Source organism: Erigeron canadensis, chromosome 9, assembly GCF_010389155.1.
Source record: "Erigeron canadensis isolate Cc75 chromosome 9, C_canadensis_v1, whole genome shotgun sequence".
NCBI classification, from domain to species: domain Eukaryota; kingdom Viridiplantae; phylum Streptophyta; class Magnoliopsida; order Asterales; family Asteraceae; genus Erigeron; species Erigeron canadensis.
The window spans coordinates 27,348,944-27,420,558 of record NC_057769.1 but is presented as its reverse complement, the minus strand read 5'-3'; the positions used below and the strand labels follow the sequence as shown (position 1 = coordinate 27,420,558).

The 71,615-nt window shown below is 33.3% G+C and overlaps 7 protein-coding genes across 14 annotated transcripts; 2 read left to right on the top strand and 5 right to left on the bottom strand.

Annotated features, from left to right (window-relative positions):
* Positions 1-1,607: 1,607 nt before the first annotated feature.
* LOC122583462 (polygalacturonase-like) lies at positions 1,608-3,107 on the top strand. The gene is made up of 3 exons (XM_043755863.1): positions 1,608-2,039; positions 2,265-2,582; positions 2,646-3,107. The coding sequence occupies exons 1-3, from the start codon at positions 1,608-1,610 to the stop codon at positions 3,105-3,107; spliced, it is 1,212 nt and encodes a 403-aa protein (XP_043611798.1).
* Positions 3,108-16,249: 13,142 nt separating this feature from the next.
* On the top strand, positions 16,250-20,133 carry LOC122581688 (ankyrin repeat-containing protein At5g02620-like). Of its 3 annotated transcripts, none has more exons than XM_043753940.1 (4): positions 16,250-17,201; positions 17,785-18,194; positions 18,719-19,299; positions 19,450-19,802. In XM_043753940.1, the coding sequence occupies exons 1-4, from the start codon at positions 16,802-16,804 to the stop codon at positions 19,577-19,579; spliced, it is 1,521 nt and encodes a 506-aa protein (XP_043609875.1). In that variant the 5' UTR covers positions 16,250-16,801; the 3' UTR covers positions 19,580-19,802. The 3 variants fall into 3 exon arrangements, 2 of the variants coding, with proteins under 2 accessions (XP_043609875.1, XP_043609874.1); XR_006321029.1 differs by adding an exon at positions 19,859-20,133 and having other exon boundaries at positions 16,282-17,201; positions 18,719-19,709; XM_043753939.1 differs by having other exon boundaries at positions 16,282-17,201; positions 18,719-19,802.
* A 216-nt stretch (positions 20,134-20,349) lies between these two features.
* Positions 20,350-26,590, bottom strand: LOC122582460 (type I inositol polyphosphate 5-phosphatase 13-like). Its single transcript, XM_043754851.1, has 10 exons — positions 25,640-26,590; positions 25,057-25,309; positions 24,142-24,958; positions 23,916-24,040; positions 23,639-23,723; positions 22,856-23,161; positions 22,237-22,504; positions 21,846-21,969; positions 21,410-21,767; positions 20,350-20,815 (listed from the first exon to the last, which is right to left on the bottom strand). The coding sequence occupies exons 1-10, from the start codon at positions 26,460-26,462 to the stop codon at positions 20,471-20,473; spliced, it is 3,504 nt and encodes a 1,167-aa protein (XP_043610786.1). The 5' UTR covers positions 26,463-26,590; the 3' UTR covers positions 20,350-20,470.
* A 308-nt stretch (positions 26,591-26,898) lies between these two features.
* LOC122581693 lies at positions 26,899-31,824 on the bottom strand. Of its 2 annotated transcripts, none has more exons than XM_043753945.1 (6): positions 31,491-31,824; positions 29,575-29,763; positions 28,361-28,477; positions 28,118-28,267; positions 27,761-27,819; positions 26,899-27,263 (listed from the first exon to the last, which is right to left on the bottom strand). In XM_043753945.1, the coding sequence occupies exons 1-6, from the start codon at positions 31,635-31,637 to the stop codon at positions 27,128-27,130; spliced, it is 798 nt and encodes a 265-aa protein (XP_043609880.1). In that variant the 5' UTR covers positions 31,638-31,824; the 3' UTR covers positions 26,899-27,127. The 2 variants fall into 2 exon arrangements, with proteins under 2 accessions (XP_043609880.1, XP_043609881.1); XM_043753946.1 differs by having other exon boundaries at positions 29,575-29,781; positions 31,491-31,565.
* Positions 31,825-35,346: 3,522 nt separating this feature from the next.
* Positions 35,347-42,246, bottom strand: LOC122581662 (la-related protein 6B). The gene is made up of 10 exons (XM_043753908.1): positions 41,417-42,246; positions 39,262-39,343; positions 38,947-39,041; positions 38,794-38,865; positions 38,617-38,696; positions 38,401-38,500; positions 37,793-37,840; positions 37,646-37,711; positions 36,931-37,086; positions 35,347-35,977 (listed from the first exon to the last, which is right to left on the bottom strand). Exons 1-10 carry the CDS (start codon positions 41,957-41,959, stop codon positions 35,711-35,713), a joined length of 1,509 nt encoding a protein of 502 aa, XP_043609843.1. The 5' UTR covers positions 41,960-42,246; the 3' UTR covers positions 35,347-35,710.
* Positions 42,247-44,214: 1,968 nt separating this feature from the next.
* Positions 44,215-49,986, bottom strand: LOC122581673 (poly(ADP-ribose) glycohydrolase 1-like). 5 transcript variants are annotated; one of them, XM_043753921.1, is made up of 11 exons: positions 49,678-49,979; positions 49,123-49,323; positions 48,919-49,022; positions 48,517-48,721; positions 47,832-47,936; positions 47,313-47,431; positions 47,039-47,182; positions 46,754-46,857; positions 45,958-46,061; positions 45,046-45,108; positions 44,215-44,720 (listed from the first exon to the last, which is right to left on the bottom strand). In XM_043753921.1, the coding sequence occupies exons 1-11, from the start codon at positions 49,921-49,923 to the stop codon at positions 44,559-44,561; spliced, it is 1,557 nt and encodes a 518-aa protein (XP_043609856.1). In that variant the 5' UTR covers positions 49,924-49,979; the 3' UTR covers positions 44,215-44,558. The 5 variants fall into 5 exon arrangements, with proteins under 5 accessions (XP_043609856.1, XP_043609855.1, XP_043609857.1 ...); XM_043753920.1 differs by having other exon boundaries at positions 45,958-46,068; positions 46,716-46,857; positions 49,678-49,978; XM_043753922.1 differs by lacking the exons at positions 44,215-44,720; positions 45,046-45,108 and having other exon boundaries at positions 46,716-46,857; positions 49,678-49,986.
* Positions 49,987-51,230: 1,244 nt separating this feature from the next.
* Positions 51,231-59,552, bottom strand: LOC122581963. Its single transcript, XM_043754295.1, has 4 exons — positions 59,401-59,552; positions 57,688-58,728; positions 55,697-56,541; positions 51,231-51,563 (listed from the first exon to the last, which is right to left on the bottom strand). The coding sequence occupies exons 2-3, from the start codon at positions 58,654-58,656 to the stop codon at positions 55,714-55,716; spliced, it is 1,797 nt and encodes a 598-aa protein (XP_043610230.1). The 5' UTR covers positions 58,657-58,728; positions 59,401-59,552; the 3' UTR covers positions 51,231-51,563; positions 55,697-55,713.
* Between the last annotated feature and the right edge of the window lie 12,063 nt (positions 59,553-71,615).

Here is a 71,615-nt window from a genome sequence, read left to right as displayed (position 1 = left end):
CTTTTTTTCTAACATTTATTTAACCCAACTAAACTTAACTTTTATACTCCCATTAGCACCTAACGAAACTATCTTTTAACAAGTAATAAATATTACAATTAGTATTTCCATTAAGTAAATTTTAGTAAAAAACTAAAAATGCTATTTTATATTGTATATAAATTTAATAATAAATTATATATATTACATTTAACTTAGATTATAAATTTAAAGTATAAAAATTAAAGAAAATGCATATACAAAATGTGAGTGGAACATGGAACCCCTGAATTTGATGTACAGTAGTTTTAAAACAAGTTTTGAGTAACTTTCATGTTTTATGAGATATATATATATATATGTAAATAACTCAATTTTTTAGATATGAGAGTTTACTTTTAGGCAAAACTTCTAATTAGTTAATTAAGTTTTAGAATAATTATTAAATTAATCTATTAATATATTATTTTTACGATATGTATAAAGAAAAAGCTTGTTATCTTTTTTTCCTTCGTTCTTTATTTCTTCCATGACCATAATGCATGATAAATTGTAAAAGTAAACGCATTTTACGTGTTCAAAAACGTATGAAATCTTTGATATTTGACTTTTTTTTAAAAATAATTTGAAGTTTAATATTATTCACATTATATATGTTACAACTTACAACAAAACCAATCGTTCCAATTGATCAAACTACCCTTCCTTCTATTCTTATACCGTAAAAAACTCAATATTTTAATGTCATGAACGATCTTCTCAATGTTGAATATTAAGTCCTTCCATTGTTGAACGCTTTCTCATTACGGGGTTTCCAAATACACCAACAAACAACTAACACTACATGTATCTTTGGAAACCTTTCTACTTCTCTTGCATAAAAGATGTTCGAATTCACATGACATAGTATTAATTTAGTGTAGTATGTACGTATGCAAATTAACACATACAAAATGTATCTTTGTTTTACACCGCGTGTTCAAGCTAGCAACGATGTTGACTTGCATTAATAACTAATTAAAAAGGTCAATGATCTACAAATTAAGGCGCAAAACTTATAAATTGAACAATATGTCGATCTTCAATTAAAAATTGGAAAAAAGAAAAGAAAAAAAGAAGCATGATTAATCATGCATTTTATGTTAAACATGTATCTGTTTTGAAGTTTAATTAATAGGTACAAAACAAATTAGCACATTCTTCACTACAAGTCTACAAGTATATATACGGTACGTACATTGCAAAAGATTAATTTGGTTTCAATTAGATGGAAGAAAAGGGAATATGGATGAAACCAGCTGAAAGCGCGCTTGTATATATACTACGGAGTACTTTCTTTTTATTTAAAAAGTGTATAGAGATATATATAAAGTTGTATAGAGATATATATACGTATAGTATGATATATAGGATGATGGCAAATAATATGGATAAACTCCAAATTTAAAGAATGATGCCCACTTACGTTTTCTAGTATCTCTATATATATCACAATTACGAATTCTGTTGCATGTTTTCATTTTTTTAATCCCAAATATTGTTATTCATAAATTAATTTATTCAAACAAGTAGACCACAAAATCATATATATACTTGTTTTCTAGATGGAAATTAGGGTTTTTTATAGCATGATAATCACTTGCATGATCATAACATCTGCTCTTGTTTTAGCAGCAACAGCAGCCGTTCCGAGAGTCATTAACGTCGTGAAGTTAGGAGCCATAGCCGACGGTGAAACAGACGCAACGTTGCCGTTTCATTCTGCATGGGCTTCTGCATGCTCTTCTACTAAACCGGCCACTATTTATGTCCCCGTTGGGAGGTATTTTCTTCGGTCCGGTTACTTCCATGGTGAAAAATGCAAAAACAAGGGTGTACACTTTGTTATTGATGGCACCCTTGTTGCTCCTGACTACCGAAATACGAGTACTAATAATAGCTGGATTCGGTTTGATAAGGTTATTGGTGTATCTATCTCTGGTGGAAATTTAGATGGTCGCGGTGATTCCCTTTGGGCTTGCAAACGTTCTTCGGGTCATGATTGTCCCCCTGGTGCACCTGTAAGTTACGATTTTTTATTGATAAATTTACCACAACTGTGCATTACATGTATTTATAAAAGTTTAATTGAACCGATAAACTTAGTAACTTATGTGATACCAATATCACTTTACATAACAAAAATACCGTGAATATATATTGTTAAAGAAATACTCGGTACTATTTGTTGACAAAAATTGTTGTGGTAAATATATGATCGAGACTTGAACTCACAACCTGTGCAGAATTTAGAGTTTACCAATTCAAGAAACATTGTGATCACGAAAGTCACCTCAATAAACAGCCAAAAGTTTCACATGATTATCAAAGATTGCCAATATGTTGAGCTCCAAGGGATAACCATATCTGCCCCTGGAAACAGCCCCAACACGGACGGCATCCACATTGAATTCTCTACCGGTATCACCGTTATCAACTCTCGAATTTCTACTGGGGACGATTGTGTATCCATAGGACCGGGTTCATCTAACTTATGGATTGAAAGTATTTCGTGTGGCCCTGGACATGGTGTCAGCATCGGCAGTTTAGGGTGGACCGTACAGGTGAATTAATTAACTTAAAATCTTATAATCAACTTTGTTTAAATTAATTAATTAATGTAACAGGAGGCTGGAGTGAAGAACGTGACAGTGAAGACGGCGACATTTACCTCAACCGAAAATGGAGTCAGGATCAAGACATGGGCTAGGGAAAGCAACGGGTTCGTAAAAGGAGTTGTGTTCGAAGATTTGACAATGGTAAACGTTGATCATCCAGTGATCATTGACCAGAATTACTGTCCTCACGAGGAGCGAAATTGCCCTAAACAAGTAGCTGGAGTAACGATCTCAGATGTTCGTTATGAAGACATCCGTGGAACGTCCGCGAACCATATAGGGGTGAAACTTGATTGCAGCAAGGAGCATCCATGCATTGGGATTAAAATGGATGATGTCAAATTAAGTTATAAGAATGGACCTGCTCAAATATATTGCGTCAATGCTCACGGAAACGCTAGTGATAGTGGTTCCGCCGTTGTCCATCACATCATGGCTTCACCTTCACCGTCTTGTTTCTTAGAAGATTGATAACCCAAATGTGTTGAATCAATTCAACTTTCAATTGACATGCATTAGTTAGTACGTACGTACTAGTTTATTCTCATAGATAATTTTTCACTAGCTTACATGTAGATATAGTTTTTCAAAGTTATGTTTAATTTACATTAAATTGATTAATTTGCATACTTCATTAAAAAAAAATTCCCTACCATATGTTAGGTACCTTTCTAATGAATTTATTTGACATTAAAGGACATTTTACCGTATAATGATGTAATTATACACATACTTTAGATTGTTGGGTGTTTACCATGAGCTGTCACATATGATTCAAAAGAAACACCCAAGACGCATTACTCTAGAAAATCGATACATGACTTGCAGAGCCAGATTAACCTTTTTGGTGGCTCTATAGGGCACCAATTTTGGAGGTCTTTTTTAAAGTCTCTAATAAAAATTAAGCCTCCACGCTTGGAACCGACAAAAATAAATTAAAAAACATGTAAATAGAGTTAGAATTCATAGTTAAAACCATTGTTAATATCCAAATCAGTAATTCAACTAATTTAGTGGTTCTGAATCAGACGTTCCATCTTAATTTCTTGCTTGATAAAGTTTTTATTGGTGTGATTTTATTTTATTTTTTGAGTGATCATGATCATTTAAACATAGGAGTATAGGACTGACTTAATCAATAAGCCAAGCCTTTTTTATTTAAGCCCAGCTCGTTTTATTAATTTATCTTTTAAGCCCAACCATTAATAGAAATGAAAAAAGTAATTAAGCCCAAAGTTTGAGGCCTTTTGGTTTCGGAGTCTTAAGTTGTTGCCTAACCTAACAAGCTTATTGGGCTCTGACCTATGATAAAACGCAAAATAACGTCTCTAACCAGTTGACGTAGCTTTGATTTTTCACACACACACACACACATATATATATACACACACTAGGTTTTTTACCCGCACGATATGCGGATGTTTAATTGATTTTTCAAAATTTTTAATACTGACAAAAGATTATATACTCAACTGAACATATTCATCAGAGACCTAATAGTGTTGCTTTCCTACCTGGATCATGAGGATTAGTTTGAGCAAGGTTGACAGTATCTTGTGTCTGCGTATTTGCTCCTAGCATCGTATTGGATAAGAAATAAGTGTTAAATCATGTCTTTTTTAAAACAAATCACTACCCATAAAAGAAACGAATTAACCTACATATTGCGCATCAACAAACCAAACATCCATTAAAAGCTCAAAGTCGATCATGATTAAAGATATATCCGAAAGAGTTAAAAACCAATTCATATGAAGATAGTAACTTAGTTTTCATAATAAAGAGGCATTATACTTATTAAAAGTTTAAATAAAATTTAGACAGCAATCAAAATATTACATTAAATTATCATCATGGAAAGAACTCACATTGTTGTGGACCGATTAGAAATCATTGTGTTGGACGGATTTCTCAAAAAGAACGAAAAGAAATCAAATGAAATCGCTAAACTTGAGATATTTGATATATATTTTATGTTTAGATTTATTCAGATCAGAATAATATATATACCAGTCAAGATTTATAATATTTGTTACTATCCTTAGCATTTTGCCTACAAATTTTGAATCTGATCATCTAAATGTATTATTATTTCTATACGGAATATGAAGTATAATAATAAACAATTGGATGCAATGTTTTCATTTCTAGTATACGGGTTTTTTCTTAATATACGGGATTTGGTTTTTTAATTTTGTATATATAGAGTTTTGTAATGAGAGATGAGACGTGATATCAAAATAATTATTTACTTGTCATTGGGTGTTGTACGTAGCAGTTTTACAGTAATTCAAAATTGTCATGACAAACATAATATGTAATAATCACGAATAAATGGAGCGAAAAATAAATCACGTATAACATACAATTAATTAACATAAATAATAAAGAGATAAGCTTGATTACCTTTAACCGTTGTGGATTGAATTGCGTTAAATCTATATTATATTTCAACCAACGTCATTCGGATACTTGTCTTTTAATTTATCAAGAGCTAAGAAAAACAAAATAAGCCTTTGAATTTTTTTTCTTCTTGTTCGACAACTTTGAACAAAGAAAAGTTGTTTTCTTTATTTTTTTGACTTCCATGATATACAAAAGAAAAGAATGGTTTTGGTGGAGTTCGACAACCTCTTCACAATGGAGACATAAAAATAATTAATAATTTATTAGTTAAGAAAAAGATATTACCTATTTAGTTAAATGATTTGAATGTAATTATTATAAATAAGTTTTTTGTATTTTTTATACCTTTGTTTCTAAAATTTGGCATATAATAAAATAAATATTGTAAAAAAATATATGGAGATGTCATGTAAAGTAAAATCTTATGTGACAACTTTTTAGTATAGGTTTGATTTTGAAGATGTATTTAAAAAGCTTGGATTACTACTCTTTTAATAATTATATAGATATATATATATATACTAGCTTATAAACCCATGTGATACCCGGGTATATTAAAGATATAAAGGTTATGACATACAAAAAGATAAACATAAAAAACAACACTACTTACATATTTAAAAAAAAGTAACAATAAAAATTAAGAACCATACGACTGTAAACACGCTATAATTGGATTTTATTTTTTTTTCTAAAAGTGACCAACGGTCGGACGAAAATGTATTTATGTAAAACAAAAATGTAAAAGTGTTGACCAGATTGATGGTAATTCTACATATTATTTCGTTTATTATATATGTCTAACGTTTTCAATGAACTTATACAAATAAATAATAATAGCGAAACATAGTTATGATTACAAAAATAAATTGGATATAATTTATACCATATGTTTTTTGAGATCATACCTAAATTGTAAGAAATGGTAATGATCATTACCATTTAAGTGTGTAAAAATTACCCACGAAAAAAATGATTTATACATTTATAAGCGTGTACAAATCTAATATTGTACACACTTATTAGTGTGTAAACATTTTTCTTCACACTTTTAATTATGAAACTTGTAACTTTTTTCGCACTTTTTAATGTAAACTATTTGTACACATTTCTAAGTGCGAAAAACTTAACAAAACTTTACACATTTTTAGTGAGTGCGTAGAAACAGTGCTTAAAAACGACAAATTTGTTGTAGTGTGAGTAAGTTAAAAAGAAATTGATAATAGAATTAGTGAGACGCATTTGATAAGACATGACATATGGTTGGATAAAAAAATTGTTATTTTATATTACACTTGGTTAGGATTTAGAAAACTTCATAGTAAAAGGATTAAAAATAAAAAGTTAGAAGATGATGTCATAAAACAAATAAATTAAAAGAAATAACTATTTAAAAAAATTCTAAAGATGCCATGTAAGATTTTTTTTGAAAATAATTATGTCGATCAAAATTTTGTTTTATTTATATAATATATATATAAAAAAGTGAGGATATCCAACTTGGGTGAAAAACCCTAACATACTAATTTTTTAATATTTTGAATGAATATTTGGGCCCCCATGTTTTTTACTTTTTTAAAAAAGGTATGTGAGAGGTTTTTCACCCAACTTAGGGGCCTAACAGCCTCATATTATATATATATATATAACCCTTATTTTGAGAACCTATTTTTTTATAAGAACCGTAAGAGCTCCTAAATTTTATATTGGATCACATGTTTTTTTGTTCATTCACATGTGAAACGTTATAAAAATATATGTTGCAGAAGAAAATTTTTTTCAAAACCTTATATATAGTCATTTGTCACATGTGAACAGAAAATGTGAACAAATTCATTCACAAGTTCATAAAAGGCTACTTTGAAGGTTTCTTCAATAACATACATTTTTATATCATTTCACATGTGAATGAACAACAAAAACATGTGAACATATATATAATTTAATAGTTCTTATGGTTCTTAAAAAAAATGATTCTCAAAATAAGGAAACTATATATATATATAAAAGAAAATGATTAATCCTCCTAAAAATTCTCTTAAAACTTTCAAATCATGACATATATATTCTACTAACTCTCTTTACTAATTCAATTCTTGATTTTGTCACATGTCATGATCTTATAATTAAAATAATTTTTAAGAGATTTAGTTAGAAACGTTAATCAATTCCATGCATTAATATACAACATATGCATGGAATATTATCACAATATATAAATAGAGATTTTCTATATTGTGCCCACTAGGCACACGAGATACACAATTAATACTCTCGGTGTTTTATTAATCATCAAAATTAACTATCATTGTATCCGCACGATGCGACGACAGTCGTGGTGGTGACGAACTGTTGGTGGTGGTGGGTGTAAGTGATTGATTTAATGTAATTGATGTAATGAGATATTTTAGAAAATAAACGATTGATGATGTAAATTAATTTATCAATGAAAAAATGGTAATTTTGCATCTAACACTTTTATAAAATAGAAAGTAATTATTATAAGATAGTGTAGATAATATAATTATATTATTTAATCCCAATCATACCCTTTATATATGTGATGTGAATTTTTACTCAATTCTTACATACAATATAAAATAATATTATGATTCTAAAGATTACAACTAAAATAAAATTTATCTTAAACAATCGAATATGATATTAATCTTAACGAGCAAATATATATTTGCAAGTCAAGTAATTCAATGTTACAGTACGCATGAATTTTTTAAAAGAATTTCTTACAATTTTCCCTCTAAAATTTCCACTTATTTTCTCATTTACCAACATGCTTATTTACAGTGTCGTCTTTAAAAATGTAAAATAATTTTGAGACCCCACTCGCGTATACGAAAATAGGCTCATAAAATAAGCTTAAGCGTTTTAACAAAATTTTACAAAATTTACTCGATTTTCAATACGAAAAGGAATGATTGTCAACAAAAATGGAGAAAAAAAAACGAGGATAAGGGTATGGGTTGGTATTAATGCAAGACTTTTATTAGCATAAAGTTGAGACAAACAAATGAAATAGTGATATAACATCTATATGTGATATATTATTCAAGTAAATCTATAAAATGATTATGTTGTTGTATGTTGTATGTAAAAATTGAGTTATTACTTCACCTGGGTTGGTATTAATATTATCTCATTAATAGTATGATATTTGTAAGTAGAAAACGGAAGGTATTTTTTTTTTAAAAACATTCGGTCGGTATGCGACATCAGAGAAACTTCACCGTATAATAGTGAAGCATTGCACGTATCCTAGACAACGAGATGTTAACAATAGGTGGTTACAAGTATTCAGAAGAAAAATCTCATAGATTTGTTATCCCTAACGATCGAACTCAAGATCTTGAGTAAAACCTGATATACCTCTAACCAGTTGGACTAGTCATCATTGGCAAAAACAGAAGGTATTAAATGCGTATAATCTGTGCCTAGTGGGCACAATATAGAAAATCCCAAATAAATATTACTTGGAAAATGATAAATCTTACTAACCAAATAGCCTAATAATCCTCTTAAAACATTAAGAAGGTAACATGTGGTATCCACTAATTCTCTTTCCCAATCTTGCCCCCTGATTTTTTCACATATCATCATCTTATAATTAGAAGGATTATTGGGCTATTTGATTAAGAAGATTAATCATTTTCTATATTACTTTATTCATCATTTTTTTCGATAGTTAGTGCTTTACTGACATACCATTGAAAGTTTGAAACATCTTTGTTGATGGAATCTCATCACTTATTATACTCCGTATCACTGTAGTTTTTATAGAATAATTGTCGACACGCAGCCCAGTAGATAGACATTGTAAAATGAAAATAAATCCATCAAAGCAGACCTATTTGGAAGGGGATTCCTTAAGTTCCTCCAACTTGACTAGTCAAATTGAGAGGATCTTGGCCCTTGAATTTTTTTGATTGAAAATCAAGGGCTAAGATTCAATGATAATAAATGAATCTTGACCCTTAGATTCAATGATAATAAATGAATTCAATCAAGGGTCAAGATCCTCCTAACTTGACTAGTCAAGTTGGGGGAACTTGAGAAAATCCCCTTCCGACCTATTTTCTCATCACAAGCTAATCACTTAACCAAAAAGCTCAAACTCATTAAGACGGTATGTATATTTTACAAAGAACTCGATTCTCTAATTAGTTAACATGGTGTGTAAACATAATAAAGAAAACTGTTTAGTTAATTCAAGACATGTGTTAACTATATACTAGCACCGTACACCCACAATGCGGCGGTGGTCGTAGTAGCGACAATGTGGCGGTGGAAGCGACTGTTGGTGGTGGAGTCAACGTCGAGTGCTGTAAATAATTGATATAAAAGTAATTAATTTAAAGGGTTAATGGTGATATTTTAACAGATAAATGATTGATAGTGTTATATAATCTTTAATGTTAAAGGAAAAGTGTATGTAAAAATATTTTAACGGGTGCTAGGAGAAAATATTACATTGTATAGATAGGGGGGGGGGAGGTATTTCAAACATATCTCATCATGTAATTTTCAACAAGAAGGTCTTTATTTTATTTTAATAAGTAATATAGATATAAAGAGATCCGTTTCTTGTGGGGAAAAAAACAAGTTTCCTTATATATAAATCGTCTGATTAACAGTCTACTTTACATTCAAATATAAACCTTTTTTTTTAATTGTAGCACCATTTTTAAAACCATTTTTATTGTAAAACCATTAAAAAGTCACTGCTGAGTCCATTCCGTTGCTGATCAGTCCACCTGGTCGTTGAGATGAACCATCGGCTCACATTCATTAGCGACTCTTTTGATCAGTAACTGAACTAGTCACTATGTTGATCGCTTGATTGTTTGTCTAACATAAGCTTGTACATTTTATTCATAAGCCGTGGGAACATCTAGCAAGCTTTATTATCATTGTTTGTATGTTCTTAAGCTGCTTTCGAGGTAAGATATCGGATTTCCCCTGTGAGACATAATCAAAATGTGTTTTCCTATTAAATGTGAATCGGATAATTAAAACCTTGTGTCCTTATATTTATGAGCTATGTTGGAAGGGTTCAGGTGGGTTTATTTGAAAAGGAAACTTATGATGTAAAGACTAAATGGGAGGTATTTGGGTAGTTGTTTCTTACCATATATCATCATGTTTGTAGTTGATAGTGATTGCATGTATATAGCTACCCTTATGTCCAATTGATGCTTGGCTAATGTGGGAGGGGTACTAAAGAGAATTAAATTATGAAAGTATACGGGATTGTGTTTGATATGAATGTGTCGTGTGGGTTTGATAGTTGACCATCTTATTGCTTTGACTCACCTTATGTTCAATCGTGGGTATTGAACCATGACGGGAGGGTGATTGTATTTGCTTGATATGCATTGTGTACTTGGGATTTGTTATGTGCTTACCATAAATTGTATTATTATGCTATATATACATTGACATTGATCATGTAATTCCATGTCATTGAGCTTTTGTGATTGATTTGGTTGCTTGTAGTATCACTAGTAACCATAGGATCTCCACGATCACTTGTGTAAGTGATAAGAGCCCTAGAATGTGTATAGGTATCTTGTATTGTCGCTAATCTAAAGAAATAGTGATTACTTGGGAATAAATAATGTATCGTGTAATTGGCACTACCTTATCCCATAGTGTATCGTGTAATTGAAAATATGTCATTCTATAGTGTATCGTCTAAGTGACACTTTGCTATCTCATAGTGTATCGTGTAATTGACACTATGCTATTTTCCAGTGCAATGGAGATAAGATTCCATGAGGGTAGGAATCCATATGAGTTGAAATGCTAGGCACATTGATAAGATTTATGGGCTAATCCTATATGTTGTATATATGTTAATAATTTGTTGCAGGTTATATTTGTTGGAGTAACCTAATATGATAGACACATTCATCAGATTTGGGGGTTATCCTATATGTGATATATTTGTTGTGTACGTGCTAATGATTGGTTGTAGGTTATAACTATTGAGATAACCAGAGGTAAGGTGCATGTGATAAACATATATAAAATTTGTGGATTGATTCACTGCGGGGTTTGTGTACAGTTAATTTGGACGGGTTGCTTGAGTTGGGGTAACCCATGGTGAAATATATAATTGTAACCGTTTTCAATAAATGCTTTTGGGAATATATTTATATAATGTCTTTATCTTACTCAGCTTTATAAGTTGACACTTGTTTCTACTTTGTCGATTGTGTCTCGCAGAGTAGCATGGATAAAGGATCATCTGAGGAGTAGCGGGTAGACTAGAGTGCATAGTCTTGAGGAGGCCTTAGCTGCTAGATACATTTAGATATTTGATATTACCTTTCATTTCGGGTTTCATGAATTGATGTTGTGGGATTGACTAGTAACTCCATTTAAAACATTTGTCGTCAACTTGACTTGTCTGTTGGCAATGTTTACATTCATTAAGACATTTTCCGCCTTGTGTGGTCTTTAATATGAAAAACATTTGAAATCCGGAATTTTTAAAGTTTGGGTTTTACATTTACCATTAATTCAATTTTACATGTTAACATGATTTACCCACACACACAAAAAAAAAAAAAGATATAAGGTGATTAAAAATAAACTTATTTGTGTCGTGGGCAAAAAAAAGATTTAAGGCATATACTTGAGTGTTAACTACGTGATGACAAGTAATTCGTTGACTATATAATTATAATATTCACAATCAAGCACAACTAATTCGATAAAAACATGTAACAGATGAATTGTTATATCATGTGCCTTGTGAGATGATTATGATAAACAACTACATAAGTATGTGTCAGCTAATAAATACAGCGACAAACCTGCAATTATTCTGCAACAACTCGCAAAGTTCTAACACCTGAAATAGTAATTATTTATACCTATACTTAATTTTATTAGAATTCCATTTAATAATTATTTATATTATATTCATATTTTATATGTATTCTAGTTATGTAGATGAGCAACACTTACTTTATTCATTGGCAAGCCTTAAGTGTCTAACTGCATGTACGGTGGAAAGCTATACATCAATGAAAACATTTAATTGGTCCTATTATTGAGTTCAAGGAAAGGTATACCTTATATAAGGGTGAGTAAAAACCGAACCGAAAATCCAAAAATCGAAAACCGAACCAAACCGATGGTTTGGTTTTAGTTTTCTAAAAGTCGAACGGATTGGTTCGGGTTTCTGTTTCATATCCAAAAACCGACTGTCTAAACCGAACCAAACCGAAAGTTATATATACTTTAATTTCTTTTATATTAAAGAAAATATAATATAAAGCATGTGGAGCTATCTATTATAGTGCTGTAAAAACATACTACAACATACTAAGAGTATTAAAATTTTACTCGTGGTTGTATCTATATATTTTTTGACCATACTAAAGCATTTGGAAATGTCTATACGTATCAACTTGTTATGTTACTTCGATTTGTAACATCATTGTTGTACCCCAATTTTTTCAATTATGTTAAGCAGTTTTATACTCGTAATAATACCAACGTACCTTGGGGTGGGATCTTAAATAACAATCACTGCCGTTTTAAGAGTATTATATCTTTATAAGGGTTGGGTATTGTAAAATAAGTATCAAAATAAAACAAATAGGACAAGATTTTGACCCTTAGATAATAATTAAATTGATGCACGAAGATTCACAAAGCAATTGATGCACGCTGATTTTCACGATTCATGGTGATTCACAATATTTACTTATATATAATAGTAATAATACTTTATCTTTTATTCTTAATACTTAAGTATATTTATGTTTCAAAATTTTAGCTTAAAACAGAACTCTTCTCAAATGGAAACCTCTGAACAATATCCAAAGGTTTCAAGCAAGATGAATAGATGATACACATCAAACCTCAAGATACTTATTTCTTATGGTTTTGCTTTTTCATCATGATTTTGTTTGTTAGTTTTGAAAATCTGAAAAATGTTAGTTAAAAATGGATATTTTTTAGATGTTGTGGCTTTAGCAAAATAATGTATCTAGAACAATGTCCATGAGTAACCATTGTTGACTACGTTGGTCTAATTTTCCAAAAGATGGGTTGCCTTCTTATTTCAAGCCGTCATATATAGCATGTTGACCCATAACTAGTCTAGTAGGAGTAGTAGTGTAAAATCCTACTACCACCACCACCTACATACATTGACTCCTGTTTTGGTTTTTCTTTTTTGTTAATTATCATTCCAAGTTTCCACCATCCAAATAGAATATGGGATTAGTTGAGATTCTGTCACTTTCTTAACAATATTAATAATAAATAATACGAGTAATAATTAATAAAAAGGATTTGTTTTTTTATCCGTAGTTTATTGATGACTATGAATGAATGAATTTAATAACCAGCATGGTTTTGGTTGGATAAAAGTTAAGAGAGAGATTAGTAAAACGTATATGATTTCTACTATTCAAGAAAATTAAAAAAAGTATATGACTTCTAGAATATTTTGATACGGTAATAATTATTCCTCTAAATTAATCATGCATTGCATAAAAGCATTATATAAAAATTATTGGACTTTATTTTACTTTTTGGTTCAGGCATTTGCTCGTATAATCTCACCAAGGAGGGGGCCATTTTCATTGTTACTGTTCCAGCTGTTAAAATAAGGTCCGCTTGTCTAGGACTCGATCGTGGTACTAGTCCATAACGATCAAATTCGAATCGTGAACCTATTAGTGAAGCAAATTCAATGAAGCAACAACTGGTACCATAAAGAAGTGGCCATAAACTAGAGAGTCTTGACCAATTTGAAAGATCATTTAGTGTCGTTGAAATTACTGAATTTTGGGTTGTTCGATGAAACAAGGGAAACTCAATGGAATTCATAACTATCTCAATTTTTTCCTTTTTTCTTTTTATTGTCATTAGATTAGATAAGAATTTTACTATCTACTATTTCTATTTACTTTGTGATTAAGAAGAGTGGCCATTATAACAATTTATTTGTTTTCTTTTTTTTCATCTCATTCTTGAACTTTCAGTTTGTATAATTGTATCAACACTTCTGGGGCTGATATATTTTATTTTTTTATTTTAATTTTCTTATTATAGATTTATAGTCATTTTCATGAGTGTGTATTATAATCTTTTCGGTCAATCAAATGTTGAACATAATCTACAAAATCATGTTTTTTTTTCATAAAACCATATCATGCTTTTTGAAAAGCACGACTAGTTTTCTAATATCCAAAATTTTTAAATCAAAATCTTAATAGTAATTTATTATTCATCTCTATCTATATATATATATATATATATATATATATAGGGGCATGTTATTTAGAATACAACTTATTTTGAGTCCAAAAGGGTCCATATAACTTACACATGTGTAATTTAACTTACACATGTATAAGTCGAGGTGGCGGTGGTCGCCGTAGCCGGAAAATCATGGTGGTGATCGGAGATGATGGTGGTGGTGCTTACACATGTGTAAGTTGTAAAAAACTTACACATGTGTAAGTTAATTTGTGTACGTCGTGATGGCGGTGGTCGCCGTCGTCGAAAAATCATGGTGGTGGTCGGAGATGATGGTGGTGGTGGTAGGAAGTGGTTGGGATTTGAGGAGATGAAAGAAAATCAATGAATCTTTTTTAGACTCAAAATAAGGTGGACTCAAAATAACTTTTTCTTATATTATATGTGTGTGTGTGTGTAAACATATACACTCGTATTTGATTATTATAGTGAGACGGCTCTCCGGAAAAGAATACCCGATATGTATTCTACTTCCTAAGCCAAACAACACTAGTTACCACTCTTAGCTTGTGCATTCTCTCTCTTAACACGCACACACTCTTTTTATAGAGTTGGGCTGGGAACACGCAAAACCCATGTCTTTGCGTGTTTTACTTAGGCCTAGTATTTAGGTTTGAGTGATCTTCTTAACACGCAATACATGTGTGTTCCCAAGAACCCTCAAACCATTTGAGTGTTCCCACAACATGCACACATGCTTGTTTCCAAAAACACTCAAATAACACTTAGGAATATAAGTTAATATTTATCTATGAAACATAGATCTAATATTAACTTAATTACCCTTTATATGTGATGTTTACATTAATGTTAAGTATCTGCAAAATAATATTAATAAATCAATATATGTTCCCAATATGATCACACCATAATTTTAATTTCCGATATAAGTTACAAGACTTGATAACAAAATAAATATGACATCTAGGATGATTTTGTCATAGAAAGACATGCACCAACAATTATGGGTAAGATTATGAAATTCGCCTTTTCTTAAAAAAAAATAATTTATGGCTAAGATAAAAAAACGAATAAAGTAAGACTTAATGTCGTTTTTCACAAATATTGATTTTGACGGTGTATAAGAGAAGTGAACATATAGACAAATAAGTCTACATGAGATATAGATTATGCTTTCAGTATCTCAAAGAAAAAAGAATAACCTCTAGTTTAATTAGAACCTTTTCAGAAATAACCAATTAATCTAATCTAAATACTTTGGTTTAGTCAATCATTTCTTGATGTATTCGTTGTCCTAGTTGTAAATTTGTAACCTCTGTGCTAATGGTGTTTGGTGGTTGATGTCAATGGTCCCATAGCTTGTTTAAAATATCACAAAGTAAAAATTGGTAGCTCCGATTTTTGTCAGCGGATAATTTTATGCCTTGGTGTAACTTATCAACATGAGTTACGATTTTAATCTCAGATTGTATCTAGATTATTATGTAAATCACTAATAAGTTTATGTCTATAAATATTGCTAGTTATACACCGATTTCTCTAGCGCCTTTGCTTGCTCGCCGTTATCGTAGCCCAAGCTCACCCATTTAATGATTTTTGAGACAACTTTATCACAAAGTATATAATGGGTTCTGTTTGTTTTTTGGGATGATGTTTGTTGTGTGGGTCCCAAAGACAAATTAATCATATACCATTGTGGGTCCCACAGTCACATTAATGGGTGGATTATAGTATACATCTCAACCTCATGGCAGCCATCTATCCTTTGTTATTCTTTGCCAAACTCATAAAGCATAATCTTCTGGATTATGTACTAAATCCTCATAATCTTTAAACTCATTATAAAGTCTTCCACTTTTCTATTTACAAGTCTTCTTGACCTCTTTTCACTGTCCATCAAAAATCTATATGCCTTTTTGCACGTACTAATATATATCTATATATATATATATAGTGATATTTTGATGTGTTGATGTTTTTCAAGTGTCTTTTTCACTAGTTCATCAACAAGATTCAAAGTTTGATCAAGACTGTATGGATTTTGAACATTAAAACAACAAAAGAATCAATCTTTGTTTCTGGGTAACAACCAAGTTTCAGTCTTTTTCATTTATAATCAAGAATATTGGGCTTTTGCGTATAGGAACATGAAAAATCTGATGCTATTCAAGTGTTTGGTCACTAATTTATCAAAAAGGTTGAATCTTTGATTCTGGGTGATAATCAAGTTGCAATTTTTTTTACTTTTCATCAAGGATCAAGGGCTTTTTGGTCATTTGAACTTGAATTTTTATGATTTTCAAGTGTTTTCTCTAGTTTTCATTAGAAAGATTGAATCTTTGATTCTGGGTGTTAATCAAGTTGCAGTCTTTTTGTATTACCATTAAGGTTTTTAGAGCTTTTTATCCATTGGAATATGGAGATTTGATGTTTTTCAAGGTTGTTGCTCATTAGTACATCAAAAAAACTGATATATTTGATTCTGGGTATTGACCATTATGGAAAAACAGATTAGTTTTAGGTTAGGAAAGATGGAAAAACAGCAGAGTTTTCGGGCTTCTGCGATGGAAAAACAAAAGAGTTTTAGGATAGCAATGGGAAGACAGATGAGTTTTAAGAAACCAAAAGAATCACCTGGAAAAAGAGGGGATTCTATGCTTCATTTGGCTTGTAGGGGTGGGAATTTAGGAAAAGTCATTGAAATCTTGCAAAATCTTGGTCTCGATGCACTATCAAAACAAAATCAAGAAGGGGAGACACCTCTTTATGTTGCTGCTGAGTGTGGACATTCTAATATTGTAGCTCAGTTTTTAAAACATCTTGATCTGCAAACTGCTTCAATTGCTGCAAATAATGGCTATGATCCCTTTCATATTGCTGCAAAACAGGGTCATTTTGGTATGGTTTATAGCCCTTATTTCTGTTTGAAATTCACTTGTTAGTTCAAATTTGACTCTTGTATGAAATCCTAAATGTTTGTCTGCAATCGAGAATTTATCCTATTACTTCCAACTTTAAAGACATCGAACTATTCATTGTTGTTATGCATGCATATAGATTTTGGACAGCAAACTAGGGGGAACTGAAGGATTTTGTTTATAGCATACTCGCGTCCTATGTTGTTTGAAGCTGTAGTGATCAAGACAATCAATTGTTCAAGTGTTTGCCAATTCTGATTGTTTAAAAAAATTGACAGATATAAGGACTTAAACATCTTGTATATAATTAGTTAAAAGTGACCTTTTTCTATTGAAATGTGACTATAACTCTATTAAATGACCAAATAGATGATTACTTGGTATGAGTATCCTACTCCTAGATAATCAGAAGCAGAATTTAATTGCTTAGACTTCACAACACCATAACTAGATGATGAGTTCCAAAATGCAAATCCAAACACACCCTAAGATGTTTGAAGTTCATTGGCATCATGCATAGCTGCCCATCTTTCATTAACTATTCTTTATATCCAATCTTGCAGAGGTTTTAAAGGAACTATTGAGCTCTTTCCCGAATCTGGTAATGACTACAGATTCAGCCAATTCAACTGCTTTACATACAGCAGCTTCTCAAGGACATTTTGATGTGGTTAACCTGCTTCTTGATGCTGACTCAAATCTTGCCAAGATAGCTAGAAACAACGGTAAAACCGTGCTTCATACTGCAGCGAGAATGGGTCATTTGGAAGTGGCAAAAGCTGTGTTAAACAGGGATCCGAGTATCAGTTTCAGGATTGATAAGAAAGGCCAAACTGCTTTGCACATGGCAGTTAAGGGTCAAAATATGGACATGGTGATTGAGTTAATCAAACCTGATCCAACTGTTTTGAGTTTGGAAGATAACAAGGGGAATACAGCTCTTCATATTGCAACGAAGAAGAGCCGTACTAAGGTTTTTTCTTCACCCTTTTAGCTTTTTAATGTTTCATCATGTAGATTTAGGTAAAGTATACATAAAGTTGTATGTTATAATGTTTGATATTGAAGTAATTTGGATTTGCCTGCTAATCAGTATTGCAACTTGTAGAAATAATCCCGTTTCAACTGTGCGAGTAAACAGCTTCTGCTTCTGATTATCTTATTATTTACCTTAGTTAACCCTCGTTTGATGTAGTTCGAGAGACTTTTCCTCCATCTCACATGGCCTGTTCTCTTTCTCATAACCTTTCAGTCATTTCATGTACCGTTAATTTCATGTACCGTTAATTTCTCATAACCTCGTTTGATGTAGTTTCTAAAATCATAATTCAAACACTTTGATTATGTCATTTTACAACTTAAAATAGCAAAAGCAGACCCAAACACAATCCGTTTTTTGAAGGTGCTTATATAAATGTAGATCAAAATCTCAGACAATCAATATTAAAATGCACATCAAAACAGCGTTTCTGATATTGTTTTATGGGTAACTGACAGATTGTGAAATGCCTGCTGTCATTTGAGAACATCAACGTCAATGCAGTTAACAAAGCGGGGGAGACGCCTCTTGACATTGCAGAAAACTTGAAAATTACGGAAATGGTCAATATTCTAAGGGAGGCAGGAGCTAGCCACTCTAACGACTTTGGAAAACCACCAAGTGCCGCCAAACAGCTCAAGCAAACAGTGAGTGACATAAAACATGATGTTCACTCCCAAATTAGACAAACTCGTCAAACTGGATTTAGGGTTCGCAAGATTGCAAAGAAGGTGAAAAAGCTCCACATAAACGGGCTTAATAATGCCATCAATTCAGCCACTGTAGTAGCTGTGCTTATAGCCACAGTTGCTTTTGCAGCCATTTTTACTGTACCAGGCCAATATGTTGAGGTGGAAAAAGATGGGTTTTCTCTCGGCCAGGCAAATATAGCAAAGAACGCTGCATTTATTATGTTCTTTCTGTTTGACAGCTTAGCCCTGTTCATTTCCTTGGCGGTTGTGGTGGTTCAGACATCTATTGTGGTGATTGAAGAGAAGGCTAAGAGGAAACTAATGTTTGTGATTAACAAGCTCATGTGGTTGGCATGCCTATTTATATCTATTTCATTTATTTCACTTACTTATGTGGTTGTGGGGGCCCACGAGAGGTGGCTTGCCATTTATGCCTCTGTGGTTGGTGCCACAATTATGCTTACTACAATTGGGTCGATGTGTTATTGTGTTGTAAGGCATAGGATGGAGGAGACTAAGATGAGGAGTATAAGACGGGCCGAGACTAATTCACATTCTTTTTCAATGTCTGTGGCATCAGATCCTGAGATTTATAATGAGAAATACAAGAGAATGTATGCTGTTTAGAATTCTGTGAGGGAAATTTTGGAATTTGGGTAGTAGTCAAGATGTCCATATCTGGACTGAGACCGTCTCAACTGACTCACCTGGGACAAGAAGGTCACGAGGCTAGTTAACAACTATCGTTGTCCTTCCTGTGAGTCTATCGTCTTTTTGAAATAAGTTCTAATCATAGGACAAACGTCTATGTTTTGTATATAATTAATAGTACCATTTCATTGCACTAAAACTTGTGTCCTTGCTATTACTAAGTATCTTCTTATATCATGATTATGTACATTACAGATGCAATGATGAAATTATAGGTGTCAGAATGGCCGGGATGTGTGATGGGTCAAAACAGGTTCGTGTCACAGTGTGCCATTTATTCTATGATCTAAAATGGTTCAGGTGTTGTTTGAGCCCCAAACATTTTCTCTAGACAATTTTCTTGTAACTAATTAGTCTGTAAAATATTGCCACAACTTTCTGTTATTTTCATTCTAATGTAGTTTTTCAAAGATGATTTTGGAGGTTTTATGCACTAAATACACTGGTTGAATTTTGACCCGTTTGTATTATATTTTGCCTGTTTGACCTATTAGAAATAAAGGTGAATGGGTCGAAATGTTATCACTTATCACATCTAGATGAAACTATCAAATCCAGTGCAAGCTGGAATTTTTTTGTTGCGTGATTACACTAAATAAGAGTAATAATCCAGCATAAAGATTACAATTTAAGCTTTCTATTGCACAAAAATTTAACATAATACAAATTAACCTGTTTTTATACTCAAGGATCTTATAATCTGGCACTGCATCAGCATTGTAGTATTTACTATATACATCAATAGAAGCAAAGTAGCAGAGCAGATTCTTGTCTATATTTCATTCTGTACTAGCTAGCTAGCTTAATTCAATGTTCGTGTCTACTTCGATGATGATCATCACCCTTATCAAAGTGCTTAGCGGAAGATCGGTGATGAGAACCTAGATGTTTTTTGGAACCGTGACCTTTTGTTGATGGTTCATGGTGCACTGTGCTCTTCGGAGAGTAACAGTTGCGTACATGACATTGGTGACTTTTTGTTTCAGTTGATCGGCTGCCTCTAATTACTACCGATAAGATAACTACTTTGTCACGAGTGTCTTCTGAATGCCAATATTGTGAGGCTGGGTCATCTTCAGAATATGTGTCATCATGGTGTATTGAGATTTCTGTCGAGTTCCCGGGTTTTATTATGCCCACAGCCGGGGTTACCTATATTACAGTAGCAAGTATGTCACTCTAAACCCCAAGTGATAAGCTAACAGAATAACCCCTATATCAACGTCAACCGTGGTGGAAGTTTATTAGAATCCTACAACTTATGAACTAATAAGGTGCTTAACTTCTCTTGCTTTATCAAATGTGAGATAAGCTGTATGTGGTCTAACTTAAAGCAAGTGCTTATATATGTAGCATGTAACTAGAGATGCATAACGGGCCGGGGCCAAAACCCGTTGTAAGTACCGGTTGGCCTGAACTATGAAAAGCCTGATCTCTCTAGCTGTTAAAGTTGCAATCATCTTAATGTTGTATTAAAAAGCTTAGTTAGGCCAACTCCAAAGCCTTGTCCTGTGAAAAGGGTGGTTGCGGTCCTAGGACCAATTAGGCCGACATGGGCATTCTGCATCTCTAGTTCTAACATTCCAAGTATAAACTGATAGGGGCTCGGTCATCTATAATTTAAAACATGTCAGAAGTTATTGTTAGTAAATTATAAGTTCTATTGATGTGGAATAAGTAGTTTTGGACTCCATCACTTCAAACATTTCTCTGTCGACGTGGGTCAAGTTATATAAAAATCATTACCTCAAGCCACCGAGGAAAGCCAAATGAAGCTTTGTGCCTATACTCTGGTTCTTCACCGTCTTTAATGGCAGACTGACCATCACATAAAATTTGAAAAATCGCATCTTCTTTGTTGCTTCTGTTGGTGATTGTTAAAGACTGTGTATCTTGATTTTGAAGGACTATCTTGTTTGTACTGAGTGAAGTTTCAGGAACACACCGTAGTTCTTCACGTATGGCTCTTATTTTCTCATTGGACATGAATATTTTCCCAAATTCTTGTCTTCTAACTGATCTATCAACATGAGCAATCTGGACTTTAAATTTGCAGCGAACTGGTTTGTGATCACTTTCTATTACATCCATGCAAGCTTCGTACCTGTTAATATCAAAGGAAATCGATTTTAAATGATTAAACAAGAGGTAAATTAAGAGAAGAATCCCCAAAGAGACCTACTGCCAGATCGAAGCAACAACAGGGCATGCCAAACTGCATTCTGATGTTGGTGAAGAACGGTTGTCTCTATATAATATCCTATCACACCATGCTGGAATACGCTTTTTCTCCCCAGAATCGTATCCTGGAAAAGAAAGATCAGTCAGGAAACTTCACAGTCGATTGGGTTGTGTTTTATCTCAAGTGGGTCAAATGGGTCATGGCAAGAAAGTAAGCGAATGTCTGCTTTTCACTTCAGACAACCTCCAAAATCATTATATTTGAAGATATATTATATTATTGTAATAATATCACCCGGCCCATACATAAACTGATCCATTTTAACCAAACCTGTTTAGACCCGCCCATATCGTCACTTCTCACATTTCTTGTTGGTTTATATTAATCTTACCTCCTAAACCTGGTTTCCCTCTCTCAAACTTATAAGTTGGAGGAAATCTGATGAGGCCCTCCCTCATTCCCTGAAAGACTTTCCCGGCTTTCATTTCTGCTCTCAACTGGTCCTTTTCTCTTAGCCAATCAAAACTCCTTTGAGAAACAAAATCCCGTGCTTCATCATAAGTTATTCCAAAAAGTCGGTAATTGAAGTCGCCACAAAAGATAACCATATCCGCTTCTGCCAGATCTGGCTTCCCCTCGTCAGGATTGATAGCCACAGACTGTTCATATGGAAAATAATTTCACAACTCAAACTATCATGATAAAAATTTGATTTATTATAGCTATGTCTTTATGGACTAATTTCATAAAAAGGTAACAAACATAGATTTAGTAACTGTTTCAGTTAGCCATGTCTTTGTTTGACAGAAGAAAAAAAAAAAACTTTCAAATCATTTGTTATAGAGAGACTCATACAGGCTGTCAGATAAAAAATATAACATGGCATGGTAGATGATGTGGTGGTAACCTTGACCGTGCTGATTTTTTTGACGTGCCAGTAACTTCAATGTTCATTCACTCATACATACTCATAGAAAGATACAGTTATGTTGATATGAGTAAATACTTACGGTAGCAGGACGAAGCATTTGGGCGGTAGAAGACACACCAGCTGTAAGAATGAGCACCAACCATGGCAAGGCAAAGGAAGAATAAAGCACCCAAAATAAATATGTGGAGAAGGCAAGAGAGCAACACAAAAACAGGTATCGCAGCATACCAGAAGCGTTATTGATTGATCGCCCAAATGCTATATTTCGGTAAATGTGATCGAAGTCAGCATTCCGACGGTTGACTGCTTCCAAGTGCGCAGCCAGGTGGCAGTTTACAAAGCACATTATTCTGTCATAAACTCTTAATCTCAACCCTACGCCCCCCTGATGAAAATCAAAATGGAACCTGATCACTAGTTGTATCAAGATGAAACATCATTGTGACAACGATGATTACTTCAAGAAAAAGGTATGGATATTGAGGAACCCTTTTAAATCAAGATTTTTACATGGAAAGTAGAGGTGGCAAGATGGATGGGTTGGATTTAAATGGGTCAAAAATTTACATTCCGATATAAGAGTAACCAACATGAGTTGGGTTGATCTCCAAACACTTTCTTGCCCTTTTTTTTTTACTGTAATTAATCCGTTATGATTCCAAAAACAACAATATACATTAATGGTTTAAATAGTGTGGTATGTTGGTTTACGAAAATAGTCTTTTACTGACTTTAAATATTTAAATTCAAGCCATTTGTGTTCAACTACATGTATTGATTTGGCCCATTATAATAAGTAACTTGGTGGAAATTGACCCCTTATAGTGAAAACTAAGCCATTAAAATGAGGGAACATGTGTACCTTATTGCCAAACGTGCGACCCAGGCCACAAGCAACTGCTGCAACATCAAGATCCCCTACGTGTGTTCTAAGACTCTTCCTTACCCTAAAAAACACATTACAATAATATAACATACACAAGAATCGAAAAAGGTGTAAACTTTAGGAAACCCTTTTAAGAAAAATTACAAAATAAAAAGTTAGTCCCAGAGAAATGAAAGCTTGTGAATACAATAAGTTTAAGTTTTACATAAAGCTGAAATCATTATGTATGAATCTGTGTTTGTGGAAGTTATACCAAATGGCTATGAGCAGGCCCGCAAGCTGCCTAGATCCTACACGTTCAAAAGTAGATCCTTCACCCATAGCTTTCCCTATGGCATCTTGCCACCACTGTCCATTAGAACTCCCTTCAACACCTATCTGCACTCGACATAAAACCAATAAGTGAAAACAAATAATATTTGCCCAAAAACAAAATGAGACCATAATGGGTTACCATGAGAAAACTGTAAAAGTCTTACGGTTTCTTTTGCAGCAGACATTGCAAGAAATCCAGCCCCCATTTCCACCTCTTGCAAGCCAACAACTATAATATCGACATCAGAAGCCTGAGATCCAATCCACGAGATTAGTGCTTCTTGGCAGGGCTTTCCTTGTCCAACATTCCATGTCCCAACCATAAGCTTAACTGTTTCGAGTGTGTTATACATGTGTTCCATTTTAGCTAACTCTGGTCTTAAAATGTTATCAAGAGGCCCAGGAGATGAAATGTACCACCCTCGTATACCACCATGGGTAGCTAAACTAAAAACCGCCCCATTCCCAACTACCAGTTTTATAACAGGACCATTATGAGCAATCCAACCCGCAATCAAATTACCCTCAAGATCTATCACCTGGACCATACCACTCACATACCCAATCCATATCCGTGGCCCATAAGTGCAAAAACAAAGAACCGCGCAATGATGGTGATGAAAATCATGCAAACGAGTTCCATTAGCATCCCATTGCACAAGTAAACCATTTGAACATCCGGTCCAAATTGTTCCATCATGAGCAAGCAAAAGTGCTTCGGTTTTTTTAGCATCTTCAGCTGCAAATGCCCCAGTTCCCTTTGTTGCCACTCGGCGAACTGCATCTGCTGCTCCTATTAGAGCGTTGCGTGACCTTTGTAAAAAACTACCTCCTTGTTGTTTTTCTTTCTTGGATTTGGATCCAACTTTTACACTAGATTCTTCTTCTAGTGGTTGATCTCTCTCCGTAGATGCATCAACTCTATTATCAATTTGCCCATCTACATTGTAAACCTTCAAAAGTTCCCTCGTACGAGCATCCCTGCAGTTCCCTAATGATTAGACTAAGTAGGAGTAACTTAGGGTTGCATTTAGACAAGTAGATATATACTAGACAGATAATCCAAGGGAAAATCATACCATAATGAGAAAGAGAGAGACCCAGCTGCCCATATTTTAGATTTCACATTATCCGACAACAGATACTTGACATCTGAAGAAGATATGTGACAGACCCCATTAACAGTTGCTTGGCTTTTAAGGTCAATACACGACCGTTCCACTAGCAAGGCAGCCATGTGACGCTCTTCAGGTGATAACGATAGTGACTTTTCAACTGCTTCCCATGGCCAAATCTTTATCACTCCGTTCTCAGAACCCGTCCATATATCACCTGAAAAAAAACAAGTGGTTTGGAAACTTCAAATAACTAGATTATAGACTTGGAAGGTAAATAAACTGAAATCCATAACTTATAATTAAACCCCTTAAATATTCAAATAACCAGAGTCTGTTACACTATACCAACTAATTACAGTATTTCTGACTTGAAAAACGCAATAATTAGATAATCACTTTCAAAACGCAATCTTAAAACAGCCCTAATTGAACCCCTAAGCAATCAGAATCAATTTTAATCTACCCAAACACTAAAATCTAGTCTTCTGCAACTTTCAGATGCTTTAAAACACAAAAAATGAAGGTGGTCGAAAGGCTGAGTTACCATAAGAAGAAGTCACCATGGAAAGAACTGGGCCACGGAGGTGAGCCTGCCATGAAAGACCTTCTTTAAAAGGAGCATCATCAATGGGCTTCTGATCCATTTTCCATGATCTAACTTTCCCATCTTTATGACCACTCCAAACCAATTTATTCGCGCAATCGATCGTCAAACAAGTGGTTGGTGATGTGTTTGCAGACTCATAGAATGGAGCTGCATCTTCATCACCACGTCGAGCCCGTCCACCAATCCCCAATCCCGGTTCAAACGAATCACAAAAATTCCAAAACCTAACCCCAGATTCCTGACCAGCCCATAATTGGGTCTCTGTACAAGCAATGGTCCGAATGAACCTTCCAACTTGAGTTTCTCTTAACGGGTGGGGTCTCAGCTCAAGGGCAGTAGGACGGCCAGGATGGACGGCTGATCTTGAAGGTGCTTTAAAAAAGCCTGACCCACCCCCGGTTGCTGAAAACTCTGACAAGGGGTGTTCATCTGAAGATGATGAACTATTAATGTTATTGTTGCTATTGATACTATTACTTCCTTGTAAAAAGTAATTTTGGTTGTGATCTGAGGTGGCATAAGGGTAAAAATCATGATCATCTTCGTCGTCTGAAGGATTATGAAAACCATCTACAGCCGCGCTTATACGGGCCTCATCAAGACTATGTTTCCGGTGTTTTGGATGACGTTTGAAGTTTGTACCCGTGTTGGTACGGAGCTGTTGGGAATGTGCTTTCCTGTTACCGGCAGTGGACGGAGGAGGAGCGTTGGCCAGAGCAGACAAGGCATCAGCGTCGACATCATCTAGCCCGTGGCTCATTTTCCAGGTTATGGAAATGAATCAAATCAAAAGAACATTACCTCATCAATAGAACAGCAATCAAAATCTAGGAATTGAAACAGAAAACTAACAGAGGAAATGAGAATGAAAAGGTCAGAGGATAGAAACCAAAGAATGTGGCTACACGTACGGACCAATGTCTCTCAATACCATGCAAAATAGTTAACTTAAATTGATGGTCCTTAACATTCGGTAATACAGAAAAAATAAAATCGTAATTAATTTATCATCAATATGCCAACATGGCATTTATTCAGATATATAGCACGTATTGTTCTTTCCTTATTTTTCTGAATATATCGGTATTTTCAATTTATTCGCCTTAAAAGTACAAGTAATCCATAAATACAAATCAATATTATGTTTCTTTTTTTAGATCTATTGAAGTAGATACTAATGAAATTACACGAGTATGTTTATGGACAAGAATATATATTGTACATAAACTGTATCCCGTACACCTTTCAAGCTGTTCAGTTTGTCTAAAAACAATAACAAATAAATAATAATGACAGTAAAAATAAACAACATTTGCTTTTAGCGATCAACTTGCAAGGGACTGACTTCTCTATATCGATTGCAAAGAAAAATCAGCAAAAATAAGTTGTGCTGCTTTTGATGTGTACACAAAAACGACCAGTGAATCAATCTAGGTAAAATAGGGTTACAATCTTCCTGAGATTCTTTGCTTCTTGGCACGTTTCCATAAGTAATCGACTATCATGAAACGCAAAGCAGATGACTTGCTGCACTTGAGATATGATATCCATATTACAGAGCCTGCAACAAGTAAACAGCCGGAAATATACTATTATCATTTGAAGATATTTAGAGGTGTACAGATGCGCGGGTGAAGTGATTATATGATTTATATCCATTTATTTTGACTTGCAAAATAGCAACAAACAGGTTTTAGTGTTCCGATAGGATAAATCTGGTTCTCGTAACTAGATTTTACTTATTGACCCTTTTTTAACGACTTTTCATCCACATTCTTAACCTTATGTATAATCTTTCAGGAAAAATTATAACCTGTACGTATTACATTGTGTAGTTCAAAGATATCAATATTTCATTTTCACGAAGACTCCATAAAACCAATTTTGTGATAAAATGTATCAAGGGTAAAATGGTAAAGTTGGTATATTATTTTCGGAATATTTAGAAACAAACTAAGATAGAAAGGTGGTGGACACTTTAGGACGAAGGGAGTAAATACTTCTCGATAATTCTCCAGAGAGTAAATAAATATAAGGTTTTTAAATAATGTTACGAACCTGCTGGCTTCAATCAACGGGAGATGATCGTTGTAAGGCTTTTCAATCACATTTTTTACCTGCATATCCAAGACAGAGTAATAACATTTGAATCACATTCTTTATATACTTTAACAATAACCATGCAAATTAATTATAAGAAGTAATTTTGCACATCGTTGGCAGCAATAATACATTCATTATCAGAATCCTGGTATAGAGAGCAACCAAGTTTAGACAAATTTGTACATATCAAATTATACTTATGTTCCCACGCATTTAATGACACCACTCACTAGCATTAACTACCTATAATTGAATTAACTATTAACTTGGATATGGGATAAATGAGCAACAATGAGAAAAAATAAGTCTTACTTTTGATAGTAACTCCTGGCTTTCAGGAGGTTGCTTTTTCAAACTTTGAGGCAGTATCACAGTAAGCAACTCTGGGCGTTCAGCTCTTAGTGCACCTCTTATTACAGCAGCGTTAGTGCCAGAAGCTCCTGATGTAAAAATGTGATTTTTCTGCAACAAAAGATAAAAGCAATTATAAAGTAAATAACCATGTGAAGAACGGCAGAAGAATAAGGAAGTATAATTAGTTTCACATGAATATACCGTTATGACCATAGCATAACTAAGAATTTCAATAAGCTCTTGATGCATGAAGCCCATATTTCGTGTCCCAAAAAAGCCAATATTACGTGGTCCTTGTTGCTGAATTGCTAGCAACTCCTGTGAAGTATATAATATGGTAAGAATAACTAAATTGCACTCAATGATGAGACTATGAGAGCACAAATCTTAATACATAGAGGTGTCAAGATGGTAACATCGGCATGCTGTGCAGCAGTTTTGGGCTTGAAGGTGTCATTTTAGCGTCCGGTCAAAACAGGCCAAGTCATATTAAGCTGACGTAAACACTTTTTTGTTCATTTTATAATTTGGTTTTAGATAATCAATGTATGTGTCGGATATTAAGTTATTAACTTTAAGGAACTCACACCCCGTTAGATGTATTACACATTGAGCCATTTATAAGTAAATTATAACTGCCACAATAACAATAATAAATGATGATTAACAAAAAAGGCTTTGCAATTAACATTGCTATTGAAGGGAAAAACAACAATATGTTGAATGAAGTTGATGATAGGATCTTGATCCTTGCTATAGGGCAATTTGAACATTATTTTTGTTTATTTTAGATACTAATGTGGTCAGAACAGGTGGCGGAGTACATCATCAGAGCACAACTATCAAATAGTGGTGTCTTTAGGTAATAGATAGAAAGTTGCACAATTCTATAACCTGAGCATGAATTACCTTTTCGTCAATCTAATAAGTAAAGTTCATATACAATCACATCTATGTCAAATACGAGATTCTGTTGCAAGATAATTCAAGAAGCTTCATAGAGTGAGTTTGATACCAACTTGCGATGGTTAATAAGTGATCCTTGTTCAAAGCCAGTGAAACACAGTTAACACTTGACAATTCTGACCCATTTACTTAGCCAGGTCGAATTAGGTTGGATTAATTTCTTAAGAGTAAAAAAAAAAAAACAAGAATAACTAAAAATGGAATCCGTCAAATGGGTTGAGAGATGTCCATATGATGAATTCAATGCATAAAACCTCTTCACTAGGAAAACATAGTATTCGAATACTATAATTAGACACATTAGATATTTAATAAAAAAAAATAAAATTTGGAATAATATGACCCAGACATACGCACAAAAATTACTCACCTCACCAATTACCCAGCCTGCCCTACTAGCCCCACTTGGCACATCTACAAGAGATAACGTAAAAGATGAAAAGACAAACCTGTAGGTAATCAACATCCGGAGAAGGTTTGTATTCCGAGACAAGTACTGCGCCTGAGCTTTCCGAAAGGGTTTGAGCTTGGGTTGGAACTTGAGTTGTAAATTCATCATCAGAACCTAACATATTGACTTCATTTCCATCTTCAATCTTTAAGCTAACAGTGCCTTGATGTCTTTTACCACAAAGCCACTATAAAAATAGAGGGCCCTGGTAGTAAATTATCAGTGAAACCAACTGAGCATTCAAATAAAAATTAATTTTAAGTTCAATTTGACAATTACCTAGTAGGACTATAGATGTTCTTGGATTTGCATTTAAAACAGTATATCCCATTATTTAGCGGTTATATGATCATGTTTTGGACAAAATCTTAATACCAGGTAGTCAGGTCAAAGCTGATTCTCTAAGACTTAAAGTAAAGTAAAATTGTTTCAAGTCGACAAACCGTCTCTACTTCCTTTCAAACTGGTATTTACTTATCATATTAATAATCAGCTACTCAAAAAATCAAGATTTTCCAAAAATTCGAGCAATGGATTATTTGATACAGTAAAAACACATCCAAACACTATTCCTAAGCCCTCTTATTACGACCGATTATCAACTTTGGAAAAAAATCATTATGACATACCAATTTGCAATACACACATCCATACACCTTTAACAAAACAGTGGTATTGATGATTCAAACCAGGCTCTCAGGGATATCTGCAAAGTCTCAATATTTGATCACCAGTGCAACTTCCATTTAAAGAATGCGTGCGGGATACAAAAAGGTGCAAATGCATTTAAGATCTACTTGTGTTTATAGATGGAGGCATGGAGCATGATGGATTTTTGAAGACCAGTCAAGTGCAATACATGTTTTTAAAAAGCACTGCTCTATGATATAAAGTTATAAACTAACGAACTATAATCTACTAGACATGCATAGTAGGATTCACTTCAATAATTACTATTAAATCCCATCTTAAAATGCATTTGATCGTTCCTTTTTAATGTTCACCGTGTGACTATGAAATACAACGCAGACTGATAGAAGACTATATGGGGAACCTACTCACCTCAAATCACATCAGCCATTAGTCTGTTACCTCAACATGAGACTCTAAATCAAAGACTACATCTTTAACCTTCACCTACGGGAACAAGCCATTTTTTTAACTACTGCAAACAGATATCTCAGAGGACCAAACAATCTTCAGTAACATTCTTCTATATTTTTCCATAAATCGATGGCATAGTACGTCTAAAAGAACTCAAACATTTAATAATTAACACTTCTTGTCACTTGGTAAATTCTATATGGTTATTCTTCAGAATAATAAACACTCGAACTATCATCTTAACCAATACTTGAAGGCATATAAATTCCCAACTCCAAGTACTCGACTTGTGAAATTTAGACAGCACACGGTTCAAATAACCACATGGCGAGCATTTCTGGTACAGAAAAAAAAAACAACGTAATAGACAAACTACCATTTATAAAAAGAGGCAACTCATCATGTTCATGACCGATACGGCAAGTCGGCAATACTTACGTGATAAGTATCCCCTACCGCTAACTCAATTGAACAAATCTCCAAACCATATTCTTGATTTACGTAATACCGGCCAATTCACACGAAAGGTAAACGAAACCACTAAAGGAATTCATGTCTGAACTGTTCAGCTATTCACATGTAAGCAAATCAAAGAAGTAGCATTTGAAAGTATTTCTGAATTAACATTTTTGGATTTATCTATTTATATATTCATTTATTTATGTTTGTTTATTTTCAGTTATTTTCACATACTACTTATGAACATATGAAATTTAATTAATAATTATACATTAACTTACATCTATATATATACACACACATATAGATATAGATATAGATAGATATAATTGAGATAGAAAAAGTGAATACCGGCTTCCTATTGGATGAAATTGGTGAGGTAGAAACCCTAAAACTCAAAGAAGAATAAGAAGAAGAAGAAGAAGAAGTTGAAGTAGTAGCAGTACTAGTAGTAGTAGGTGTTAAAAGAGGCAATAGTAACAGCCTCGTTGATGTCATTTTCCGTTTCACCGCCGATTTGCTTCTCCGGCAACCACTCCAGACTATCAATCACCTCCGATGTTTCCGGTGATATTCAATTGAGTTTTTGGATTGTATGTATATATATATATGTATATATTATCTGTTTGTGTGTGAGTGTGTTATTGATGCTGTGTGTGTATGTGAGTGTGAAAAGAGAGATAGAGAGAAAAGGGGAATTTTTTTTAGATGATGAAAATTAAAAAGGGTTTTTTTGTACACTTTTTATTCTATAAAAAATCTAATGAGTTGGTCATTTGTAACTAAGGGACGGGAATACGAGACTATTAGGTATTTAAGTTGGCTGAAAAATTCTTTACATATTTTTTTTTAAACCATACAAATCATAGAGGTCAAACATTTATTTAAAATATTAAAATATACTATCATGGAGGCCAAACATTTATTTAAAATATTAGAATATTAGTATGTAATAGGTTATATAACAGACTCATATTCACTTTTTTCTTTATATTATTATTGTTATTATTATTTAATTGTTATTATTAATATTGAATAGAATAAATAGTTTTGAATAGGATTTTTATGGAAAGTTGGTCTAAAGTGTGAATTATTTTATTATAGTCACACCTAGATTTATGATTTCTTCAATAATGAAAATGATGAAAAAATCTTTTTGGTAAAAAGGGAGAATAACAGTCAACCTTTGTTTCTTTCTTAATTAATTATCTAAAGGTACTTTATTCATACCATATAATAATTTGATTATTTGAACTTTGAAGATAGTAAAAAGATACACAGATATTAAGGATTCAGAAAATTTGCTTATCGATAATTTGACTATTCATACTTAAATTCTACTCCAAACTAGTATTAACAGCATATATGTTTATAGTTTTTTATAGATAAAATATGAATTTATAGAATTATGCTTGTTTTGTTTTTTTATAAAATAGAAGAGGTTAAAGTTATGGATCCAAATTATGGATTAAGATTTGTATAAACATATAGAAAGAAATAGCATGATGGAGAAAACAATAACTAAAAATATCCTAACCATACAACTCTCAATCAAGCTTTTCATAAGTTCCAATTTTCATATAATTCTGACAAATTTAGAAAATTCCCTAAATAACATTAGACTTCAAGCGATTACTTCAAAAGATGGAATGATGTACGCGATACTTAAAAGGTTCGTACATAAAACAAAAATACTAAGCATTGAATATTAAATACGCAATGTTTAAAAAAAATCTTGTAATTGGGTCCTAATTACATAATAATGTTCAAGATAATTTATATAGTTCATAACCAGTTGCCAGCTTAATCTTTTTGGTTGCCTTAAGCGGTATAAAAATTATAGGCCTTTTGTAAAAGAATTTTACGAAACCCTTTTGTTTTATCCGAACATGAAATCAACAAAAATTATATTAAAAAAATCATAAATAATGAAATTAAAAGAATAAAATAACTTTTTAACAACACTATATATTTATATGAATATATATATATATATATATTAAAGTTATATTATCAAAATTTTTAACATCACTAAAAAAGGTACGAGTATAAGCATCAAAATTGTAAATTTCCACTGCATATTACGTAAACTATATATAATGGGGTCTAAATTGATAAAATTGAAACTAGAAGTGACTAAACTAAATTTAAATATAATAATAGGACATTAAATAATGTAATCAAGTATAATTGTACAAAGGAAAATGATTTATCCTTCTAAAAAATTAACTTAAAAATTCTCCTAATAGTTTTAGATGGTGATATGTGGATACCACTAATTCTCCTTCTTAATTTCACCCTTTGATTTTTCACATGTAACAATCCTATTAATTAAGAGGATTTTTAGGCTATTAACTTAAAAGGATTGATTATTACCCTTATACAAATAGTCAACTATACTGTTTTGGTTAATCTTCAACCTCTCCTGCATTCCTCCATTAAAACTAGATTTAGGCTTTTCATTTTTCTTCTATTTTAACTTTAATAATCAACTTATCAATAAAATACCCAGTTTATCTATTGAAAACATAATATACTAGCATCAAATTTCCAAATAAAAGTTGAGGCCTTTATAATGTGGGGACCTTAAACGACCGCCTACCCTAGATATACTGTAGAGCCGGCTTCGTTCATAACATAAACCAAAGATTAATGTTTGAGATTCGAAAACTATGTTTTTGTAAATTGAGGTATCCATTATAATTAAACTTATTATAAAAGCAGTCTTTTGATATTTTAGATAGAAATAAGACTGCGCATTTATATAGGAATTGGATACGATTGTTCTTGTTGTTATGAAGTATGCCTAGTTGGGCTTTGTATTATCATCTCAAAATAACTGTTCACACAAATACATGGTTTATAAAGCACATTAGTGCAGGTTAGTACAATTTCAGTCAAATGATACCTTTATCCTTAACTAATTATTAAATATGTATTTTTCTTAAGAACTTTGTGAACCCAATTTAAAGTTAAAGATAAATGAGAAACTCAGTTATTTATAGTATCTAATTTTAAAAGTTTACATCAATTTTTAGATGAGTAAAAATGAAAGTATCAAGAGTAAAATAAACTTGTTGATTATCTCGGTGGTTGGATACCCGGACGTTTGTCCGTGAGGTCTCAAGTTCGATACTTTTAGGTGTGAGATTTACAGGCTTTAGGTTTTCTGGGCCTTCATGGAGCATTTACCGAGTGAGGCAAGCGGGGGGAGGGGGGGATTGGTTCACGGTATCCAGTCCGGATACCCGTGATCCGGCCCTTGCTGTTCTAAAAAAAAAAATTAAAAAAAACTTGGTTTAAAAACCATTATTTACATTTGATCATTACATGTATTACCCATTTTATTCATTCTACAAATTTACTGTAATTCGTTCGTTTCTTCATTGATCTCACAACGATTTAACTCATTCCAATTTTTAATTACAGCCTTTGAACTTTTGTCAAATTACCATTAGTAGCATTGACTTGGTTATTTGTTGGGTCATTTTTTTCTTACCGATTATTCCTGGTGTAATTATAAACCACTCTTATCAGGCTGTTTTGTCTTTTATAATGACTCATGCATGAATTCTATATACGTGTAGGATGGGCAAGTCTTTTGGACAAGGTTCAAAATGATACGTAACGTAATACGAGAATATATGATTGATTATTATGACTTTTATTTTAGGGAATTTCTTTAAACACCACAACTTCTTACAAGTATCAGATGATTCTAAATGTCACATCTGATGAAGAATAATCATCAAAAGAAAGTTTTGGGAGTATTCAATTTGGTTTACTCATGTTGTGATTGTCATTAGTCAAAGTGAGACATCTACCTGACCACAAGGTCGTAGGGGCAAAAGTCAGTTATAAATAATAGGACCATGTTGGTATAGATATTGACCATTAATGTATATCTTTAGTCAAAGAATTGTAGCCAAAGATGTCATCTTTAAACATCTTTAAAACTTGTTCTTACATGAAATGTGTGCGGTGATACGAAAAATGTAAGAACATGTAAAAAATGTTTGTATGTTTGAAGGCAAATTTAAATTTTTTAAAGATTTATAAAGATTACAAAATTTTGAAGTGACAGATGACGTACTACGTAAGGATGCATCACGATGGAGATGGTCTAATAAGAGACATTGCACTTGCGGCATCAGGTCGACTTTGACTTACCAAACTAAAGTGAAAAGTGGACAAAATCTTGTGGACATGTAGAAAACCCAACTAATTAATACATCTCCATCAATCATCAACCCATTAAAACTTATCTTGTTTGCTCATTTAAGTTACATTTGCACATTCACTCCCCATAAGTGTTTTTGTTTTTCTTGCAATCTACATCAACAAACAAGAAACACACGGGGAAGCAAGCAGCAGCATCTAAAACAGTATATCCAAAAATACCCCATATTCTGTTTTTACCCATATCTCTTCCATACTTTAGAATACAAACAGTAAAAATAAAAATACAAAAAATAGAACTATATCCTACTCCAAACTCGCGACCCCCAGATTATTTCATCTCTGTCTCTCCATCCGCCCAATCACATACCTGCTTCTTTCTTTGATTGTCTTCATGATACACGGCTATCAACAGAAACCGTGATGGGTTTCCCCCGGCCCATGGAGAATCCCCTGGTGCCGTCGGGCATGCGGGGTCCGGGAGGTTGTTTCCCTATAACAGGATGCTCCGTGTTGACAGAATTGGTTGAAAGTGGTGCCACCACATGATTCCCTCGGTTGTTGTGGTGATTGTATTGAGGTCGTCCACGTCCCTTGCCCCTGCTACGATTGCGCCCTTTCTTGTGCCCAGCTTCCTTCTCATTGGAGTGATCTTCCACCTGTTACAAATATAAATTATTTACGAATTCGCTACATAAAATCTTATAGAGACGGCAATTTTGATGATCCGGATGATAGTTTTATGACTTTTATCCCAACAAACAAAAAGATGAGCTTCAATAAAATAGGTCAAACAAAAGTCTCCAAAAGTGAACTTCTATAAAACCTCCTAAATCAAAATAAGGATGTCAGTTGTGCACTGTAAAACTGATGATGTGACATTAAATAAGTTTAAAACTGTTGTTTAGATGTGCTTTCTGGCTGTTTCAAATTGTGACAATCAGTAGTTTTGAGTTTCTGGCAGTTATCCCTATTTCAGAAACTTATAAGACAAAAAAAGCACTCCTATTCTGTTTCAATTGAAACTTGTTTAAGCAAACTATCATCAAAATTCCCAACAAGTTTCTTTTATCATAACTAGCCTTGTAACCGACACAATGTGGCAGCGAAAGTGGAGAGAAAAAGAAATGTATTTAGTTGTGTAAAGAATGGGTTGTGTAGATTTCTATAAGATTACAACTTTGAGGGGGTGTTTGGTTGTAACTTGCAATGGTACAAAATGGAAGGCTACGATCAGAACAAAGAATGATCCAAAGGGTGACTTTGGTCTCCTAAGAGACCATTGGCTTGAATTCTAAAGGGACCCACATCATAGATGCTTCATATAATAGACTAATACTGTTAAAAAAAATGTAGACAAGTATTTAAAATGCATAAAAGGGATAACAGGCCATTTTAGTTTTGCCATAAGTATCAGTCCTGAATCATCTGTTAAATAATCTGATTTATTGGCCCCTACACAATCTGATAATCATACTCATAACCCCTCTACCTAAGCATTAAACACAGGTTATTAAATAATCAGTTTCGTATAGCACATCCAAATACCAGATAAAGAGTAGTAAAAAATAATGAAAAGATCAGCCTTCACATAGAAGTAGAGAGGACTTACAACATGCTCATGTGACTGAACATCAGATTGTGGGATAGTATCGTCTAAATGTTTATCATTCAGTGGATGTTGCTCAGATGTAGATGTGTCATCTTCCTTATGGATGGCCTCTTCTTCCTGCCCTGATTTCTTTCCACGTGCTTGCGCATGTTTTGACTGAATAAATTACAAAACTCATTATCGTGATTAAATAAAGAAATCTTTCACACGAAAATATACAGATGTCAAAACATATGAGTCGAGTTAACCAGAGAGGCAGAGACACCCTATACCCAGATCTATACAGCTTATTAGCATCTAAATACGATTACAAACGTATATTACTTCAATAATATTCTAACTTTCTATATAAAATGATATAGGTGTTCAGGTATTAATATACACTTCAGATAACTTTCTATCTGTTTCCTTTTACAATCAAATTTTTAGTTTACCCATAATACCCGTTAAAGATAAAAACATAACCCTAATTGATCCATTCAGAAGTAAATGGATCAAATTGGCCCTCTAGATTAGAGCATTAATCATCCTCCATCCTATAAGTGAAAGAGCCCCAGCTATAGCTATCTAATACTTTAGACCTTTTAAATGTATTAATCATGTTTATGTAGTTTAGGATAAATTCATAAAACTAAATAAATAATGGAAACAGAAAAATTGCACTATTTTTAGGGTTCATATTGTTAAGTAGATAAAATGTACTTCAGGCACGTACTGGTCTTCTCATTAAACGAACTTTCAAACCATTTCTCCAGCTAGCCTCCTTGTTTAGCTCCAGAGCCTATGGAATAGTAAAATGATTTAATTCTAAAAACAAAAGATTGATGAAGCAAATTATAATCCGAAAGACAGGGTCACATACTGCTTTCTCGGCAAGCTCAATAGACTCGTATTCCACAAAAGCATGTAACTGCGCCAAAAATCATATAAACAAAAAAATACATCGGATATGAATAAAGAAGATAGGACAACAATGAGATTGTAAATAAATAAAGGAAGAAAACCCCGTAATCCACAGTAGTTTGGAAATTTTAAGATCTAATATTCGTACATAAGGCTAATTCTTGGAGCTTTGCATAACATAATAGAGAAGGTCTTAGCGTAGTCTTCGAAGAAAAAATATTTGTAATTGAGTGAAAAAAATGACATTTAACTGGTCCTATATGTCTATTAATGACCAATGGAAAAAAAAGGATAAAGTACAGGTGACCATGTCCGAAATCCTATTATTAAAACATAATGAAGTTATTCTTTGAGAGTTGGTAATTAATGTTAACTTTATCTTCTTTTTTTTTTCTTTGGGGGTGAAAAGAAGAGAAGGGAGAAGGGGAACTACTTTTTTGAAATCAATATCATTCATATTAAATTTATGTAAAATTAATAGCCCTATTGACTTACTAGATATCTATGAAAATTGAAAAAAATATATATGTAGAACCTACCATCAGCGTATGTATCACAAATGCTTACCTTGTTACTGAAAAGCATACCCTCTGCTTTTGCTGCTTTCGAACCTGAAGATGGCCCACCATTGGAAGTTTGGGGCTGACAGGTACGAATTGTCTTTACACTGATCAAGTAGCACAAAAAAGAATCGGAATGAGTTACACAATACCTTGATCTCTACAATACAGTTCCACAAGTAGACAAGAGATTCTAAGAATAGACCAAGGAGAAATACAGTACCTTCCGACAGCCGAAAAAATCTTCATCAGATTTTGATGACAATGGTCCTCAGGCAAATTTTCAGCAATAATTATGCGTGACTACAATCAGCAACAAGAACGCAAGAAAAAAATTTCAAAATACACCACTTTAACATAAGAACTTTATGCTCAGCATCAAAATACAGAATAAACGCACCTGTAGCTCTTCCATGTCTGACTCGGTCATTGGATGTTGACGTTTGACTTTCTTCCCATCTTCACTAACGACCTAGAGTTGCAACCATATAAATTAAGACTATGGGAACAGTAAAAAATATATATGACACGAAAACATGTGTTTAAACCCCACCAGCTTTGTAGAATTCCGCAGTATACTAGCAAGCTGTGCGTTACCGCTAACAAGAGCTTTAATCTTCTTGAAAGATACAACAACAGATATTGGCACTGAGAAAATATTAAAACACAAATGGGTCAGGGAAGTATATAAAATTCCATGGAAGGATTACTCAAGTTATGGATCTTGTCTTTCAGGCTCGTGTTTCCAGCATATAGTAAGAGGTTTCTAATGATATTTTATTCAAGGCAATATTACTACTCATTCGCCAATTTTTCACAAGCTGCTAAGCTTTTTTTACAATTCTATAATGAGAGTGGTGGATCTTACCATATCCTTCAGGATCTTTGTGGATGAACCTCATTAAATGATCTGTAGTTGCCAAATTTATATCACTGAAATAATACTCCACCTACAAAAGTTATACTATTAATATATCAACTACCATGATCTAGACTATCAATGTATCATACGTCTATATGATAACCATACATATAATGATTTAATCAAACACTTGTACTGTAGCAACCCACCAACAAATTAACTTAAAAAACTGCAAGTCTGCATCAATAAACTAACTTGGCAAATAAAGAGAACCAGTTAAATGGAGATGAGGAGAGGAGGCATGACACATCCAGTTACTAAAAATCCATATATGTAACACATTCATCCAAATTTAGAAGTAAAATACTACTCGGATATACTAAAAAATATCAAAAAGATCACATAGAGAAAAAAAAAAAACATTAAAAAGTTTTAACGTAAAAAAACAAAAGCATATAATTCTTTAGCAGAAGAGGTCCTCTTAGATGCTCCAAATACTGACAGCATATGAGAAGCAGAAACCATAACGATATAATCAAGTTAGCTTCAGGGTTAAACAACAAACCACTCATTTTGAAAAGAAATGGCCACCACGGGTAAACAAAAGATCCAGCAATTCTTCCTCTTTCAAAGTAAACGTCGACTTTTGTATCTAAGCAACTGCAAACGTTAAAATCATTATTTTATTTTCATTTTCTGAAACTTCCGTATGCTGTCCCTCTAAAGTACATTGTATATGCCTTGGGAAAAGGCAATACAAATCATAGAGAAGAAATTACACCAAGTATTTCCTAGTAATTTCAAATACTGGCACACATTATAGGTGGTAAATTCACCAAATGATTTGATTATTGATTTGATGTTTTTATTGCCATTTTCCTTGCAAATGTCCAGATATTGGAACTCCATCCCCTACTGTGCCCAGCTCGTAAGCCGAAATCCAATAATATTTGAACAGCTTTGAGAATAATCCAGGCATCATGCGAGAACCTGACGCACCCCTATTCCCCTCCCAAAAATTATAATAAGCGTAATGACCCAGTTCATTAAACGAACAACTACAAGAGAACCTAAAACTTCAACTCAATTAAGAAACACAGATGCAACTTAACATCAGAGCAGAAAGTGACATAGATCTAAATTACAATGTTTATTCAATGGAAAGGACTTGAATACACCTATCCGCCTTCAACCCTCACGGAACTTGAACCCGCAAAGATTGTCATGTTGGGCAATGGGTACCCTGGGTACTGCTAGGTCAAAGGCATATTGGTAGATAGACGCAGGGTAATACTGGGAAAAAGTCATAGCTCACAAAAACATTGATGCAAATAAGTCTACCAGCTTCCGATTAATCATCTAGAATATGACTAAATGTATGACTACTTAGGCTTGACCTTTCCCATTAGGCCATTATCATCTGAAGTGTGAGACTAGTTACAGAATCACAAATCTCAACAAAACTATGGTGTGCCTATTTTAATACTAGGTAGCACGTAAATATAATCACAAAATATTCATCTTTCATGCTTAATACCATACTTAATTACTTTTAAAAGTACAACTGATCATGAAGAAAGAAATGCAAGCCAACTCTAGAGATTCTTTATCAAGAAAAAATTATGAAGATGGAGAATGCAAGACAGTAAGCAGTAAAGACGTGAATATAGTAAATCCAGTTCTAAAAACGAAAAGCAAATTCAATCCTATATTCCTATAATCATCTTCCTTGTTCGATAAATGCGCAGTGCATACACACCCCAATACAGTTTACTTTGAGAAAAAGATATCGTACGTATGCAACATATCTGGCATCTCCTATATTTAATGGGTAAGCAGAGAAGATTCTCACTGTTTAGGCAACCCAAGGAGGCCGAGCCTAGCCTAACCAGGGTACCGTGATCATCTTCAAACCCTTTCCCTGACCGTCTTGTGAAGCCATCAGGACAAACGACCACTACGTGGCCAAGTAATTCTTATTTTCTCTACTATATACTATGTTGGTAGTAATTCCTAAATATAAACAACCTTCCTAAAATCATTAAAATCAGATCACATGTAAATCATCCACATATATCAGCACTCAGTTCAGGTAATGGTATATTCAAAGCATCAATTAAGCAACAAATATACATATAAAATCATATAAAAATAAGCCTGCCTGATTAACAATCTTCTGAGTAGCTTCATCAGTCAAACCATCTTTCAACTCCGGTTCGATCCGCGGAGCTTGAGCCACCACTTCCTTCTGATCAATAGACCCTGTCCCACCACCACCGCCGCCGCCGCCATTAAACGGTCTATGATGATTATGATTCTGATTCTGATTGTGATGATGATACTGAACCGGGACATAATGTTGACCATGATGTCCATGATGATGATGATGATGTCCATGATGATGATGATGATGATGTACCGGAACAGTCACCGGAACATTAACCGGAATCGGAACGTGAAATGGAGGATTAGGCGGAGGAGGAGGAGGAGGATATACATGAATTAGATCACCGGCGCCGGGAGAAATCACGGACGGCGGTGGTGACACCACGGCCGCCGTGGTGCGAGGAACGAATTCGGGTGCCTTAGCGTTTAATCGACTAAAAGAAACGTTACGTGTAAGCAATTGAGTGTTATCAGAAGAAGTAACTGTGGGTGATTCTAGGGTTTCATTAGATGATGAAATTGAGGGTTCCTGAGCCATAATAATAGTAGTATAAGTTAATTATTGAGTGAGTGATAAAGCTATTATTATTACTAGATATTTATTATTATATATTATATATATGTATAGATATATAGATACAGATAGATAGATAGATAGATATAAGGGGGGGATCTGCAGATAGTTGTCTTTCTGTGAAAGAAGGATTTAGGGTTTTGGAGTTGATGATGATTTGCAGATGGAGCAAGATCCCCTCTCACTCACTCACTCGCTCACTCCCCCTGATTTTGATCTAATTATAAGAGGCTTTCCCTGGTGTTTCCCATCCATTTCTTCATCTTTTATACGAGTCTATTTTTAAAAAATTATAAATCTTGAAAAACAAAATTTTAATTTTTATATGGATAGATGCATCCTTACATTTAAAAAACAATTGTAGGAAAGATGGTGAAATTGCTACATAAGAAATTTTCTATAAAAATTTTCTAAAAACAATTTTTTTTTATTTATATAAGAGATTTAAAAGAGAAAAATAGCTTTTTTTAGTTCCTATCATCTTTTTGTTATGTGTTTGTCTATTGATCATCCCAAATAAAACGGAGTTAACTTTTAATCATTAACTTTCCATTATGTGCATCTCATAAGTAGCTCATTTTTATTGAACGTTTGAATGATGAGAATCTGTATATCTTTGATGTAGTGTTTTAAGAATAAGAATTCTTTCATCTTTAGTTCTTTATGGTGCAAGCATATTTATAGTGACAAAAAAATTGGTCATTTTTTATCCAAGTTACTATAAAATAAAAAATAGTAAAATAAAGTAACTTTCAATGTCGTTTTCCATTATTTTGGGTCCCAATAACGTCTTCAACGGTGTATGGGAAAGTTGAAATGTAGATAGTCTTATCTCATAGAGATTGCTTTCAGGTTCAAAGGTATAAAGGGACCTCCCGCCTTGCTGGGCATGAGAATCAAACCCTTGACCTCAGAGACAAGGGCTCCAACCCATCTATTATAAAATAAAAAAGTATCTCAGCGAAAATGTATCAAAATTCTGTTTGTAAATCTAGGAAACTAAATTCATACAAAAAGTATGGAAAAGGTTAACAAGTAAATGCAGTCGACTTCAAATATAGTTGTTAACTTCAAACATTGTTAAATCGAATGCCACAGAATTGTAAGACAAAAAATAGATGTCAACTTCAAACACTCGACTTTTCTTATTAAAAAATAAAAACCTTCAAACACTCTAGATTAACAAGTAGCAGAACACCATTGCTTGAAAAGAAATGCAAACTTCAATAGAAAAGACTGGTACATTATTCAAAATTAAAATTTAAATGTAGAAACATCCAAAACAACACATAAGTTTAAAACCAACATTTTTATCCAACATGACCTAAATTATAAATATGAAAGATCAAAGTAGTTGTAATTTAATAAGATATCAAAACTTCTAGCACCATCATGAGATAGACGATGGTAAAAAGACGTGTCTTAATGTGAGATGCACATGAAGTAAATTAACGATTAACTTAACAATTATAGACCTGTACATATCCAATAACCATGAAATAATCACTCACTATCCTCTTCATTTATAAATATTTTCATAAATTCACCATTGGAGTCTAGAAATGCTCTCATGATGGACAGAGAAAAACTAAAATATGGATTTTTTGTAAATAATCAATAAGGTGTTCTCTAATGAGCAGATTAAAAGAGAGAAAAAAAAACATAACTTGTAAAACAGACTAAACGTTTCAAAATTCATGAAAAATAATTCAAACCATCTTCTCTAAAATTGTAGGTCCTTTTCCTCCAATCAAACCTAACATCGTGAAAACAGTCTCTTGATTCATGACTAAAACTTAATGTGAACGCCCCAAAATGTTTAAAGATCACCTAGGCATGTTTACACACATAAAAAAAGACTCACGGGCGGAGTAGGTGGTGCCGTGGAAGATATTTCCGTCCACACTGATCCCATAAGGATGGTGTGTGGTAAGTCAGCCATCCACACTACTCACATAAAGGATGGTGTGCAAATGGAGTTGATGGCAAGGTGTTAGTTGACGCATCACATGTAGGTTAGATCATGTCACATATCAATCATATATACCACTCGCAAGTAGTAGGATACAAATCATCGATGCTTATAGTCTTACAGATAGCATGTTATCATTTCATTGATATCAAAGAAAGGCTTTTTGACATGCATGAACCACCCGCAACCAGAAGTTCTTGGAAAAACTATTTTCATGCATTTGGTTTGATCAGGTGAAAATAGCTCATTCTGCCAATTTATACAAATTAAACATACTGCTGATTTTGCTTCCTGTAAGGAGAAAACAATGTAAAGTCAGCCATCTTGTACAAGTCAAGTCTCCTTCGATACAAGTAGCATGTACTATGTAGCATGCTTCCTTAACCAGAAAGCTTAAAAAATACGTATCATCTATAGAATCCAATAATACCACGGTGTATAGATTCCTTGCTAACTAGAGGTTCACATAATTATATTCACTTATATGCAATGAGAACTTCCAGACAAACACATTTTAACGGAACAAGTGCTGCAGTGGATAGTGTAGTTACTGGATAAATTCAACTACTCAAACAAATACTACTGAAATGTTCAGGGATCCAATATCATTGGGTCATCGGAAGGTAATAATGGAAGAAGCCAATTGAAGAAGCCAACTCGGGTTTCTCTTTTTGATCTTTGTGATGAGTATTCTACCACCATATTCCAAAGGTCACCGACACTCCATCTGTGGGAAGTAATCCACCTTGCTACCTGCCGACAATTGAGAAAAACCTTTGTCATTAAAACAGAAGAAAAGAGAGATAGAGGTGTAATAGAGTTAGCAACTTCAACACATTTACTTCTATAAATGACTATTGCACCCCCGAAATTCGCAATAGAACAGATAATGTACTCGAAGGAGCAGTCATGCTTCGAGTATACAGGTGAGCTTTTGAATTTGCACAAGAAATTTTTGAGTTTAAGTACATTCTAGTTGAGAAAGGCTATGCAGAGCAGACCATGTAATAGAAATGAATAGGACCTAATTTATTATATCATGACTGAGATGCTTTATTATATTATATAAATAGAATACCTGGTCTAGTGTCTGTAATGCCTCCAAGCCAAATGTGTAATAAACGACGAAAGGTCTTAATGCCTGAGTAAAATTGCATGGTACTATTAGATTGCAAATATGAAAAAAACGGAAGTACCAATAAAAAACACACTTACACAAGTGTCGAAGAAGCAACAAATAATCCCAAATTTCACTTCATCATGAACTTTTGATCAAGTGATAGAAACATAAAGATAAGTCAAGACTTTAGCCTATTTAAAACTGAAAATCCTTTAAATAATTACACATGTCGCCTATTAAATTTTCTAAGAATTAATCAATCAGGCTATCTACCACACACCCTCAGTTTACAATACATATTGTAATACTTCACATTTAATTAATCGCAAGAAATATGAAACATCACATGATAGCTAGTAAAAAACATGCAAATTGCATACGACCGGACGACCTATACATCAAATTGCACATATTTGATGGTAGATGTGGGGAAATGGGAGCACCGGGGGTTGGTAACACTTCAAAATGGGTAAGGGTCAAATTGACTAGTTTTGTGGTATGGTTTAAAATGGGGCACGTTGACCTGGAACCTTTTGTTCTCGACAGGTTATAGCTTCTTTATATATAATTAGTATATATCAAATATGATTACCAATTTATATTATTCAAGAATATAATTCGTATCAATAATATCTTTGTTTTAGAAGGTATAATGCATTAAAACTACAATTTGATTACTTTCAACATGTTTGGCCGTTACCTTTTAAATAAAATTGTAGTTTCACTGTTTGCCACCTTTAAAGATAAACAACGCCTAATCCAACCCATTCATAAGTAAATTGGTGGAATTTCCCACCTATTTATTAGACAGTTCAGCTACCAACACACCAAATGAAGTTGTAAAAACATGAATAAGGAGAAAAACATCACCTGCGAAGCAGCAAGCCATTGTATCATGGCCTTAAGTTCAGGGTCTCCCCCAAATGCACCACAACCCCAATTCCCAGTAACAATACCTACTTCATCTTGAGAACCTACAAACTGACAAAATTTCTCTTCAATTTTCTCATCATATAGTTATTGATATGTTCAAAGGGATAAGTATCCTGAAATGTAACAAACTTTGGACGAATGTCTATAGTAGGAAATAACTAAAGTCGTGTGTATTGTATGTAAACAACTCGAAATTATGTTTATTGTATGTAAGAATACATACGAGGCAACCATATATAGGTGCCACTTGTTAGATTTTAATTGGTTGAATACATTTTGTTACATACAATAAACATAAATTTCGAGTTGTTTACATACAATACACACAACTTTAGTTATTTCCTACTATAGACATTCGTCCAAAGATTGTTACATTCCAAGATACTTATCCCTATCTTCAAAAGAACAAGAAGAAAAACGAACAAGAAAACTCTAAGGGAGTAAAACTATCAATGAGAAGGAGTGCGAACATGCAAATCAAGTTTGAAAACATGAGAGTGGGGTGGCCAAGGTATGATCTAAAAACGAGCAAATCAAGTAAAAATTTGATCATTTTCCCTTGTCCCCCAAGCATTATTAACAGCAAATGGTTTTTAAAGATTTCTTTACACTAAACTATATTCGTATGCATGATTACTATAATGGTCATAGAGAGAGAATATAAAGAGCCATTGAAGGTAAAAAAAATCTCACACCAAAACATTATCTGAGTTTCCATCCACACATTTATAACCTTGATCAAGCTGAACTTCTAAAAGGTGATCATCTTTAAATAATTTCTGATAACTTTGAGACTTGCAAGGGTCAGAAAAGCCACAGAATGCCTTGTTCGCCTCCCTAATTAAAGTAATTACTATTAAACTTTAAGCAAAAAGCAACAGTATCATCATAACAAATTGGTAACTGGGTAACTCTGGACACTGTGCAATTAACTGATGTCAATTACTCAATTTTGAATGGACGTAGAGAAATTAAAGAGAAGATCTATGAATTTCAGTAATATTAACACAAAGTATACCTAACAAGAAATTCATGTAAAAATTGTCTCTTTCCAGGATTCACTAAAGCGTCGATTGCAATTATCCTAGTTTTTCGTCTTCCCATGATATCAGTATCTTTTTTATCCAAGAAGTCACCACAGAACCGAAAAGAAGAAGCGTAACTATAACAAACAAAGAGAAAATAGCAGAGGTAATAACATATAATCATCGGAAAAATACACATCTCAATTACCCGAGAACTGTACCGTCGCAGAAAGTTTTAAACTGAAAAACTAGTCAGAGCATGCTTACCCTGTATATTTAGAAAATCGTTCAGCACCAACGACTTCAATAGCTTCATTATCTGCCATACAAGGCAAGAAAAGCATTCCGGCTATTAATTCTGGATTGATCATGAACCGTATCTCTTCCTAAGAAACATAATACAAAAGAATAAAGTTATACGAGTAATATTCAAAACAAGTGTTGTAAGGACTGTAACATAGAATCAACAAGATGGGGATCAATTTCCAATGTAGGTTGGGATTTGTTGTGAAAGTAAATGCTAAAATCTGAAAAAGTAATAATGTAGGTTACAAAGATTATGTCCCAATGGACGGATTGATTGATTACCAAGATTTGACTATTAAAGCAAAGCAATTGTTCTGTATAATAGGCCACCCAAACAAAACTTCGGACTAACCAATCACCAAGATATAGTTTTAGTTAAAAGAAATCCACCCAAGGATGTTCCAAATAGTATAATGATTTATCCTTTGCTAGAGAAAACTGCTTCCCAGAAATTTTATAAAGAAAAAGAAATAATCAAACCTGAACACAGCCTCTAGATAGAGCACCACCTCCAAAGTACTTATTTGCAAAATCTACTTCAAGAGCTTCCGTGGAATGATCTTCTATTAGTCCAGAACTGCAGACCTATAAGAGCGAAATTCTATTAACTACTATCCATCCATTAAATACAGATATAACCCCTTTCCAATCATTGTATTCCCTCCGTATCAACCCAAAACAACAGAAAAGGGAAGGATGGTACAGAATATTCCAAAATAATAATACAATACTAGAAAATAATAATGAAAGTCAACACCAGATTTCTATGTAAACAAATAAATGGAAAGCGCAAAAGGATATAAAATTCAAAAGGAATGTAATGAAAGATAAGAGTGTGTCATTCACTTCAGGAGAGCAGCACGGAGTGCATACACATCATCATAATAAGATGTTCCATTAACTCTCTATGAGCAAGTGAATACATGTACAACAGGCATCACACCCACGCTAGATAAAGCCTAAAACAATCATGTAAATGTCCATCAACCTTCCTCTATTCTCGAGAGATAATTTGTACATTGTACAACACTAAACCAGATTTATATGGATAGCTTCTAAATCATCTAACCCATGGGCCACATTGCAAACCTTAGCCCAACACATATGGAATAAAATGCATGTCCTAAGTTATGTGCTTCATATATGCTAAGATATTGGACCATACCTCAAATTGACACAGGGAGACCACAGATTTACTCCATGCTTCCGCCTCCGGGGAGGGAATGTAATCAAGAGTTTGATCAACTGCAAGCACTTTCCTCTCAAACGAGACATTACCAGCCGGCATACTTGAAGAAATTCTCTCAAAATAATGGATGATGCATTTTATTTTGTTCTCCTGTTTTTCATTGTAGTTGTCGTATAGGCTCCTGACGACATGCAAATCAAATGCGTAAAAAAGTGTCACGAAAGTCTAAATGGGATTTCATCACGTGGCAATGCACAAAGTGTCAATCAAACAACTGCAATAGGTTTCAAGTGCAATATAATTTGAAAGTTGTAGCTACGCAGGGTCAGAGATGTATCAGATTGACAAGGGTTGTGAGAAAATGGTAAAAACACATACGAAAATAAATGATCAAAGTTGATCACTTGAAGATCGTTGGCACCTCTAGAACTGTTTGGGAACAGACAAAAGAAAGAGCATGCAAGAAGAGCACCGATCAGTTCCTGATTCATGAGGAGAATTGTAATTAAACATTCACATACCACTTATTTGATAGAGATATTGTATCCATTATAATCGAGCTTGGATAGTGTGCTTTAATACCTGACTGAGTAAAACTATGCCAGGTTCTTGCGACTTCAACAAGCGAAGACTGGTTTTAAGTCCATCCCTAGAACCCAAACAATTAACAGAGTCCGAACTATTATAATGAGCTTCTAGCAAGGATGGAAACCGCAACAGAACATCTGCAAGAGCTGGAAGTATCTCTCCAAACCATTTATTCGCCTCGGCACGTGATATCAGCTGTTCAAGATACATGTCCACTCTCTTAGATGTCACATGTTTAAGTAATGAGGTCATGAGTCTAAAGGAAACTTATCAAATATCATTTCGTATTTATTTCCACTTTCTTCAAATTTCAACCTAAAACTATTCGATATATCATTAGCATGTCAATTTTGGATACGGAGTCAACTTGAAACAAATTTTTCAAAATTAGCAACAAAGTTCATACTATCAATATATATAGATATAGTAACCTAATATTAATCATATATATTCAAAAAAGCATAGGTATTTAAAATTAATTATTTGTGAAAATTTTCTAAATAAAGCAACGAAATATAGATATACAGATAGAGATATAGATATAATTACGTCATCGAAGAATAAAGAAAAACCGTCAGCGGCGGAGGAAGCGAGAGGAGTGTGATCGGAGAGCGAGTTACGGATATCAGAAATGGCGAGAAATAAGAGCTGGCCGGAATCGACATTGCTGTGTTGTGGACCTTTGGAAAGTGCTTTAAAAGCTTCGACAACTGCAGATGGCCAGAATAGCGTTGATGAACGGAGGACCACCGGTAAATATGATATTATTGACTTCAAATCTTCTCTCTGCTCCATTCTCTTTTATCTCTCTCTCTCTCTCTATATCTAAACAAATTAACAAGAGAAGAAAGAAAGGGTTTGTTTTTACCTTTTAGTACTTGTTTCAGTTCCAGAACGGCAGAAGAGATATGTTATTGACTGTTGTAACTTTTAGTTATGGTAAAAATAATCTATAAATTTTCGTACGGAGAATATGCTAGTAAAAAGTAACATGAAACCCGTGCAATGTTACAAATCGTAACAATTGGGGAAGGGATTATTAACTAGTGATTTGTACAGTGAGCTGTAAAATTGTATGTTGTGGTAAATATATCAAAAATAGCGAATATCACCTCCCTAACAATTGATAGTCGCCATGAATTGTTTGAGTAGCGAATGTGTTTTAAAAATAAATTGTTTGGATTACATGTTATGGAGTTATTTAAGGACAAATCAGATTCACGTCATTCTATCTCGCAAATACCTTACAAAATCGTAAACTTTTGACACAAAAGTGGTGTTGTAAAACTCAAACTATAAGGCCAAGTATTCATTACAAGGTAAGGAACGAGACAAGTTGAGAATATTTGATTAATCGTTACACAATCTACATGGTTAAAATCATTCAAAAATAAGTCACAAATTGTTCAAAAATTGGTTTCAAGTACTTTTGGGCTCAAAAAATGGCACTTTGAACTATTCTTTTTCTAAAGTCACTTTTAAGGTCTGTCCTATAAACAATTATATTTATGTATGTATAATTCTAAACATATATTTCAAATTGGGAGATTTACATATATATCTCATTTTTAAAATATAATTACATATCTATCCAAAGATGCTTTAGAAGCATTGTATTTATGCATTAAAAACTTACACTTTGGATAAATATGTAATTATGTCTCTTAAATAGGATATATATATATGTAAATTTTCCTTTCAAATTTTATAAATTTTACCTACTTTAAAAAAGATCGCAATACAAGTACTCCTAATTAATGGGAATACTCTTTTCAAGGTCCCTAACCCAAGACCCCAACCAATCTGACTTCAAGTTATGATTTTTGCAACCTTGCCCAAAAGTACACATAGGTGTCGCATCATAATAGATGACAGCAAAACCCGAAAAGAAGGTAAACACTTTACCCTTTTACGGCTTTTACATCTTCCTGGCCGGAGGTCCTTATGGAAGCTGTCTCTCTACTTTCGGGTAGAGGTAAGATTGTCTACAGTTCACCTCCCCCATATCCCACTCAGGGATTGGATACAGTTGTTGTTGTAAGGTAAGAAGAGACCTTACACATAAATGGTATCATGTTACAAACTTACAATATCATACTCAGTGCACAAATAAAATCAAACTATAATTACTCAAAGGTCCCAAAGGGTTTATACACATTTGCACTCACAAAAGAAATGAAGATACACACAAAAATAACTCAAAGATATGATAATATACATCGTCTCACAATCAAATTTCAACATCAAGAACACAATACAAGAAAACAAAAAACAGTTTAAGTGGCGCCATGGGTCATCTGCCTTTACAGGAACTGAATGGCTGCACAAGTGTTGCATAAGATGATATCCTGCTTTTTTCTTTTTACAGCTTGGGTTTGACAATTACGACCATGATACATCTTCTAAAAGTTGCATGTTGTATCAACGTATGACTTCTGCAGCGAATCAGTATTTCAAACACATGTTAATGTAAGTAATACATGCGCCACTCAAGGACCAGGAGCTAACTACAACAGTCGTTATTAACAATATTAAAGTTCAAGTTATGATTATTTAACAGGTAAAAACAAAATAATTTGATGATATGCACTATTAAGCCCGGTTGTAATACTGCACTGTTCAATATGACATGGTGCTTAAAATTGCATGAAACCATCACTTGATGTTTTTTATCAAATAGATGAAACAGAAAAAGAAAAGCCAGATGTCATTTTTGGAGTGGCCATCATGAGTCCGTGTGATTGGCTCCTATTCCTCACGAATTTTATGTCCAAACTGGGGAATTCATGAAAACTAGTCCATATTAAGAACTAACCTCTTGAATTTGTCTAAGTAGGTAATTTTCCCTATAAAATACCTAAAGTGTGAATATAAATATACAGCTTAATGACTCAACAGCATATCATAGGTTTTGAGTTAGCGTCCTTTTCGAGATCATTAGTACAAGTACTAAATGTTGGTTGTATGTTGTCTTAGGCCCGGTTAGGCTGCCAAGTCCAGAAGCTTCTAATAGGCAGTAGGCCTTATTTGCTAGGGACAACCAGCCTTAATTGAATTAGGCCCAGTTTTGTTAAGCTACTTGGTGAACAAGTTTAGCAAAGGGAACCCTAACTTGTGTAGCCTATAAATATATCTCTTGTACACGTATTTTTTGGTGGGATTCAATAAAGAAAAACCAGTTGCCCCTATGGATTAGTTCACACAGTTTAATGTGAGATACCACGTTAAACCTCGTGTCCTTCCTTCTTGTTCTTTTCTGGTTCTTAATTGTGTGTGTGCAGTTTATTCCTTACAAGTGGTATAAGAGCAGGTTGCATACAGATCACACAACAACCCCATAGTCACCAGCAAAGTCGTCACCCAGATTAGGGTTCCGACCGGCCTCCACCCAGATTAGGATTCCAGCCCATATCAACCATCACAACCGCCGCCAGCCAGAACAACAGTCGTCTATCAGTTTTCTTATTAGGGTTCTGTCACCGTCGCAAAGATTTACAATTAGGGTTCCGGTGAAGCTGATTTGGACAGAATCAAGTCTGAATTGGGCAGTTTAGGGTTCCGGCAAAATTGTTTTGGGCAGTTTCGGGTCTATTTGGGCAGATCAGGGTTCAGTGGGCAGATTAGGGCTTAAATTGGCAGATTGAGGGTTTTTTGGGGGGTTCTTGAAGTAGCAGAAGGAGGCACTAGGTTCCGGGAGTATGTTTAACAGCAGAAAAACAGAGACGGTTCACAGCAGGGGGCTGTTTCAGAGATGTTTTTTGCAGGACTGTTTTGATTAGGTATCTTCAAACCAAGTTTTGTTTTTTCTTTTGTGCCTAGTATAAGAACGGAAAAGCAAGACAGCTTGTTCTTGAGGCATAAGTTAATCCAACCAGAGCAGAATAAGCAGACAGAAAATTCATCAAGCAGGAGGCTTTGAACTAGGTCACGCTTAGCTAGAACAAAAAGGGACAGAAGCAGGAGGCTCAGTTGCTGTTTCTTTATTATTTGGTTGGTGGTTGTTGAGAGAGAATTTTTGGGTAGTGAAGATCAGATCAAAATTTTTAGCACGGTGTGCTGATGTTGAGTTCTTTGTGGGCCTTGATTGGCTTGTTCATGATAAGAGGAGACCGTTGTGTTGCATGAAAAACAGGCAGTAAGGATCCGTTAAAGCAGTTGGCTTTGGATTCGTCTCGTTTAGCAAGGTGAAAGAAAACATTAGAAGCAGGTGGCTCGTTTTCAGGTCGATGGAGATACTTCTTTGAACAAGCATAATCAGATGAGGTTGGGCATTTTAGGAATCAATGTCCGGAAATAACAAAGAACTGAACACTACAAAAGACTACAACTCAAACAAGGTGTTGATTGCAGAGTAGAGACTAGAGAGTAGTGGGGATTCCTGGGTCGTGCATTTCAGTGCTTCATTTAATGCTACCCACAGCAGTGAAGCAATACGGAATCTGAAAGTTGGGGATTTTGAAATGGTAAGACCGGCGAACATGAATTTCTTGATGTGTAGGGCATGGTTGACATAGATTTGAAGACTCCAGTCGGTTCATGGACTTTGAAGGATGTCCAGATTATTCCAAGTCTGAGAAAGCAGTTGATTTTATCGGGCAGTTGGACAAGGTCATAAGGCTAAGTTTGGGAACGGGAAGTGGAAGATATTCAAGGGAAATCTAGTCGTGGCTCGAGCTAAGAAACGGGGTTCGCGTTATATGGTCAGTTTACTGTCTGAGGGAATGACCATCCCAGTTCAGAAGAAAAACAAAATCCAGTTCACAGAATCTCGTGGGCAGAAGAAGGTTTGCTTTGCAGATGGCAAACCCAGAGCTACAGGTCAGATTCAGGTTGAACGTGCTAGGAAAGGTTCAGAAAAACCAGGGATTTTTTGACAGTGGGAGCATAGGTGTTATGTTTCAGTCAGAGCTTCCAGACAGTGGGTTAAGTGAGCCAGTATTCCAGCTGTTAAAGTCTCTCCAGTTTATTATCTGCTTTCAAGGAGAGTGTTTGTTCTCAGGATTTCTCAGGATCTAGCAGTTCGTTTCAGTGGGAGCCGGTAGACACAGAGAATGAGTCGGGCAGAGATAGCCATGACTGATGAGTTGAAACTCTATGGAGTTTCAGCAGGCCTTCAGGTGAACTGATGAGAAAGCCCGAGGGCAACTAGGCGGATTGAATCACAGATGTACAGAAGAGATCAAAGATGGTTCAATTTGAGTTCCGAAGACACCAAGTGGGAGATTGTTGGTTGCATGTTGTCTTAGGCCCAGTTAGGCTGCCAATTCCAGAAGCTTCTAATAGGCAGTAGGCCTTATTTGCTAGGGACAACCAACCTTAATTGAATTAGGCCCAGTTTTGTTAAGCTACTTGGTGAACAAGTTTAGCAAAGGGAACCCTAATTTGTGTAGCCTATAAATATATCTCTTGTACACGTATTTTTTGGTGGGATTCAATAAAGAAAAACCAGTTGCCCCCGTGGATTAGTTCACACAGTTTAGTGTGAGATACCACGTTAAATCTCGTGTCCTTCCTTCTTGTTCTTTTCTGGTTCTTAATTGTGTGTGTGTGTGCAGTTTATTCCTTACACTAAAATGATAGGTTTAACAAATAGCCTGTCATTATGGCTTAGTTGAATGTTTTCCTAGTGATGCACATCCTTTACATTCACAAGTTAACAATCAAAAGTGTAGGCAATACATCGACAGAGTTCGGACTGAAATATGAATTAAGGAGTGGAGCACCACATAGTATATGCTAATTAACTGATGTTTACCACATATGTAAATGTGTGGTACACAAGACTATTGAGTTTTTTCGCAGCACTAACATAACAGTCCATGTAAAATCTGTAGTAAATATGCTCACTAAGTTCTGCACTTCAATTTTTTTTGATCCGGTTGCAACTAAGCTTGTACATTTTGCAATGAACAATAATTATAACAATGAATAGATTTTTAAAAAAAATTATTTTTCAGTGTAGCTAGACTGTAAAGCCCAATTGGTATGTATACAGTCATAATTCCTGAAAATGTCAATTTAAAATGCTATGTATTCTACTCAACACATATTCGATATGACTTGACATGCATCAGTAGAGCTTGCCGAGGTGATCTTTCACAAGTAATTTTTAAAGATGGCAATTGGGTAAGTAGTCAAAATGAGCAATTTTGATGTGCAAGTGATAACAGGCTGGCTGAGGGTGGCCATAACTTTTCATTCAGTTTTTGAAACTTTGTAAGTAGTTAATGCATCACATACAATTACAAAGTATACATTACCAAAATAAAAAGAAATTATTCAGGACATTGTAAGCATTTTAATACATGTTAGGTAGCACTTACCAAAATCAACCCCTTTATTTATAGCTAGCTATTTCTGTTTTACTTGCTTGGGCCACTAAAAAAAACACGAACTGATGTGTTTCAATAAAAATGTGTCAAAATTCAGAAATTGACACCTTTAGTACTTCTATTCTTTTACAACTATTAACAAAGTTGTTAGCTAATCAAGAGTAACATCTTGCATGCAGATCGAAGTGTTTAAAAAAGCATGTTTGTAAAGATAAGGGAGATCACAAAGACATTACCTCTTGTGGAATGTTTGTTACTCATCATTCTTCCATTCACCATCATTGTTGCTCATCTCTTTTCTATCGTCGATTCCTTTTTCACTATCAGTCTCCCATTCAGATTCATCAGTTCCTTGCCCATACACATCGCCAACGTCAGCATCTGAATCGATACCCCCATGTTTAATAGCAGCCTCCCTAAACAGCCAAGCAGCACGCATCTGCTTCTTGACCAACCGCTCTGCATAATCAGGCACTTTATTCTGCCTGGAAGACAAATCAGGATCTGTCGATTGAGAGCACTCATTTATAAATAAAATAGCATCCAATAAGCTCTCTTTAGCCAAACCAAGCATATCATAAGCTTGGGCTCTTCTCCATAAACTTTTAGCATGTCGATTAACTGGATTATGAAGACATAGTGCACGAGTTGCATCACTTATAGCACCCAATGGTTGTTGCAATAAAAGATAACATTGGGCTCGATTGCTGTACAGCACAACTCTTTCTTTCTTAGATCTTACTGGACACAATGCTAGTGCTTCTGAATATTTTGATGCAGCTCCAGAGATATTTCCTGATGAAAATAGAGAATTTCCTTCTAGTTTTACTACCAGAGCCGCAGCTTGCTTTATATGAAGATCCTCTTTAGGCATACTCTTTTCCCACTTGAATCGCTCTCTCGAATGCAATATTTCTTCAACATCTTCTTTTGTTCGGTTACTGACAGAATTGCGACCGGTTCCATGTGATTGAATACATTCTTGAAGAACACTGAGAATGGAATCTCCAAGCTTTTTGTGATCTCCAAGAGTTGAGATCTCTGCCAGGTCCAGAACTGCAGATGCTGCCTTGTCTATGACCTACAAAACATATAATTGTACTCTGTTATATCATTTTACAGTATCATGAGTTAGAAATCAAATGTTTACAGACCCATTAGTTGCTCCAACTTGGTACAGGGTGGGGGTTGACTTTCATTTTCAAAGGAACTACAAACAATATTTTGAAACTAGTTGGTTAAAAGATGAACAGTGTGTTGTGTTATTATTAAGTTATTGTGTGTGTGTATACATGCCCTGAAGATTAGGGCAGGATAAAGGCCCTTGGAAAGTATGGATGGTGCTACCAGTGTGTGATTCTTTACATCCCTCATGCATGCTTAGAACATCATATGCGAATACCTGACTATATACAATTTGACTTCGGTTTTCTGTCTGTGAGAAGATTCAAGGAAACCGAAAATTATATACTTGAGTGTATTATTGGGGACTCAAAGAGAATTGATTTAATTCCCTTCCTTTTCTAGGGACAAACTGATGTATATAAATATGCATATTGTTCTGTACATAACAAGTATAACATACAATAATATTTACGATCTCACTATCCAGGTTATTTTCAAAAGTCAACCGAGACCAACAGTCGAATTGACACCTAGAATGATAGATAAGGGTTGAAAGTGACTTTTTTGGTCCGTCCTAAAAAATTATGGTGGTGTTTATCCTTAAGCAAGTCTTGTAAGCAACAGTAATGGATTCACAAAAGAATATTCAATCCTTGAGATATCAAGGGAGCATATATAGCACACTCCCAATCTGAGATACTTGAGATTCTTCTTATCTAATTCTTATAAGTATGAGAAATTGTGTACATGTGAGTTCCTTTTTCATATTACTACAGAAAGATGATGTTCCGAATCTATAGGTTTTTTCAACCTTTTAGCAAGCAGACATAATCTTCTAATATTACGTTGTTCCTTCCATTTACTACACTACTACTAAACAGTAACTGGTAAATCAAAACAATTAAAACGAAAAAATTCCCAGAATGTTCAGTAAGTATATATCATGACTGCAATCAGGTAGATAGATAAACTGGATTATAGATTCAAAGTCTATGTCTCATAAGATTATCCTACAAACCAGCATCTAACATTTTGGAGAATGGGGAAAGGAATAGAATTTACATAAATAACTTGTTCAGTGTATTAATCTATAAGATATTACCTTATGGAAGGTATTCGGGTCTTGGAGCAACCACAGAAGACAATCAATTGCCATATATTGCCAATCATCTGATGAGCGTGCGATATTACATAATGCCTCAATCACACCAGGGCAACTACTAACGGGTCCTCTTCCAAACTTATGATGACAAATTGTTCTTAATAGGCCGATACCAGCAGGTGAATTTTCATTTACTAGTCCACCCCACATACCAGGAAGTTTTACAAGAAATTCTGGTTTGCATATAGTAGAAAGAAACTCGGGTTTAAAAGCAAAACAATTTATAAGTTGGAGAGACCAACACTGTAATTGACTAGCCCATTCCTCGGCTTTCCTCGATTCCATCTCTACACCACCCATACCACGTGTAAGAAGATCACAGTGGTAACTAACCCTTCTATCGGCATACTGATAAAAGTGAGAATAGACAATTTCAAGAGAACTCATCGCTAACTGGATACAAAGCTCAAGAATCTCTCCATGACTTGCTACAGCAGGAAAAGTGCTAGCATATGTAGCCAAGTGTCCTAAAGCTCGTACAGCAACTCTTTGTTCAACCCAAGTCAACTTACCCCGTAAAAGTTCAACCAAAGGCGGGATTACCCCGGCATTTACGGCAGTTTCAGCAAAATCTTCCATGTTCATGGTATAAGATCCAATTATATGTGCAGCATAGTAAGGAATGTAAATATTCTGATCATGAGCCAACCAACGGCGATTCTTTAAGCCTTTCCAAATGAGCGACGCCATGCATTCAAATATACCCAACTCAATAAACTCAGGATCATTAGGATGTGCCATAGCTGTATTCCAAAGACCACTTATAGGAAGAACTTGACCATCATCATCTTGTGCAGGGAGCTCTCGGAAAAATTTCATGATGCTGGCTCTCCGCTTGTTAGGGTTCCCTTCTTTCATTACACAAAAAAAGCATCCGGGATATGGGCAGTCCGGCATATGTTTTTCCATGCTCGTATTGTCTATCGTTTTAAAAAACTAATAACAATGAAGCCAGTCTTCTCATAAACCCCCAAATGTACACTGCGTTAAGAAAAGTTCAAAAATTTATCTCTAAGTTTTTGTAGCACTATGCAAAAACATCTAATTACAGTAAAATCTAATTACAAGGTCAGTCACCGATACGAGTCAAGTAACCACTGAGTTATCGCTACATGGTCCACAAGTTGGTCAAAAATCGGTTTGAAGTAATTAAACAGTTGTTAATGTTTATACATTTTATATACATATATATGTGCTTCTAGGGTCCTATGAAAAATTCCTATGGTCCTGAGAACATGTGATACATATAATTTCGAAATTTTTAAATATTGAAAATTACAAAACGAGTACTCTCCGCCCAGGCCAATTACCTAGTCAGGGCATGTGCCGTCGCACCTCTCGCAAATCCGAAACATCAAAAAGATACATCATTTAAAGTTTAAGATCCTAAAACAAAGCAAACTGAATTCTTTTATATATAAAAGTAACTAAATTTAAACACCAACATAATGTTTAAAAAAGAAAGAAAGAAAGAAAAAATAAACCACTTTCTAATGTAAATTAACACAAAAAAATAAACAATAAATTCATAAATCTAGAAAAACCAAAAAACATCATTAAACCTAAAGAAGGAAACATGGAATCAACTAAACATATAATCAAGAACATTTTTAAGTACTAAATAGAAAAAAGATAAGTTCGTAACAGTAGTACCATCAGAGTATATTGTATCACGGCGGCGCAATTGAAGAAAAAAGGTGGCTGGCGATCACGGTGAGAGACGAGTGAAGGATTTACTGACAGTGGATGTACTACTGACTTTGAGGGATTATGGACAAGTGAAGTGATGGGTTTTTTTTATTGTTTTATTGCACTGATTTATTAGTTTTAATTTTCTTTTTTAAAAAGCTAGATTTAGGGCCTAAGTTAATGGTTTAGTACATTTTTATATTCAAACCAAAATATGTTATTGTTTATGTATATATATAAAAAAAAAAATGTGCATAAAAGGTTGTACAATTCTATATTAAATGTCGGCCCCTGATTTTTATGGTAAGTCTACAACTAATTAATACATTGTAACGAAAGCCTTTAAGGCTTTATTTAACAAACCCAAAAAAAAATTAAAAAATAGTTACCAAACATAAAATTATTATGAGGGTACATAAATTTGCGTTGTACATTAATAAAGTAGTGTGGAAATTTTTTTAAAAATCAAAATTTTGTTGAAAATAGATATGGAACCATAAACGGAAAATATTTTGTTTGTCAAAATAAACGGAAACTATGCTAATGTTAATAATTAATGATAATTTTTAGATCTATATCTACATTTTCCATTATAAAAATTATACTTCCTCTTGTTTCTAAAAAAAAGTTTAAGTTTTTTCTATATGCAATTTTACTTTTCTGTCTTTTAATTGTCAACCTATTTTTACTCCATTTTGCTCATATTTAAATGTAATAATTACAAAAACTAATTTGTGTCTTGTTTATAATATACATAAAACCCTAAAATACTTCACCTTACCCAATTCTCATCTAGTATAACGCTAGGTGTTGAATTCAATGTGAAAAACTTAATATCTAGATATTGGAACACATTAGAAGATTCATCCTAAGGTATGTGTCCAAACATGTAAGTTAAAGAGGTTGAATGCATATATTCTTAAAAGCTCTTTCGAAAAATTGCATTGCAGGTGCAAGAATAGAAGATCTACCTATGTGAGCATGAAGTTTAGCCGCTTTAAGAAGCTAGGACTTGGCTTTAACATTTTTATGAAGGATAAGGACATAGGCTAATAAAATATTGTGTCAAAATAGAATTACTATGTGTATAAACTTTTGTGTATATTATCTTCGTGTATTCAATATGAATTCACAGGGTTCAATCCTAAGCGACACTCTGAAATTAGTATATTGAAAATGTATAATGTGCTGATGTGAAATTCAATTGTCACAACATTTTATTTAGACAAAAGTTTGAATGTTTGAGATATATTTTAGTTAATCGTGGATTACACTAAAATAAGGGAGGATTGTTGGATATTTAGTGTAATTAAATTATCTTGATTGGCTATTATTGTCATAATTAGAAATCATATAGGCTTGGAGGTGCGAAGTGCACGCCTATCTGAATCTGTTATGACTTTAGGGGTGAAGCCCCTAAGGTAAGACGGTCTGGGGGCAACTCCCCTAAGAGCGGGGTCTAAGGGATAGATCCCCTGATTGTTGTATTAAAAATGCTCTCAGAAATAAAATTTCGGAATATAAAGGGCTAATTTGGCAACTTGGAAAACATGGATAATTAACTGCCTAAACAGAAGTTGATGGACATGAAAACAGACTTCTGCTCCTAATTTCCTTAGTTTGGTCGAATTTCTTTTTTTTTTTTCTGGTTTTGTTTCTCTCAAAAACACAACACACAAAATATTTTCAATCTCTAATTGTATCCGATTGAATATAATTTGGTGAACCGTTAAATTGATTCAATATAAAGCGATCACATACTTTCAGAGATTTCTGATTATCCAGTTTATATTATTGTTGGTTATAAGTGTTTGATATTATTTTAGTTTGATTACAAGTATTTAATACACTAACTAGTCATCCACTTTAACTGACCGGATCGAAAACCATTTACCAAACCGAGTTAATACAAAAGCCATGTTTTAAAACATCGTATTCTAGTATTCTACTATATAAATTTCTAAGTCACTTTACAAAGAATGTTCATTCATGTATCAACTATATAGTGATTGCTTTGATGTACACAAATTACCTTCTTTCTAATATATCAAACTTTATATTTATATATTGCATTAAAATTAAATTAAATTACCAAATCGAATTTAAATAGAGTAAAAAAATTAGTGTTATGATGGACGATATTTGGGCTTTAACATAGACGATGGACCAAGTTTTTGGCCTAGCCTTCACACGGGTTACTAGCATGCATCATGAATCATGATACATGACTTGGCCCTGTTGTTTATTTTATTCTTGTTACATAAAAACTTTTCTTTTCTAATCTTGTGATATATGTTAGCAACATTTTATACTTTCTTATAAAACAAACTGATACCTTCTCCTTAAACTTTTAAGAACCTGGTATATCTAATTTATCTTTCATCTTAATGCATTCATATTTCCATTCTATACACTGTGACTAAAATACTCTTATAAAATTTTCAGACTCTATCTCCCCTTCACACACAAACACATAACAAAAACCTTGAACGTTATCTAATTTTGCCGCTGCAACGTGAGAGCATCTATCTAGTTTAATTAATCTATGCAGTATATCTTTACTTAAAATCATACAAGAACAAACCCAGGTTAAAAGTGGAAGTAAAATTTTGTTTTTATTCTAAAAAATTGTTTTTATCATTATGAAGCTTTATCTCAATATATATAGTGTTGATCAAATATGAAATACATATACTTGTTATCCATTTATTATATATAAATCATCATAAAAACAGTGATTATCCGGCCTAGAGAACCGAATGATTATCTTAACTACTCGTATAATAACACCGGTCTATAACCTAGATTAAATGCCATTTGATAGTTTTGATTAGTTGAAACCACAAAAGATTTTATATATTTGATTGACCCATTTATAGGATATCAAGGAAATCTAATTATAGGATAGACAATACTTCATGGCCATGCACCAAGTATGCCTAACCTCCAAGTAGCCAAGTAGGCCATAAAAGTATAAAATATATCGTATCGAGTATAACACTGATCTACGCATAAATTAACTTTGTCACGGTAACCGAATCACAACTTAATTTTCACTTTACGATGCAATTGTATCATTTGAGCCTAACCAACAATGTATTATGCAATTATGTGCAAACAATTAGTTAGTTACATAAAAGTTTTACGATTAGAATAATTCAATAAGATGTAGCATATATAATTATAAATTATTAAAATTTGTTTGGTTAGAGGTACACTATGCATCGTACACATCAAATATTTTTACCAGTTTTTTTTTGGGAAATGATCCCTACACAACACATTTTAGCCATACACAACAATGTATGTATTATACAGTTGTACAGTACAATTATATGATGCATATATCTGTTGTGTATGGCTAAAATGTTTTGTGTAGGGATCACTTCCCTTTTTTTATTATATTAATAAATAAAATAGTTGGGAAATTAAAGATTCAACCGAATAAAAATAAATAAATAAACACTGATCATTTTGATCAATAAAAATGTTGATTTAAGAAATGTTAATATCGACGATCTCTCGAGTCTCGACGATGTTCTCTTGGGTATCAAACCCGAAATGTAGGCCATGGATGCTGCTACGTCCTCTTATATTCGCATATATGATTTGCGTTTCATATGGTTTGGGACATTTTAATTTGTGGTTGATATCAATAGAAAAAGTGGTGTTTAGGTGGATAGTTTGGCTACTTAAAAGAGGCTTTGATCGTGACGGTCTAAAATGTTTTTTTGTTAGTGATGATGTACTTCGATATCTTTTGGTTATTTGTTTTTGGCGTGTCTTGACGAGTGTTTGATGGCATTTTAGTTCCAATATAAAGATTACTACTTAAAGGAATATTTTTCATAGCATTTGTAGTTGACCTAACTTGTACGTTAGACAGATGTTAATAGAACATTGAATTTATGATCGTAAAGCCGTACGGAATCGGAACATAAAAAGTACCTTAGCGGGTTGAAGTATGAAATGTGTCTAATTACTTTGAACCTAAAAATATATCCTTTGTGATCACAAAGGAACGAATGAATCTCTTTTGGGCTACCCGTAAAGTAAATGATCGTTTCTGAGATTAATCAGCTAGTGGATTGGGTACCTAGTTGAAAGCAAATTTTTTTTTTGTCCGTTAGTTTTTAGCAAGCACCGTTAAAAAATGAAAATGGCAGTTATCGACTCACTGAATCACATTTCTAATGTAATGAACCATTCTAAAGTAAAGAAACAACTATTTTTCGTGTCATTGTAATAAACTAATTCGTTCTTTTGGACTAGTCTTGGTTTGTATAGAAAATATAAATAAGAAAATACTATATATATATATATATATGCAAGTATGCAACACATAAATATAATTGAACACTGACTCTCCTTAACTTGGTAAAGTTAACTTTTCATCGATGCAAATCGAACATAACTTCTATTAAATTTTTAAAGGAAAATATATTATGCAGTTAATAACATACCTACTACTCTCACAAGTAAATTTGCCACATGATAAATAAATAAACATCCTCTCTGATTATAAGGGCAACAGGAACCAACTAAATGTTTTTAACAACATATTAACTAACCACAATTTTTAAACCTATCCACTAGCTAAATAAAATTATTACTTACTGGTATTACATTCGGTATAAAAAATCCTTTTGTTTATTAAGGCTCATTTAGGTATATTCATATTTTAAACATATTAAACATGTTTTCCGTCCACATAATAATTCACTAATTTTGTTCAAAGTTTCTCACCAAAATTCACTGTATCATTCAACGTTTCCAACAAGAATTCTCGTAAATACAACTTGATGCCATCGATCTATTTTCTTTTTGAATTATTTATATCAATATGCCGGCTCACATGTTATTGTGAACTTTTTTTGGTATTTTAGTCTTACACCACCTTAATACATACTACTTTATTCTATTCAATTAGTTTAAAAGACCTTTTCAATATTTAATCAAACAGTATAAAATTCAATTAAAACCAACACTACATAAAATAAGCAATTAAATTTCTGATAGTAAGGAAATCGTTTGTTTTGATTGAAAATAACGGATTGGAAAAGTCATGTTAATTTTACCTTTTTTAAAATGAAAACTTATGTAAGGTGTTGTGATTGAGAATATACAAACATTACTAGTTTCGTTTCGAAAAAAAAATGAGAACTAAGAAAAGTGACGTTGCAGTTTTTGGCTTTTTTCAAAAAGGGTCCGAATGTCCGATTGGTGTCAATTTAGGCGGTTATATCCTTTTTTCTGATTCATTGTTTTTTGTTTTATACGGATTTTGTTTTGCAAATGGCAACGTTTTTCTTATTTATTTTACCTGTATATCTTCTTGTCATTTTCATTGACTTAGAAGTATTTTTATTTTATTCTTTGTTACTGATGCAAGTAGTTTATGAGAACATGATGCAGGTAGTATGTTTTCTAAAAGCTCGCACATCATTAAAAGGATGGATTTTACAAACATTGTAGTTAGTTCTAACACGTAGTAAAAAACTATACATAAAAACAATCATTCTATAAAGTTATTAACGACCAAGCTACAACATTAATTTACAGATTAACCATAAACTTAAAAGCTATAGTTAACACTTAGCAGTACAAAATAGCTACTTGAAATAGTTTTCTCATTAAGAAATGCTACTGTCGTATTATTATTTATACAAAAAAGTAAACAACTAGCGGGTAAGCAAACACTTAATCAATATGAAATATAAACAATTATGTATAAGTTATCTATAGCAACAAATAGAGACGGTACTAGAAAAAAATCTCAGAGGGGACAAGATTAAAAAATCCGTGAAATATAAATATAAAACCTATAAAAAAAAAATTAAATCAATGAAAAGTTTAAAGACACATGACAAAATCTAAATTTTGAGGCAACCCTTTGCCCCATGTGGTACCGCCCCTTGCAACAAGGGCATGTATGACGCCAAATGTCAATCGTACCGTTTTATCATCGCTTTCATACTTACAGTTATACAAGAATAATTGTTATACGCCTTTTAACCACTCATAACTAGTACAATTATGGACGAAAAGGCTTTTTAAACATCTATTGATTTTATCATGATCACCCAAATAAGACTTTACCTACGACTTTTTATCATATTCCCCCAGTCTTATATTTAGTGTTCAATTTTGACTTGTTAAGTCTTCAGCTTTCAACTTTGACTGTAAATATTTTTGTTTGTATTATATAACACTTCATATAAATTATATAGTTGGATTGAGTTTTAAGTATATTTTTCATTGATATAACTTCCATTAACTATTATGTAACACAAACAAAGATATTTATGGGCAAAGTTGTAAGTATAAGACTTGACAAGTCAAAATTAAACATTTAATATTAGACGGAGTAATAATAACTATTGCCAATAGGTCTTTTAAATACCTATGGCTCGTATCCATCGCGCCAATCAAAGAAATATGTCTTTCACTTGTAACTAGACAATGAGACTGTACAAGTGTATATATTTGTATTCACCTCAATTAATTATTGAAATAACTAAATTTTAGATAGAGGTGGCAATTCTTGCCCATATGCATTTGATTAGGTGATTCTGGGTTTTTTTTTTATGGAATTTGGGTATCTTTGGCTGGTGGCAGTGATTTCACCGGGTCTAATTGGGTCTAATTGGGCGGAAGTGAAATACAATTTTGAAAACACCGGTTTAGTTTGGGCGAATATTAAATAATTGAACAAATAGATTAACTGAATATTGTTGCTTCCAAATTGGGAATTGACGTGATTGGACCGTCCGTATTAACAGAGCATGACTTTTTCGTTGTATATTATGCTAATCTTCATTCTTGTAAATTTGCTTTAAAATATAACTTATTTACATTCTGTTAGATTTAGTTTAACAATATTTTTAATGAGTGCATGTAAATTTTTATGACAGGTTTTTGTAAATTTGTTTCATTCCTGTAAATTTGTTATTTTTACACACTAATAAATTTATTGAGTTAGTTTTTGTTTACACAAATTGAACGTAAGTTCACTATCTATGTTTTTTATACGTGAAAGGACTAGACTTGATAAGACAAAACACGAAATTTATTATTATTTTTTTACAGATTATAGCGACTGCGCCGTAGTGGATGGATGCAACCCCTACTGCGCCGCAGTGAGAGCAAAGTGCACCCCGGACCAGAAGATTTCCACTGCGTTGCAGTGGGCTTCATATCAGCAACCCAAAATCGTTTTAACACTTGATTAAACCTACAATCGTCCGATTTTCAAGCCAAACTTCATATTTAACATTTCAGAGATTTAAACATGTACATTGGCACATTTGTAAACATAGTTATAACATCTAAACGATGTAACATTCATGTACGCTATCAAGTGGGTCATTTACCCAATTCGCCACTTTTCAAATCATCAACTAGTTTTGTCAAACCACAAGATTTACACATGACCAATTTTTCTGAAATGTACAATGACAATTTACTAGAAATCCCAAAAGAGTCAAGAGCCATAGTGAGGAGGGATAACTAGGTCTCTACCAAAACAATACCATTCATCCGCGAATGGTCATAGTACCTTCAATTCTACAAGCACTTCCAAAAGACTTCTAACTTCAAGCTTCTAATTAATCACTTCAGTTCCTTCTTCCAGAACCGCCTAAAAGAAAATATTGAATCAACTAAATTATAAGCAAAGGCTTAGTGAATATACTTGCATACATTTATGTACACGAAGGAGCGCAACACACAAAGGACTATTATATGTAACATATGACCCCGTCGAGCCATACCTACATACTCACCTTTGCACTTTAACGCTATACATGGATCCATATAAGCTAAACAAACATAATCAATATCAACTATCGGGATTCTTAGGTCCCAAAGGTTCTTAGGCCTCATTCACAAGGGGTTCTTAGGCCCCACTAAATCAACTATCGGAATTCTTAGGTCCCGGAGGTTCTTAGGCCTCATACACACTATGCCCCACATGGGCTTAACGCCAAATCAATTACCACATATGGACACAACTCAACATCATATGGTAATTGACCCAACATATACACAAATGTATGCAAATATACTCACCTTATCCGCAACTGGAACAAATGCTCGATAACAACATAATGCACCAATATAAGCTTCAACCTATAATCATATCATAATATGCATAAGCTTTTATTCACAATTTTTGACTAGCTCAACCTAGTCATACTTATCAATCACTAGTCTTTTCTAAATCCAAACCCAACCCATTTGTCATTGAGTTACTTTTACTTTCAACAATTTCATTAGGTAGCTCAATCTACCACTTTCATCAATTTTTCAACAACTAGTAAAATCAACTTGTCTCATAAATCATCATTATCAAGTAAACATATCAATTTCTTATTCAAACTCATTCAACTCAATGACAATTAGATTATCTAAGAATTTGGGGAAAAATATACACAATTCACTTTCTAGCAAAAATCCTCAAATTTGGGTATCTCAAGAACCCTAATTTCCAATAGAAAGGATAAAAACTAAGTTAAGGAAATTAATACCTCAAATTCAAAGAACTTAATTCAAGACTTTAGGTTAAAATCTCTTTTTCCCTTCTTTTCCCCTCTTGGATTTCGACCACCACCACAATCACCCCAAACCCTAACTTTTAAATTCTTAGATGATAGGAAGGGTAATGTTATTATTAATCTATGAAGAATTTCTTGAACTTTTGAGGAAAATAGTAGGTAGGATTGGAGTTTGAGTGAATGAAGCTTCAAGAAGAGATAGTAGGTAGGAGTGGAATGGTGACTATGGAGGGAGGAACTTGGTTGGCACTTCATGGGGATGCCACGACCCATTTCAATTTTTGTTAATAAAATACCCGCTATCCGCTAAAGTTCCAACTAAATTAACCCCATATCCAAAAATAAAATACTTAAGAAATTAATTAAATGTCAAAACTATAAAAATTGATTAATTTCTTTACCTTTAAAACTTTGGGGTGTTACAATACGTCTTAAATGTTCTTTTTTTGTTAGGATTGAATCACTGTATAAGTACACCAATCAATTTTTGTTATCTTAAAACTTGAAATTAGCGGTTTATACGGTTTTCTTGTCGATGAATGCTATGCAAAAACAAATACTAGTGAAAAAAAAGTTTTGATCAATAATATGATTGTTTGGTTTAGGCTTTTAGTGGGTTTAGTTTGCTATTTTAAAAACCGGCAGTTTTGACCCGGTTCCATTTTGGCCGGACTCATTTTGACCTGTTTTTAAAATTGCCTGGTTTGACTTGTCATCTAAACCGACCCGACCCTTTCATTGTGTCACCTCTAATTTCAGATATCAACTTTATAAGAATTCACACAAATCATTAAACAAACACAAATTTAATATCAGGGTCTTTTAACTAATTTTTACCCAATCCAATTTTAATTTTATTCATTCACATGTATGTGCTTTCATTCGTTTGGAATCAATACATACTTTTATACCTATAATCTCACTAATATGCATATAGTTGATACTTAGCTATTCCAAAATGATCAAACTCTTTAAAAAAATGTTCCAAAATGATCAAAATTTTCTGATCCAATTAATTAAAATTTTAATTATGTCTTCAAAAAAGTTTTAGGTAAAAATAGACTTGAAAAAGATTAAAATCAGTTGACCTCATCGAAATTCTATAAACGATTAATTTATACTGATTTTTTTAGAAAAGAAAATATAAAAAATAGATCTGCTTAACTTTTGTTTAAGAAGGAGATAGTAAATATATATCTATATTTATACTATATTAATAAACAAATTATCCTCTCCTATTTTTAACTCTCTACCTTTAAAATACCTAAAATACTCTTAATTTTCAACACATTCCTAACACACACACACACTAAATCTACCCAATATATCCCTAAAATATTTTACACCCATATTTCTAATCTTCCTAACTAAATAGCTTAATAATTCTTCTAACTATGAGATGATGACATGTGGAAAAATCAGGGGGCAAAATTAGGAAAGAGAATTAGTGAAAACCAAATGTCACCTTTTAATGTATTTGGAGGATTATTAGACTATTTGGTTAAGAGGATCATTTTCCTTATCCAAAATATCTATCTTATTTATTTATTAATTAAAATATTTATACCTGATATCTCTATAATATTCTTAATAAAGTTATTTACAAAAAATACATCTCTTAACTATAAAATAACTACACTACCATTTACGTAAATTACTTTTAGATTAATAACCACATCGTTACCACCAAACACCACCCATTACCGCCACCGCTGGCACGCCGCCGTATTGCGCGCGTAACCATCTCGTCAAATAGATAAAAAGCTAGTAGGAACTAAATGATGCTCGAATTTCATTTAACTAACATAATGTTAAATTAAAATGATTTTATCCATCCTATCAATTTCTCAATCAAAAAATAAACCCAGTTTTTAAAAAAAAAAAGACTTAAAGTCTTAAAGTCTGCCTCTACTGACAAAACCATATCTATAATATAACTAAAAGAGGGGGTTGGGGGTACACTTGGCACCCCTAATCCCCCTCTTTTAGCCTAATCCTCTATCCTTATTAATCCTTTAATTTTTTAATATTAATCAAAATTAATTTACACTTTTTGGTTTTCCATCACCAATTTACACTTTAACCCCAATTTAAACAATTAATTTACACTTTTTTGTTTCCCATCACCAATTTACACTTTAACCAAATTTAAAAATAATTAACTTACACTTTTTGATTTTTCATTACCAATTTACACTTTAACCCAATTTAAAATAATTAATTATACTTTTTGGTTTTCCATCACCAATTTACACTTAAAAATAATTATTTTACACTTTTTGGTTTTCCATCACCAATTTACAATTTCACCCAATTTAAAAATAATTAATTTACACTTTTTAGTTTTATTGGTAATCTATAATATAACCCACGTACGACAACAAAAAAAGAAGCTACGATCAACTACAAAAAGTTTTTTCTTTTTATATACTTTGCACATAATTAATCATTATTATTATTTCTTAACATTGAATTCTTATGTTATTGTTATTATTATTTCTTTTAATTTAGTTTGAGGTTTGTTATGGCTTTTTTCTTCAATAACAAAAAATATGACCACATTAGTTCATCTTGAAGATCTTAAGCCAACACATGTTAACCATCATTTACGACTCCATGTTATGCATGTACGGACTGTTTCGGAGTGGAACAACTCGAAGAAAATCAAAATGTTCGAGATGGTCTTTGTTGATGAATTGGTATGTATTTTTCAAATTATATAGTTTACACTTTTAGAATATAAGAAACTATAAATTTTTTATTTAACTAAAGTTAGAAAAAAAGGGGTAAATTGAAATCAATATTTATATGGAGTTAATTTTCGTACGTTTCTTCTTTAGTTTTCGTATTGATTAAGTTGTGATATATGACTTAACTAATCTAAATATTATATATTAAATTTTGTATTTGTAACCTATATAACTCTTAGGATTTACGATTATATCTTTCTATAACCTTTTAGATATAAAGTCTAAATTTGCTATGAGTAGGTTTCTGATTACTTTAATATATTGACTTTGATTATTTTGATATCGTTTTGAAAGTAGCTCATTAATGGTGTATACTTAAGATTTACGATTATATCTTTCTATAAGTTTTAAAATAAAAGTTGAATTTCGCTATGAGTAAGATTATGATTATTTTAATATATTGACTATGATTATTTTGAATCAGTTTTGAAACTAGCTCATTAATGGTGTAATTTTTTAGTCACTGTTATTCTATTAGGGGAAAATGTTACATATTGAGATGGTGTTGAATATTTTAGTATGATTATTTAGCATAGTGAAACAATTCATCATTTTAGTTTGTGTATGACAGATATACTTCGGATCTTATAAAAAACATGATATCATTTTTAAATAATACCTTTAGATAAAACCCTTTGATCCACGTTATGTTTAGGATTTAACACAACAGGAGATGGCTTTGCAAGGTTTTTACTGTGTCCTTATTAATCCTCTATTTTTTTAATATTTATATAATAAAAAATGGTCGTACTTTAATAAAAAAATCTTATAAAAAAACTTTATTATTATTATCTATATATATACCACCTAGAAAAAACCCTCACCAAAAATGCAAATCATGAAAAATGAACTTCTTAATGTCGTGGAACCCGGA

Excerpts from the sequence above, each read along its gene's own strand:
- LOC122581673 (XM_043753920.1), bottom strand. The coding sequence starts at position 49,923 with ATGGAGCAGAGAGAAGATTTGAAGTCAATAATATCATATTTACCGGTG. Across the intron at positions 47,937-48,516 it reads TCTCCCTGTGTCAATTTGAG|GTCTGCAGTTCTGGACTAAT; the intron begins GTATGGTCCAAT and ends TCGCTCTTATAG. Across the intron at positions 46,069-46,715 it reads GAAACTCAGATAATGTTTTG|TTTGTAGGTTCTCAAGATGA; the intron begins GTGTGAGATTTT and ends AAATTTTGTCAG.
- LOC122581662 (XM_043753908.1), bottom strand. The coding sequence starts at position 41,959 with ATGGCTCAGGAACCCTCAATTTCATCATCTAATGAAACCCTAGAATCA. Across the intron at positions 37,087-37,645 it reads TTCGTTTAATGAGAAGACCA|TCAAAACATGCGCAAGCACG; the intron begins GTACGTGCCTGA and ends TAATTTATTCAG. Across the intron at positions 35,978-36,930 it reads TTCAGTCACATGAGCATGTT|GTGGAAGATCACTCCAATGA; the intron begins GTAAGTCCTCTC and ends TATTTGTAACAG.
- LOC122581688 (XM_043753939.1), top strand. The coding sequence starts at position 16,802 with ATGGAAAAACAGATTAGTTTTAGGTTAGGAAAGATGGAAAAACAGCAG. Across the intron at positions 17,202-17,784 it reads TGCAAAACAGGGTCATTTTG|AGGTTTTAAAGGAACTATTG; the intron begins GTATGGTTTATA and ends CCAATCTTGCAG. Across the intron at positions 18,195-18,718 it reads CGAAGAAGAGCCGTACTAAG|ATTGTGAAATGCCTGCTGTC; the intron begins GTTTTTTCTTCA and ends GGTAACTGACAG.
- LOC122582460 (XM_043754851.1), bottom strand. The coding sequence starts at position 26,462 with ATGAGCCACGGGCTAGATGATGTCGACGCTGATGCCTTGTCTGCTCTG. Across the intron at positions 24,959-25,056 it reads TCTCTCTCTTTCTCATTATG|GGATGCTCGTACGAGGGAAC; the intron begins GTATGATTTTCC and ends AGGGAACTGCAG. Across the intron at positions 22,505-22,855 it reads AAATGCTTCGTCCTGCTACC|TCTGTGGCTATCAATCCTGA; the intron begins GTAAGTATTTAC and ends CCATATGAACAG.
- LOC122581693 (XM_043753945.1), bottom strand. The coding sequence starts at position 31,637 with ATGACATCAACGAGGCTGTTACTATTGCCTCTTTTAACACCTACTACT. Across the intron at positions 29,764-31,490 it reads TTTCATCCAATAGGAAGCCG|TGGCTTTGTGGTAAAAGACA; the intron begins GTATTCACTTTT and ends CTATTTTTATAG. Across the intron at positions 27,264-27,760 it reads CCGTTGATTGAAGCCAGCAG|GCTCTGTAATATGGATATCA; the intron begins GTTCGTAACATT and ends TACTTGTTGCAG.
- LOC122583462 (XM_043755863.1), top strand. The coding sequence starts at position 1,608 with ATGATAATCACTTGCATGATCATAACATCTGCTCTTGTTTTAGCAGCA. Across the intron at positions 2,040-2,264 it reads ATTGTCCCCCTGGTGCACCT|AATTTAGAGTTTACCAATTC; the intron begins GTAAGTTACGAT and ends CAACCTGTGCAG. Across the intron at positions 2,583-2,645 it reads GTTTAGGGTGGACCGTACAG|GAGGCTGGAGTGAAGAACGT; the intron begins GTGAATTAATTA and ends TTAATGTAACAG.
- LOC122581963 (XM_043754295.1), bottom strand. The coding sequence starts at position 58,656 with ATGGAAAAACATATGCCGGACTGCCCATATCCCGGATGCTTTTTTTGT. Across the intron at positions 56,542-57,687 it reads ACCCGAATACCTTCCATAAG|GTCATAGACAAGGCAGCATC; the intron begins GTAATATCTTAT and ends TATGTTTTGTAG.